Below are 60,948 nucleotides of genomic sequence, written 5' to 3'. Positions count from 1 at the left end.
GTGTGTGTGTGTGAACAAAAGCACAGCCTTTGAATGTGGTTGAATGAGTGAGGGGCGGAAACAAGGGCTGTTTGAACTAGGCGCAGTGCAAACACAGACAGAGCATGAGCCTTTGTGTGGGAGAGAGAGGGGAATGAACACACTAGGAGGAGGTGTTTGTGTGTGAGACTGTGTGTGTGTGTGTTTGTGTCTGTATGTGTATGTGCGTGCATGTGTGTGTGTATTAGTGTGTGTATGAGTGTGTGTGTATGAATGTGTGTGTATGAATGTGTGTGTGTGTGTGAATTACTGTTACTGCAGTCAGGTACAAAGAAGCAACCACACCTTCAGTCAACACACTCTATTCTGCTTTTACAGATAGTAACTTTAAAAGAGTCCATTAAATGCATTTGATGTTCCCGCAAAATCTACAAGATAAAATACTGGCCCATTGAAATTTGTAGCTTTCAGATAATACCCTGATATCGATCAATATTAGCCAAAACAAAGATCCATTGAGAAGGTTTACGAAAACATAATACAACACCGAACAGTGATTTAGACGCAAATGAGCTCGGTCAAAAATAAATTCACTGGATGACTTTGTGTTTTTGCAATAGTATGATAAAGCTCTGAACAGCTTTCATGTTTTAGTTGTCTGTCTTTGTAATGGCATCGATTTGAAAACAAAACTGCAATTATCTAGATGAGCTATTGCTGCTTGACGTCAAGTCTGTTATAACTCCGACACTAAAGATTAAATCATGTCCTACGTTTTAATTAAATATATTTGTCTGTTCCGCAACCCTCTCTGCCATGATGTGGTCTGTAGACATGAAGGGTGCCTCTTTGCCATGATGTGGTCTGTAGACATGAAGGGTGCCTCTTTGCCATGATGTGGTCTGTAGACATGAAGGGTGCCTCTTTGCCATGATGTGGTCTGTAGACATGAAGGGTGCCTCTTTGCCATGATGTGGTCTGTAGACATGAAGGGTGCCTCTTTGCCATGATGTGGTCAGTAGACATGAAGGGTGCCTCTTTGCCATGATCTGGTCTGTAGACATGAAGGGTGCCTCTTTGCCATGATGTGGTCTGTAGACATGAAGGGTGCCTCTTTGCCATGATGTGGTCTGTAGACATGAAGGGTGCCTCTTTGCCATGATGTGGTCTGTAGACATGAAGGGTGCCTCTTTGCCATGATGTGGTCTGTAGACATGAAGGGTGCCTCTTTGCCATGATCTGGTCTGTAGACATGAAGGGTGCCTCTTTGCCATGATGTGGTCTGTAGACATGAAGGGTGCCTCTTTGCCATGATGTGGTCTGTAGACATGAAGGGTGCCTCTTTGCCATGATGTGGTCTGTAGACATGAAGGGTGCCTCTTTGCCATGATGTGGTCTGTAGACATGAAGGGTGCCTCTTTGCCATGATGTGGTCAGTAGACATGAAGGGTGCCTCTTTGCCATGATGTGGTCTGTAGACATGAAGGGTGCCTCTTTGCCATGATGTGGTCTGTAGACATGAAGGGTGCCTCTTTGCCATGATGTGGTCTGTAGACATGAAGGGTGCCTCTTTGCCATTATCTGGTCTGTAGACATGAAGGGTGCCTCTTTGCCATGATCTGGTCTGTAGACATGAAGGGTGCCTCTTTGCCATGATGTGGTCTGTAGACATGAAGGGTGCCTCTTTGCCATGATGTGGTCTGTAGACATGAAGGGTGCCTCTTTGCCATGATCTGGTCTGTAGACATGAAGGGTGCCTCTTTGCCATGATGTGGTCTGTAGACATGAAGGGTGCCTCTTTGCCATGATGTGGTCTGTAGACATGAAGGGTGCCTCTTTGCCATGATCTGGTCTGTAGACATGAAGGGTGCCTCTTTGCCATGATGTGGTCTGTAGACATGAAGGGTGCCTCTTTGCCATGATGTGGTCTGTAGACATGAAGGGTGCCTCTTTGCCATGATGTGGTCTGTAGACATGAAGGGTGCCTCTTTGCCATGATCTGGTCTGTAGACATGAAGGGTGCCTCTTTGCCATGATCTGGTCTGTAGACATGAAGGGTGCCTCTCTTTCAGGCCTCACAGACACAGGAAGCCCGTCTGTCAACTTTTATGGTGAATGTACATTTTCCAGTTCCATTTCAACAACCAGCAGAATAAATGCGGTTCGTGTTTTTTCGGTAAGAGAAATCACATTTTGCTTTGTTATTTTGGAACAATGAATTCACATATGAGTACATTTATCAGATCCCTGCCCCTTGTTTCCTGCTTAGATGACCTGGCTCGGGTCCACAGGCGTATGAAAACCCCATTAACTCAATCTGAACGCAATCGCCTGTCTACCACACATCCCCTAAACACAACACACATGCTTGCGCGCCCACAGCCCTGTCCTCCCCTCCCTCTGACAGGCCTGTCCACAGACGCGGTGTGACGGCCTCTTGTCCATCTGATTCCAATCCAAGCATCCGCATTCAATTTGTTTCTCTCAATAGGCCTACACAGGCCCAAAGAAAGATCATTGAAAAATAATGGTCGGATCTCGGAACGGATTAACGTGGGTACATCGTGTCCGGATGTGGGCGCATGAGGAAGTAGAATGAAGCGGCGAAGAGGGAGAGAGGGAGAGAGATGGAGTTGGGGGCTAGTGTTTCACAATCCATGGGAGGAAGACTTTAGTGGCGTAAAAATGGAAATCCCTCCTTGGAGAGAAGGGTAGGATTCTCCAGAGAGACATGTGGCTGTGCAGGCTGGTGTAGTGGCCGGCTGGTGTGGTGGCTGGTGTGGTGGCTGGTGTGGTGGCTGGTGTGGTGGCTGGTGTGGTGGCTGGTGTGCTGGCCGGCTGGTGTGGTGGCCGGCTTGGTGGCCGGCTGGTGGCCGGTTGGTGGATGGTGTGCTGGCCGGCGTGGTGGCTGGTGTGCTGGCCGGCGTGGTGGCCGGCGTGGTGGCTGGTGTGCTGGCCGGCGTGGTGGCCGGCGTGGTGGCTGGTGTGCTGGCCAGCGTGGTGGCTGGTGTAGTGGCTGGTGTGGTGGCTGGTGTGGTGGCCGGCTGGTGTGGTGGCCGGCTTGGTGTGGTGGCCGGCTTGGTGGCCGGCTGGTGGCCGGTTGGTGGCCGGAGGGCTCCAAGCTGCCTCCTCTTTCCATGTCTGTGAGGTTAAGTCGGTATTTCACCCTGAACAACACCATCAGCTATTTGTGTGTGACATCCTGACACACACACACACACACATTGATCCAGACACATCCAGACAGTAGAGCACATCCCAATCGCAGACATTACGAGGTTGTGTCCTGATTGAAAGTGGAGCCTTCTTTTTCCTCAAAGCCATCAGACCATTCCTGTGATTGAGCACAGAGAAGGAGGGTGTTTTTGGCGCTCTGGCCCACACTGTCAGGTCGGGGTAAATCGATCCTCCTTCCCTGCTCTCTCTCTTGACTCTCAGCCTGATCAGGAAAACACACTTGGCAGGCTGGCCCAAGGCCCAAAGCAGAGAAACCGATCTAAAACAGCAACACTAAAATTAGCGTTTGAAATTTTAACAAGAGGCAAAAAGGTGTTGCCTGACTTTAAGCGTGGTGAACATGTCCGGGCACAGGATCAGGTTACTTGTGTCGACACATCCTACTCTTCACACACTCACACTCACACACGCACAGAAGATATCAGAGGTCATGTGGGGAATGAGTCAGGCCACGCCCTGTGCCTGACCAGCATGACGAAAGGTCAAACTCATTGGTCAGGTTAGGAGGGCCTGTCTGCTGGGGTTCACCCATGACCTTTAGGTGGTGAGAACTTCCCACTGGTTTATGAACACGGAGCAGTCCGAGGGTCAGGTCAACGAGGCCTCTCCTTCCATGTGTCTTTTCCTTTCTCTCTCCCGCTCCGTCTTCACCCCCCCCCCCCCCGTCTGTCAGTCTGTGTACGCTTTCTTTCTCTCTCCTCCCCGGGCTCCCTCTCCTCCTGTCTCCGATCCTCCTCCTCTCTCCCTCTGCGCGGTGATTCATCCCCTCATCCTCCCTTCCAGGGCTCCTCAGAAAGGTCTTCGTCGTAGGCTTTGTCAGGCATCCTTTTCAGGAATACCCTCCCTTTCACGAACGCCACTCTGGGAGCCAAACAAAATCTTCCTTCAGCTAATTGAGGGAAGTGTTAAAATTCAGGGAGCAGGAAGAGTTGATGGAGCAGAGGACCTTTGGGGAGAGTATAATAGTGCGCTCTCCTCCCTGCTGCCTGGCTGGGTCTCGGGGGCCCGGGGTAGATGTGGCCAGGCCCAGACGCCTCTCTCTGGTTTGGCATGTTGAGTTCCTCCATTTCGCTGCACTGCTGCAGACTGTTTCCAGCTGAACAGGCTCCCAGACAAACAGACGAGTGCCTGGTGGGTTTTCTTATTTAGTTGTCGGTCAAGAGTACTTAATAATATTCAAAAAGACAGTGTGACATATCAGCCAACTTCCTGCCAACATTCACATTTGTATTTTTTACAATTTCTTTTCCCTCCCCTTTGAGGACCTCGCGTGTGAAAGGAAACAGATACAATTGGGTAATCTTGAAAGTATTTTCACTGATCGTTTTGGGGCCGTGTTGCTGCTGTGTTCCCTGAAAAGTAACTCATCCAAAAGAATTAGATCCGATGTCTGTCTGGCCAATACATGACTTAGATTTTTTTCTTAGAAGATCATTATTCTAACAATCATAATTTCAACTTTAATGGCATGAATACAAATACAAATCCCCTTTTTTGTCATTGAAATCTTTCATCCTTTTATCTGTCCTCAAACCTTTCATAACCACTGTCATAACAGCCTACACAGAACGTAGCCACGGGTAGGCCCAGGCCTACCCCATGTGTTCTAAGGCCTACCCAAAAACGAAAATATCTCTGAAAAAAGATGCACCGGGTGCACATCGCAAAGTAAAATGAGTACAAAAAAAATGAAAAGATGCCTATCCATATTTTTCTAGGCCTACCCTAAGAGATTATTCTGGCTAAGCCCCTTACACAGAATCATAAGTGTGTGTGTGTGTGTGACATGTCTGCGATGATGGTTGCTGGTGACAAATAGCACTGACGCACAATGTCCTTGGTCTTTGTGGATTCGTCTTCATAAAACATGTTTGTCCTTTGAACATTTTAATTAAACTAAACAGGACCATCCCCGCCCAGCCTCTGCCGAGAGCGACGTTTGAAGACAAACGAGCCCATGTTTTACGGGGACACATCAAATACGTGTCTTTTAATGTCACCCTGGGTCTTTATGTTGACGTTCATTATTTCTGAAATCCATCTGGAATTTTGATGGCCGTGTTTTGAAGGAAAGGCCTGCAGACCACAGAGCAGGGATGTCTTGAAACAAAGGTTGCTGTGGTTTAGTCTGTTCCTTGTGGTCAATAACTACTCTCAGTCACTGCTCAGGGACAGCTCATGTCTGTAATTTTAGTTTATTCTGTAATTATTATACCAGTTTAGACATATTCATGCTTATGGTATTGTGCAAATATGCTATATGACTTAGGTTTATGTTGTTTTAACAAAGTATGTCATACTGACTCGTAAAAACCTTCAAGACTGGCGGTATTTCTTTGTTATGTGTTTCAGATGGGTCTGAGATCCTTGCAGAATTCACTGGACAAGATAGTATTAGCTAAATACATCATAGCAGTGATGATATCAAACATGACTTTAAGTTGGGCTAATTTAAGACAAGTGTGTATGTTATGTCATTTCTGATTGCATGTGAGTACAGTGGCATTGTGTTGAGAATCACCTAATTCTTAACCCTGCTTAACGAAATAATGAATAGCTTCAATGTATTTAACACATTCTAAGAGACACCCTAAAGAGTAAGATTGCGTTAAAGAGACGATCTCGTCTTCCACCACCAGGGGGTGATCCCCGGAGAACACTGAGGAATAAGTCACAAATGAGCATCAGGTGTTTTCTTCAGCTATCATCTTCCTCTCCGGAAAGTTATAAAACAATCACAAACTGAATACTTCAACTTCTAAATTGCCACTCGTCCGTTTATATTTCCACGTTTGGAAAATGTGTTTATGAAATGTGTTGGATGCAACCATAATGCTCAATTTCAAATTAAATAGATTATCTGTATCATGTAATACAATGAACATGTTATGACAAATATGTTGTGACAAAAGCGTTGACTTATTCATCCGTTCGGTAAACCACGACGGATTACTCTCCCACGTCACTTGGAATGACGGGCAGAACCAGAGGGGAGTTTAGAGTGGTGGGCATTGCCCAAAGTTACAACCTCTACTAGCTTATATAAAAGGAAGAGATCAGTTTAGTTCCCTGTAGAATTCTGTGGCTGTACAACAACTGCACGTGTTCAGCGCAGCCTCGAAGCCCATCCCATACCAGGCATATCCATACCGATTGAAAGGGGGAGGCGTGTAAAGCCTTTGTTACCTGTACCCAATTAGAATACCTGCAGCTACATGGAAAGAATTTAAGATGTCGCCAAAGGAGTGGAACTGCAACCGATGTGTCAAGGCTTCTGTACCGACGAAATATCACAAACAAGGAGGCCACTGCACCCGGTATAACTGTACCTGGCGCACGAAAGAACCAGAGAGAAGTCATTATTCGGCTGCACATTTAAAATGAGAACGGCAATAGGAACGTTCTGTTGGAGAACTCATTCACCTTTCGAGTGCGACCCTCGCTCGTGTTGAGGTTTCGAACCCTTTAATGATCGTTTTCGGACAGCATCACCTCGCAGCTCACCTGTGCACGTTCAGTATGGATTTCAGACGGTTTAAGATTACCAAGGAGTTAATAATTGATGTCTTTGAGAACTATATTTATATTTGCATCTGGAAAGGTTGAACTGCCGATGTGAACGCAAGCGTGACCACTTCGTTAGTGCATGGCACGTCCTCATAGCGGTAATGATCATGCACAGACCCCTCCGACGGTGGAGTTTTAACGTGTTCTTGTGTTTTGGCATAATTTACCTGAGGCTTGGGTAAGTTTGAATGTTTCAGTTTATTCGTTCGGTTCTGTTATCTTTTTGTGCCTGGTGTATTAACGGTATGATAATTAGGCCACGTTACATCAACAAATGAGGACAGCATGCCCTATGACCTTACTCGTAACAGCATTGAGGTTATTACAGTGCCTTTATCACGCCAAAAAAAAGAATGAAGAAAATCACGCCATTTTCCCGCATGAGTGCCTCGAACATGCAGTTATACACCTTTGAATTGTATCAGACTGTATCATGCTTTTATTGTCGATGTTTCTGATCACCCGTCCTCCATTCCGGTAAGGTAGTTCTTAAACATAATTCGAGCTTGTCTTCACCAGTCTCCGGCTCAATGCTGCATACCTTCAATAACAGCGCAAGACTGAGTTGTATTTCCACATTCCATTGGCCAGACAAAGTTTAGCCTAGCTGTTTTGCAATAGGCCCTCACCTTGATGCATGAGACTCCAATTCTTCTATCGCGTCTGCCTTCATTATCGTGTTATTACATTTGAACTGTTTTGTATGAATTTCACGTTGATTTGCAGCAGCACATTTTGCTAACTTGCCTTGGTACAAATGTAGGCTACTCGCTTTATTGCAGGCCTTAGGAATTTGAGTTTCAGTGATTAGTGCATGACATTCATCTGTAGGCAGATTATGTCTGCTGATTAAATAATAGAAAAAAGCACTCCATTCTTTATAAATTGCCTAGTATGTCAGAAGCATTAAGATGGAAAAAACATAAACCACTTGATGTATTAGAAAAACAACAGGTGCCATCCCTTCGCGTGCCTCACTGGTGTTGACCCTCGTGCGTCACACATAGCATGCAATTTAACCACGCTCATCCACATCCAGTAGCATTCATGCAGCCTAACATCAGTGTACGGGAAGCATCCATTTAAACTAACCCAATATCTCATATTTCAGTAAGCTTAACGTGTTACCTCTATTGAACGCTTCTTCCCTTGTCGATACTACTCATGATATTACTTTTCATGAGTGGAGTCATTTGTGACGAGGTTTAGGCGATACTTTCACTATCACTATCATAAAAGGGCTATTCCGGATCACTTTTAACAATATAGCCTAATAGTAATATCGTTTACCAGTCTTTTACTCATTAATTTATTCAGATTTTTTTTAACATTATAGCAATATAGAGAGTTGCCACTTCCTATTACGAACGACTGTATTACACATCATAAACTTGAATGATGTGCGGTAAGGATGCTACAATGACCGTTTATTTACGTTTGGCCCGGAATTACTGAATGAAAGCTGTCCAGGGAATGGATCAGTGTCACCCTATTGTCCTGTTGTGGCGCTGAAGTGGGCGTATAGCAGCGTCTCCCTGCCCAATGGTAGCCACGACTCTCATGAGAGTGGAGAAAGGCACTTTTCTGCCATCCAAAATCCCTAAAACCATCATCATTCCGGCTCGGGAACCACACTCTGTAACAGTCTCTACCGCGGAGAGATGACAGAGCCAATCTCAGCGTCCGCAGCACACTCACGGCCCTGGGAGCTAGGAGCTGCATAGGACCGCCACTCAAGCGAGCACCCCGGACTCATCGCACCAGATTGGAGTCCGCTCTTTGATCTTCCGGCAAGGGGAACTAAAACGCGCGACAGGAATTAAGGAGTTTATTCTTTTTTTTCGCACTAAATCCGAAAGCGGCCATTTATTCAATGTCATCATGATCATCTTCTCGTCGCGCAGTGTACTGCTGTCAGTCTACTATCCACAGATCTTCCTCATCCTCACGAGTGGAAGCTACCTGTAAGTTGACCTTAACGACGTCTGTGTGTGCGCCCGTGGCTATGCATCTGAGTTCACGGTGCGCGATAAAACTGTCCTAGGAAGTGAATGGATATTTGGATGGAAATCTCCCTCTTAAAGATGACGGAGCGCAGAAAATGTATCTTTTTAACAGTTAAAGCAGATCCAGAAGCATTTTGTTTCATGAATGTGTATTTAACTATTTGAAAACAACAACTTTTTAGTTATATTATGAAAGAAAAATTTGTTCATGAACTATTATATTTTGAGGCAGTCTTTTGCCGCACCGATTTAAATTATTTGGGTATTAAGTAGACTCCTTCATCAACCGCTGAAAAAGTAGAAAAAAAGGCAAGCTTGCCTCGAGCGGTGAGAAGATCTAACTGGTCCACGTGGGGCCAATCTGATGAGGTGATGATGATGAAACTAGTCGTGTCCTTCGCAGGTGCTAACTTGCAAAATGTGGAGCATGACATTTAGCGATACGTATTTTTGCAACATAGGTTGATTTTTCTGAATTATGAACGTATCCTTCATTATTGTTATGACTGTTGGACAGGATTTCGTTTGGCCACGGAGTGGCAGAGATGTTCAAGACAATTGGGAAGCAGAGGTTATTGCTTCATTATTTTCTGTCGTCGTGCTATTATATAGGCCAAAGACGTTTTTTTTTACATAGCCTACATACATGGTTGTCTGTTAGAAATTGTGAGGGATTACGCATTTTGCATACCAAATACGAAAATACACCGTAGCCCTTCATGCATTTATCATTGAAACACACATTTGTATGAAGTACGTTAAATATAGTTGTAGCCTACTGGTAGCTGATACTAAAGAACCCATTACTCTCGCAGTAGAACATCGGTTTTATTTTAGGCTCTAAAATAATTACTGAAACATACTCCCCTCATCCCCGCTCTGGAGACCCCAAACTTGATGCCGAAATAGATGTGGGTTTGGTCGCAGTTAAAAGTGGGCATGTCTATGTTTAGTATTGGTTTGCAAGTTAGAAACTACATATCATTTGTTTGTTTTTGTAATTTAATCATACTTAAATGTGTTGCATTGGATAAAACTCGAGATTTTATGAGGATGTTTTAGTCTAAATATGGAATATGAAATGTTTAGGAATGCGACAAATCCTACTAATCTCATTTTACTCTCTCATTACACATCTGCAGCAAATGTTTATGCGTGTTAAACTCACAGTGAAATTTGGTGAACTGCATGGGTGGTGAATGATCCGTCCATAAGGGGATTCCGCATAGCACGCTATCACCCCCCCCCCCCCCCCCCCCCCCCTCAAAAAAAAACACCTTCGGCTGCTGTAATCACGTTGGTAAAATCTCCGCAATAATATAGCCTATACACTATCGTGTTTTCCATTCAAACGCAGACAGTTATAATAGGATTTTTAAATTTTATTCAAAGGTCAGCATGTCAACATAAATATGCACCACGTGTAGACAAGGTGTAGATACGCGTAGACGTTTTTCTATATTCTCAACGTTCACTACATAAGTCCACAAGAATTTGTTGCTTTGTGAGAAAAGTATGTGTTGACACGCAATTCCTTGTTAAGTGTAGGCTTTGAGCTTAATGTGCTGTGTCAGATCAGAGAGCTCTACTGTAATGGAGTAGGTGCAGGTTGGTGTGTGTCAGGAAAGCACAGCCAGATAGTCCTCGGGTCAAACTGCTTGTGTCTGGAACAGTGCTAGTCAGCCGGCCAGTAGCAGTAGACTATGCTATTGTGTAGTTACGTTTAGTGCAAAGTGCATATTGTGTAGTTATGTTTCACACTGGACCAATTGTTAACCAAAGTATCAAACAAAAACAAAAATGTGGAAATCATACATTTTGGAAGTTTCAGTTTGTGATAGAAATTAGCTTATTATTGAATAAACATTTGAGCTTCAATTGATTATTTTCTATGAGTTTTGTAGTTAATACTATTCATTAATATAACTTAACAGGAAAATAAAATTGGTGTACCCCTTCAAAAGCCCAGAAAATAGAGAGCTCTCAAGGTTTGTAACTGACAGAGCTGTCCCCGACAGAGCTGTCCCTGACAGGGCTGTCCCCGACAGAGCTGTCCCCGACAGAATTGTCCCCGACAGAGCTGTCCCCGACAGAATTGTCCCCGACAGAGCTGTCCCCGACAGAATTATCCCCGACAGAATTGTCCCCGACAGAGCTGTCCCCGACAGGGCTGTCCCCGACAGAGCTGTCCCCGACAGAGCTGTCCCCGACAGAGCTGTCCCCAACAAAGCTGTCCCCGACAGAGCTGTCCCCGACAGGCAACATGCACACAGAATCATCACTAAGCAAACAAAATCGCATTTGTGCACTTTGATGATGCAGGGATTTAAAGGCTTAGCTGTGGAATGCCTGTTTTGCATTGTCTGATGGTTTCCACCAGCCCATGCCCGACAGTGATTCTGTGATTTAGCAGGTGAAAGTCACAAGGATTAAATACCATCTTTATGACTTCAACTGTTTTGCAAAACACTTAAATATACACAGAAACTACACCAAATCCTTCATTGATATTTACTGACACGTTTGAATTGAGTATATTTCTCCCTATAGGTCTAATGCCCAAGGGAAACTGTTCTCCTTACATCTGCCGATTATAAAGGCAAGCCTTAGACCAGCTCATCAGTTGTGCTGCAGGGCCTGTAGTTATAAAGAGTAGCTAATCTGCTCCAGGAACCACGGTCAAGATGACAGTGATACCAAGAGACTTATATCTGCACACCAAGACTCATCACAACAGTAGTTGGAAGACAGGTCAATACAATCGAGGATCAGGAGGAGCCATTGACATGGGTTATCAATTGGATTGTGAATATTATTGAAAAGAGGAATTGTTGGATGGTTATATATATATCGATCCTTTGTGTTTTGGTTGGGTGTTTTTGGTGTTTTTGCACTCAGGAAGAGAAGTGTTGAGATATTCCTACACCATCTTGTCTATGTTGTGGTAAAACAAACTTTAGGTGTGTAACTTCTAAAACGAGACGTAAGCGGGCCTTTAGACACTCAAACCAAAGTTGCTGTATGGTGTCAGTTGAACATGTGGTTTGACATTCAAAACATTCTTTTTTCAGTCTTTGAGGAGACAGTTAGTCCACAGAAGGAGATTTTTGTCCGTAAGCTATTTTCAATCAACCATCCCATCTTTAGTTCTGTCAGGGACTGTATGGTTTCATTTCATAATGCTTCTTATAAGCAATCTACAAAATGTAGTCATGTCTCTCTCCAGTGTCTGTTTCTTTTTTCCTCTCTTTCTTTCTTTCTTTCTTTCTTTCTTTCTTTCTTTCTTTCTTTCTTTCTTTCTTTCTCCCTCTCCTTTTTTCTCCCTGTCTTTCTCACACACTCTTTCTCTCTTTCTCTTCCTCTCTCATGCTTTCACTCCTTCTCTTTCTCTCACTCACACTCGCTTTCTCTTTCGCTCTCTCTCTCTGTCTCTCTCTCTCACACACTTTCTTTTTCTCTCTTCCTCTCTCTCACTTTGCCCCCCCCCCCCTCATCCCTTTGTTTCTCCCCCAACCCCCTCTGGTTTTTCTCTGACACACAACTTGCCTGCATCAGCCTGCCTTGCTTGTGGTGGATTGCTCGAAGGCCTACATCATACTTCAAAGATGGTATTTGCCTCCACACACTTTTATGGGTTCTTGTCTCTTGACATGTTTGAAACGCATCTGTTGGCTTCAGAAGGCAAAAAACAGAGAGATGGTGAACTGGAAGGGTTCTGTTTAGCTGTCTGCAGGCTGTTCCAGCCCAGCCCTGCGTGGATGGTGATGGGGTCTGTTGAAGGATGATGATCAGATGAGACCCAGCTCTCCCAGGGTGTGGGCGATAGCTGTCTTACAGGGAGGAACAACCGCTACGTAAGACAGCATATAACTCTTTAGTTTCCCACAGCTCAGAGGTCAGGGCTAAGGTGTACAGGTTCAGGTCCTCTACAGGTGAGATCAGAGCCTCTGGTTGAAGTAAAGAAGCTTCACTCAGGATAGATGTTTACAGGCAATTTATTTACACCACTGAGGTGAGATTTAAATGCTGTGTTTAGATTTGAAGGTTTTAATCTCAATTTAGACGCATTGACGTATTTCACATGATCTTATCGAGTCCATGTTTTATTCATGTCTGAAAACAATTTCTCTGGTGTTATCTAACAGTTAAAGGCAGGGTCGGTAATGTTGAGAAGCACTTTTTGTCATGTTTGCTAAAAATGAACTTCACATACTGAGAGCAACCACTACATCTAAAGGTTTGATAGTAGGGATGGGCATTCGATGAAATTGTCTTAATCGATCGTTGGGAGAATTAACGATCGATTTTTGATTAATCATTAACATTTTTATATTAAAATTCCCTATTTATCGGCTATATTAAAATGCAGTGAAAATAGAAAAAACACAGCGTGTTTCCGCATTGAGATCTGTATTACAAGAAGAACAACTATTTCTGTAACTCCTAGAAGCGAAGCCGACAGCTGGAATCCTGTGCTCAAACACAACTGACCCTCGTTTTTTTCCGGCTAATTAACAAAGCTTCATAAAAACCTTCGCCCTCAACAATACTTATGGGGAGCATATCCATCATGATGGACTTGCAGATCCTTTGGGTAGCCTAATTTTCTGTGCTCGTTTTGCATCGCAGCTCCTCCGTGCTAACACCGAGAGCAGGATGCACCGTCACTACGTTCTTCCAGTGGTAGCATTTGAGTCGTGGAGGAGTAATTTTAAGTCAAAATGGTCTCACGCTACACTTCGCCGTGACCTCTTCATGTTTACTTTTGAAATACATGGGAACCCGCCGGTAACTGAGTAGGCCTGTGGCATTTTTTTTTTTTACAAACATTGGCTTCGTTGTTGTATGTCAGCAAATGTTTAATTGCTGCCACATAGCGAAATCCACTGCATTCCTTCAAGACTCACACTACGCAACAGAACACACATTCGTTTTATCGATGAACAAATAATGTCATCGACGAAATTCTTAATGATCGATAATCGATCGTCGATTAATTATGCCCATCCCTATTTGATAGTAAAAAGAAATCAATCCGATATCTGTGGGCGTCGCAGGACTGTAATAATGACCAATCTTTAAGGTCAGACTGGCACTAATGATTGGACGGCATTCGGACTAAATGCAATGATTGGATGGGCTACTTGTCTGTCTACCTATCTCTCGGCAGTAGTCAGGCAGTTTTGGGGAAGTGGCCTTTAAGGGAGGGGGAGGGATATTTCGGGTTGAATCCTTTAAACCAAAATATTGCTAGGTTTGCAAAACATACCTACCCTGCCTTTAATGTACCTACCCTGCCTTTAATGTACCTATCCTGCCTTTAATGTACCTACCCTGCCTTTAATGCAAACCCCCTGCTTGTGTGAGTCAGCCACCAGACCGACGTGACGAGGCCCTGTCAGGACAAACATAAACACAACATCACTTGTTTGGACTTTAATTTGCAGCACAGTGAGATTTTTCTGTATCGTGTCAGATAATCGTTTCAGATGTTCTCATTGATTGACCTCTGATCCATTAAAGAGCAATATCATGTATTTAAATCTAATGTGTGCTAAACAGCAGACACAGACCCTGGACTGCTCTTCAGTGATTGGCTGAGCTTGAACGCTGTCCTGGAGTGTCTAGTGTGTGTGACTTAACATGACGGGAGTTCTAACTGAGTCATCTGTCTGTGTGTGTGTGTGTGTGTGTACGTACCTGCAAACACCTGTGTGTGTATGTGTGTGCATGTGCGTGTGTGCGTGTGTGTCTCTTTCCTCCGCAGGGCCCTGTCCTCAGTGGTTGCGCTGGGTGCCAACATCATCTGCAATAAGATTCCCGGCCTGGCGCCCCGCCAGAGGGCCATCTGTCAGAGCCGGCCGGACGCCATCATCGTGGTGGGCGAGGGCGCACAGCTGGGTATCAATGAGTGCCAGTACCAGTTCCGCTACGGGCGCTGGAACTGCTCCGCCCTGGGGGAGAGGACAGTGTTCGGCCAGGAGCTGCGAGTAGGTCAGTCTGGGTCCTGGCTGGGAGGGGGGGGGGGGGGGGGGGGGGGCAGTTGGTCTCGGTTGGTGGTGAGTTTGGGGTGGGCGAGGGGGAGGGGAGGGAGAGAAGTGGGGGGGGGGTTGCTGTGTAGGGTTCTAGGGGCCCTGTGTGTCTCACCGTTGATGTCACCAGGAAATGCTGACCTAGCGAGAGACAGAACATAGCATGTTACTGGATAGCATGTTACTGGCCGTTTGTGGCTGAGGACAGTGATGGTTCTAGATGATTTCAACTGGAGGGCCAAGCTGGGGCCAGTTTTACTGTTAGAGGGGCCAGTTCCATTAAACATTATTGTTGTCGTACAGTTTTCTTCACTGCATTGCAGGCATTAACTGGTAAAATACCGTACCAAATACCATTATTCCACAATTTATTTAGCCTGGCTTCCAGCCCCACTTAGCCCCGCCCACAACAAAAATTTGGTCGGGAAGTTGGGTCTGGAGGGGCTCGTATTGGGGACAAACTATATAAAACCAGGAACTGGGCGGACCAATGAAATTGCCAGGGCGGGCTTTATACGATGATGGACAGATGATCAACAGTAACGTAATCAACAACGTCACAAAAGAGCGCTTGGGTTGAATTTGTTTTCAACAAACAACATATTAAGTTGCTATGATTGGTTGTAGGTCTATCCATTTGAGCAAAGAGGCATTTGTTTTACGAGTTCGGTTGAAACACGCCCCGTAGTCACAGCCCAACGGAGAGTTATCAGACTCATATTCTGACTAGAATTATGAGTATGACAACGTCAGGCTACAATTTATTAGCATTTCCCTTACATTTTTACTTTTGCATTACTTAATCAATATCAGTCACATCAACTGTATTCTGTGGTTTTTGTGGTTTCTTGCGAAAAGAACATAATCACAAAAATGTATTATGTACTAATTTGATCAGACTCTACATTTATGGGGGTACGCTTATAGCCACAGAGGCCCTGCAGCTACAGAGAGCTGTGTTGTGTCTGTGGTAAGATGAGCAGCTACAGAGAGCTGTGTTGTCTCTGTGTGGTAAGATGAGCAGCTACAGAGAGCTCTGTTGTCTCTCTGTGGTAAGATGAGCAGCTACAGAGAGCTGTGTTGTGTCTGTGGTAAGATGAGCAGCTACAGAGAGCTGTGTTGTCTCTGTGTGGTAAGATGAGCAGCTACAGAGAGCTCTGTTGTCTCTCTGTGGTAAGATGAGCAGCTACAGAGAGCTGTGTTGTGTCTGTGGTAAGATGAGCAGCTACAGAGAGCTGTGTTGTCTCTGTGGTAAGATGAGCAGCTACAGAGAGCTGTGTTGTCTCTGTGTGGTAAGATGAGCAGCTACAGAGAGCTGTGTTGTCTCTGTGGTAAGATGAGCAGCTACAGAGAGCTGTGTTGTCTCTGTGGTAAGATGAGCAGCTACAGAGAGCTGTGTTGTCTCTCTGTGGTAAGATGAGCAGCTACAGAGAGCTGTGTTGTCTCTCTGTGGTAAGATGAGCAGCTACAGAGAGCTGTGTTGTCTCTCTGTGGTAAGATGAGCAGCTACAGAGAACAGCGGCGAGCTCTGAAATATGGCTGCTCTCAAGCCAAACCCACGCTGCACACATCACAGAGTCCAGTCCTAACCACCAACATACAGCCTCTTTCTTTCTCTCCCTCTCCCTCTCCCTCTCTCTCTCTCTCTCTCTCTCTCTCTCTCTCTCTCTCTCTCTCTCTCTCTCTCTCTCTCTCTCTCTCTCTCTCTCTCTCTTGTATTACCATACAGACTGGCACAGGCTTTCCCTCATCCCTTGTCCTTGCTTTGTTTCATTCTCTGTCTGTCTGTCTGTCTGTCTGTCTGTCTCTCTCTCTCTCTCTCTCTCTCTCTCTCTCTCTCTCTCTCTCTCTCTCTCTCTCTCTCTCTCTCTCCATCTCCCTCTCTCTCTCTCTCTCTCTCTCTCTTTCTTAGTACTGTGTGTTTTACTGGTCTAATGCATCTTCATTACGGCTCACACTAGTAGTATTTTCACCCAGTAAAGATTGGGAGTTCTGTCGCTCTATTTGCAGTAAACTTCTGGTTACGATGCCAGGCTTTGCTGCTGGTAGCAAAGTTATGGAAAGGTTACCAGAAACACTGAAGCCTAATGAGGAAAAACTGTGGTTGAAAAATGATGTGACAGATGAGGAGACAACTAATGGTATTATTGCAGAGAACGCTGCAGAACCCAGATAGATGGATGTACATCTGTTGTTAATCTGGCTAAATTGGTTGTGTCCATTGCCTGCTGCTGCATGTTTGTGTGCGTCTCCATACTTGTGTACCAGTGTGTGTGTGTGTGTGTGTGTGTGTGTGTGTGTGTGTGTGTGTGCAAAGAGAGAACTGGACAAGTAGGACAACATTTACTGTGCTTTCTTCATAGATGTACAAAATGTATCTCCTTCGCAAGGGTGTCGTTTTACGGCGACACATTTTACACATTTCCTTTCGTTTAGAAATGCTTTGTTGCCGTTAAAGTGTGGTTTAGGCCCTGTGTTTAATCCAACGGCTCTGTTAACAATCACTGCTCCTCAGGACAGGCTGGTGAGGCTGCAGCCCCTTTAGAAGCATGTCTCTTTGTTGTCAGTGTGGCGCTCTGTGTAATGGATCTGTGCTCATTTTCTCTCAACGTTCAGCTTGTCCTGCTTCTCTCAGACCGGACTCAGAGCCTCGGAGCCCGGTCTGTCTCAGTGTCGGAGAGGGCTCTGCAGACCAGCGCTGTCTGGTTGCTCCGTTTGAAACAGGGGTGCAGGATGGGGTACATTTTTCTAGAGCACATTTTAAAACGACAACCGTTGACCAAAGTGCTAAACAATCAGTAGTAGCAAAATCCATAAAACAACACAATACAGAAGTTTATCAGACAAAACTTTAGCATGAGACAAACAGCAATTTTTGTTGTTGTTGTGGTCAGGGCTTGGCTGAGCATGTCCAGGGTGTGACGGGTAGGTTAGGGTCAGGGAAGCCCCTTGAAGAACACCTGCATCGTCTTAGCTTGTCTTCCATTTCGGAGAATGTGGAGAAGTAGCTCGTTTAGTGGTTTCAGCTGACACCTTCATTTCAAAACTACAGTTCTACAAATGTTGTTGTTCACCTGAGTTTGTACTTGTTTTCCAATGTTAACTTCTTCCCATATTAGCTGAATAACTACGTAGTCATGTTCTGTAACTTCACTGTGTGCGGCGTGTGTTGCAGTCTTGTTCTGAATGGCATATGAAATCATGGAACTACACCCCCTCACAGCAGTGTTCCAATCCCTTTGACCGAATCTGAAAATTCCCACATCATCATAATCAACGGTGGAAGGAAAAACTCTCGATCTGCTCCCATTTACGTTTTTTTAAATTCAAATCCCCAAAAGATGAACACTAAACCTTTCCCCCTCTCAGCGATCCCGTCTCAGTTCTGAATTGGGAAGATCCTGTTTCTGTTTTGAGAGCTAAATATCAGTCAACCACAATCGTACGGCTTTCTCTCTCTCTCTCTCTCTCTCTCTCTCTCTCTCTCTCGACTTGCCTTGGATGCCGTTGGTCTCCTTGGCCCGGCTCCGTGGTATTACAATCGCTTTCCAAGCAAGCACACATTAATAGCTGGGTTATAGAGTCTTACAGAGACCCAGATATCTCCATCCGAGGAAGGATTCTGTTTCAGCAGCGAGACAGTCGTCTGATACGTACACCGAATGTGTATCACGCTGTAAATACATTGTTTTCCAAAAATGCATGTCATCCGCGGCTCAGTAAGGATGGCTGGAAAAAACCCTAGCCCCTTCACATTACAGCCACATCCTTATTCAACAGTCCCTGTGTTCTGTCTGGGGGTTGGTTCCACAGTCCGGGCAGAGGAGAACGAGGTTGAAAACACGGAGAACATTTGGAGGCATTGGAGGCTTGGTTTGTGTTTTTTCCCGGTGCAGGAAGGTTTAGCAATACTCCCCCTCGGTGTTTGTGAGAGTCCCCGGCATGCCGCTGCACCTCCAGTCCATTAAATGTGGTGTGAGTTATCTTCTGCTTACTGATGTGGGTGTTACTGCGCGTCTCACTCACGCTGTAGGGTTTGATAGTACAGTTGTAGTTGAGGCCAATGCAGGAGTCATCGTCAGCGCAAAGTGTCACAGGAATCGGAACTCCCAGGTAAAGGTGTCAGCAGTGTTACTACAGAGCTGAACCTATGGTCGCTTCTCCTATTGGTCAGCGTTTGTCAAACGGCCCACGTTGATGTCAGAAGGGCCTTGTCTGTCGTGACGTCATGGGATGTGTTTGCTGTTGGCCTGTAACTGAGGGCCCTGAACACCTGAACCTTTAACGTCCTCTTCGCAAACAGCCGCCAGCTCACGGCGATAGCTGTAACCGCATGAAAACAGACACCTTTCAACGGCTACTCTCAGCGTCAATACCCCCCCCCCCCTCATCCCATAAACAGGACAGCTCCGGTTACTCTCTGTTTAACTTTCGAGCCAGTTTGTCACCATCGTGATTCATGCTTTTCATCTGAAAGAAGGGTTTTGTTGTGTAGGCGGTGAAATATTGCAAAAGTTCACTCGGCCCCGGCTCACTGCACAGGAATGAAGGCAGCACAGGGCAGGTGAACTGTTCAACACAGCTACGGAGGAATGCTGCTGTGCGTGGATTCTATCATACCACCGCTAAAAGCCTTAGATTAGTGTTCCTGTGAGAGAGGAAAGAATCCACATGTCGGATTCAGTGGCAGACGGTGCAGTTGTTGAGTGTCAGTTCTTCTGTCATGTTAGTTTCACATTAGAAGACCTGTTCTGTCATCTAGGAGACAGAAGGAGGAAGGAAGCTGTTCTCCCCTGACCTACATTAACTTTCTCTCTCTCTTTCTCTCTTTCTCTCTTTCTCTCTTTCTCTCTTTCTCTCTCTCTCTCTCTCTCTCTCTCTCTGTCTCTCTCTCTCTCTCTCTCTCTCTCTCTCTCTCTCTCTCTCTCTCTCTCTCTCTCTCTCTCTCTCTCTCTCTCTCTCTCTCTCTCTCTCTCTCTCTGTCTCTGTCTCTGTCTCTGTCTAGTTTTTCTCCATATCTTTCTCTGTGTCTCTATCTCTGCCTCTTTGCTCCGCTGTCTGCAGTATTGAGTTATGGGCCTGGGGCCTGACTTCATGGGTTTGTGAAGCGGGATGGAGAGAGCACTCTGAGGCTGTGTGACGATGGCAGGGCGTGAGACATGCTGCCGCCCCGGCCGCCTGCTTACCAAGCAGGAGGGGGGGGGCTTTTTAGACCAGGGGAAATAACAGGCCCGAGGTGGAATGTGGGAGCTAGGGGTAAGTAGTGGTGGTGGAGTGGATGGAGGGAGGGAAGGAGGGAGGGAGGGATTAGTTCCCATGTCTATCCCTCCTCCTCCCCTGGGTGCAGAGAAGGATCGTCTCCCAGGCGAAGCGATCACTCCCACACTGGGGAGGGAGGGGGGAGGAGCGGGGGAGGGAGGAGTGGGGGGGGGGGGGGAGGGAGCGGGGGAGTGGGGAGGGAGGAGTGGGGGAGGGAGGAGCGATGAGCCGCTGGCTGGAGTGAAACAAGAGTCTACTTTAGCCAGGATAAAAGATGTGGAAGTCAGCAGGTTCATTGAAAGCCACTTGAGTGGAAGGGGCTCCTGGACAGACCCAGGCTTGATGTGGAGGACGAGCTCTCTCTGGCCGGCAGCCCGCGCAGCCTGATGGGAGGGAAAGGTCACTGTCGACACCAATCCCTCCCCGCAACCGCCGACATCTTCAGGGGGTTTTATCTCTGCCTCAAAAGAGGGCCGAAGTGAGGGAGGCTGAACTCAGGGTGTCAGATCGTCTGAGAACGAGGCGTTGGAACGCAGGCGTCAGGAGTCAGTTGACTTTGGGCCGCGCAGCAGCTGAAACACAGTAGATTCCTTTGAGAAATTCTGCGCACTCTGAAGTACATGTTGAGTATGTTAATATGAACCCGCAGCATAAATTGATCGAATCAGTTATGATTTGGATAGGAATGGCTCCCGGTCCAGAACCACTGTGGTTGAGGTCGTGTTTTTCCTGAAACTGTGGTCAGGTCTGTGTTGTTCATGTACCCAGGAACTGTTATTATACCTGACAACTCCTGGCCTGAACTCTGGCTATCTGCTATCAGTGCCAATCTGCTGAACGGATTTCACTGTAACAATGGATCGAGCTATCCTATTGAAAACTCTTATTGAAAAAAGCTGTAGTAGACGGCATCGCTTTGCAGAAGGAACACAAGATTAGTTTTCACCAGGATCGACCCAAGTTGCCGAAAAGTTTCCCTTGTTATTTTGCCCCAGAAATAAATAATCTGAAACAATGCTGTTGCACGCTCGCCATAGTGCAGCTCTGTGTGTTTGAGTTGGATTGGTTTGCATTGCGTGACGGCTACACGTATCGCACTTTCAGTCTTCTTGTATCAGTAGCTGATTCAGGAAAAGAAAATTCTTGAGGCCAATTATAGATACACTGGTACAGCTCCTTCTTATTCTCAGGATCCGGTGGTGAAACTGAATCCTGAGAGAGGACACATGCAGTATCTCAAATCTGACTTAAATTATGAATTACTGCACTCGCAAAGTGAACCTGGCAAATGTAATGTGGTGTGTTCAAATCGCACTCCTGGAGGTTAGACGTAGGCTTAAATTGTCTGTTTTCCAGTGTTCATCAGTACATTGAAAAGACGAAAAACTAAATTTAGCACAAGAAGTCAGTCAAGTCACCAGGAGGGAGAGCAGAATGTCATCAATCCCCTCGGTAGTTACCCACTCTCAACCAGGTGTCTCTCACCTCACCAATAAGGGTTATCAAAGTCAGAGACGCCATCAGATTCTCGGTGGCGTCATCACGGGTAAATATAGTATCTTCATCGTTATCCTGGCTGGACACAGGATCAGTGTTACAATCTGAGATGGATGTGAAAGTGGTGTTGATGTGACATGGAGCGTCATGTTCAGCCGTCTGGATGGTGCAGACCCTCACATCTGAGCAGCTGGCATCACGGCCATGGGCCTGTGGAAATGATGCGTGCGTCGTGCTATGCTGGAACAGAGCAGAATAAAAGGCCCTCTTTCTGGGCGCCGTCATCGTGTGGGTAGGCCTAATCCCCCCCCTCCTCCCTCGCTCCGCGGCAGGAGGAGAGCCGTGACGTGGTCGCTGTGACGTGGTCGCCGTGATGTCAGCGCGTGGGCTCCGTCCGATGGCGTTATCAGATCAGGGATTCTGCTGCGTGCGCTTGGCTGCACTGGTGTAGGCTGGGCGCTCTGCGAGGCTGAGTAAAGGTCAACTTTCTTGCTGTCTCTCTCTTTCTCCCTTCCCCTTTCTCTCTGTCTCTTCCTCTCGCTTTCTTTCTCTGTTTCTCTCTCTCTCACCATCTCTGTATCTTTATCGCTCTCTCTTTCTCTTTCCAGCACTCTGCTACCTATCTTTTTATCTCTTTCTCTTCTGTGGCATCTACCCCCTTCTCTTTGTCTCATTAAGTCACACTGTTTTCTTTTTTTAACAGTGGCCAAACAGTAGTGACTGTATAGACCCCTCTCTCACAGCCCCCCCCCCCACCACCTACAGACTGTCTGCCAGCCTGCCAGTGTCCCAGCCTGCTCTTTACTCCCTCCCCGAGGGCTCACACACACACATATACACACATAAACACACACACTCACACACACACTCACACACACACATATACACACACCTATACACACACACAAACACACACTTATACACACGTATACACACACACATATACACTCACACACATACACACACACACATTCACAAACATGTACACTCACACACACACACACACAGACGCTCACACACACACACACACACACACACACACACAGACGCTCACACAGACGCTCACACACACACATTCACACACACACACACACACACACACACACACACAGACACTCACACACCCCATGGTTGTTATCAGCAGGATCTGTGTGGCTCTGCGTCCGTCTCAGTGCTCGATGCGGGGGAGCAGGATGTGAGAGGATCAAGCGTAATCTGGGGACGCTCTTTGTCTCACACAATCCCAGCGCGGGCAGCAGCCCTGGACGGTTTCACCAGCCAACAATCACAGTCCACAGCGCTAACAGGCTAACAGGCTAACAGTCCACAGCGCTAACAGGCTAACAGTCCACAGCGCTAACAGGCTAACAGGCTAACAGTCCACAGCGCTAACAGGCTAACAGGCTAACAGTCCACAGCGCTAACAGGCTAACAGGCTGCCGTCTGACTGAGCCCACGAGCTCCAGTGCTGGTTAGGAAGCAGACACATCTGTGATGGGCTTGTCTGTTGTTGTTTTTTTCCGGAAAAATGTATTTGGGGCATTTTCATGCTCTGTTGGGTCGTTAGTTAGACACACCGTTTTGGGGGGGGTCTGTGTTCAAGTCTGTGGATGATGGGGTGTCTAACTGTGTTCAAGTCTGTGGATGATGGGGTGTCTAACTGTGTTCAGTCTGTGGATGATGGGTTGTCTAACTGTGTTCAAGTCTGTGGATGATGGGGTGTCTAACTGTGTTCAAGTCTGTGGATGATGGGTTGTCTAACTGTGTTCAGTCTGTGGATGATGGGTTGTCTAACTGTGTTCAGTCTGTGGATGATGGGTTGTCTAACTGTGTTCAAGTCTGTGGATGATGGGGTGTCTAACTGTGTTCAAGTCTGTGGATGATGGGGTGTCTAACTGTGTTCAGTCTGTGGATGATGGGTTGTCTAACTGTGTTCAGTCTGTGGATGATGGGGTGTCTAACTGTGTTCAAGTCTGCCTTCTGCTGCATGACTTGTAGTCATTTAGCAGACGCTCTTATCCAGAGTGACTTACAGTATGTACAGGGGCCTTCCCCCCGAGGCAAGTAGGGTGGACACAACATAATTTGGCACGGCGGGGAATTGATCTGGCAACCTTCTGATTACTAGCCCGACTCCCTCACCGCTCAGCCATCTGACCCCCACCTCAGGGAGATGCCAGGGGAACAGGCCAGCGCTCAGAGTTTCAGGAAGCTTCTACTGGAACTCAATCTCCCGCACGCAAAACTGGTCAAGTTTAAACATCCTCACAAGCAGTTCATATCTTGAATTCCCTTCAGTAAATCCCTCGCTCTCTCACTATCAGAGTTACACATCATTTTAAGTTGTAGTTGGTTTATCCCGTCTCATCGATCGCAAACGAGCTGAGAGTATAGCCTGGTCTGTGTAGTTCTGGTAAAACAATATTATTTTATTGTACAGGAACATGGCTTCACTAATTCCTCTTGCTGCAAACCTCACGGACCACAACTTTGTCTATAATTTGCCCGGGAGCATATGTTCTTAGCAACGCTACATAAAGTGAAACGGAAAACAGTTGTAGAGAGGGTGGGGGGTGGAGAGAGAGAGAGAGAGAGAGAGAGAGAGAGAGAGAGAGAGAGAGAGAGAGAGAGAGAGAGAGAGAGAGAGAGAGAGAGAGAGAGAGAGAGAGAGAGAGAGAGAGAGGAGAGAGAGGAGAGAGAGAGAGAGAGAGAGAGAGAGAGGGAGGGAGGGAAATGGAGAAAGAATGAGAAGGAGAGAGAAATATAGAGAGGGAGGAAGGAGAGAGAGAAAAAGAAAGAAGGGGAAGACAGGAAGATAGACAAAGAGAAAGAGAAGAGAGAAAAGAAAGGACAGAAAAGTGTAGAAAGAGAAGAAAGAGAGAGACCCATCAGTAATTGATATAGAAAGCAACATGGGGTGTCCTCTCTCACCTCAGCTCTGTCACCCCCAGACCCAGGGTTCAGAGGTCACAGCTAGCCAAACTGTCGGTTGAAGATGTGCAAGCTGCATCAAGGTGGCCTGTCAAGTGATGTTTGTTACAGGTGCCATCTGTCTTTCATGCTATAGTACAACTTCCACCCTCTGACGATGGCTGGTTTGCTCCTGTCAAGGAGCTCTTCCCAGTGGCATCTGTTACGGTCCGTCTGAGACTGAGGTTGGGTTTATGGAGGGTGGACAGCGAGATAAAGAGAGAGAGAGAGGTAGAGATATAGAAATAGAGAGAGAGAGGTAGAGAGATAGAAAGAGAGAGAGAGGAGAGAGGTATAGAGAGAGGGAGACAGAGAGAGAGAGAGAGAGAGAGAGAGAGAGAGAGAGAGAGAGAGAGAGAAAGAAAGAAAGAGAGATAAAGAGAGAGAGAGAGAGAGAGAGAGAGAGAGAGAGAGAGAGAGAGAAGAGAGATAAAGAGAGAGCGAGAAAAGAGAGAGAGGAGAGAGGTAGAGAGAGTGAAAGACAGAGAGGTAGAAAGATAGAGAGAGGTAGAGAAATAGAAAAAGAGAGAGCGAGACAAGAGAGAGAACCCTCCAGAACCCTCCTGTTCCCATAGCGATGTCTTCCACCGCCTATGAGCCGTGTGTCTACCTGGGCTGAGGCTTTGACTTCCTGACAGACTCACTGGGCCCTTGAACCTGCTAGCCAGTCCACAGGCCCACTCTTACATACACAAGGACGGGGCTTCAGTGTGTGTGTGTGTGGGTGAAAAGCCCTTTGGAATGCTCTGATAACCCTAACTCTCCCCAGCTGTGTGTGTGTGTGTGTGTGTGTGTGTGTGTGTTTTGTCCTCCCAGCCTTTCCCGGTGTCCCACCTCAAAGCAGTGATGCAGTCCTTCCTCTGTCTGCCTTGCTGCCCACTGTCCCTGTCACAGGCCCCTCTCTCCATCACGCTTATCTCTCTTCTTCACGCTTATCTCTCTTCTTCACGCTTATCTCTCTTCTTCACTCTTATCTCTTTCCTTCACCATTATCTCTCTCCTTCCTGGTTACACACCAGTGCAAGCAAGGGCCTCTGCTGGTTTTAATTCACATGCGAAAAAAAGTTATTGTCGATCGCATTCTTGCTAGCTAGCTAGCCGATATATTCTTGCAAGCTAGCTTACTAGTCAGTACATTTTTGCGAGCTAGCTAGCCAGCGAGGCCAATAAGGTCACAAAGAAGAGTTGCTACAGTAGGGCAGCTAGCCTACCACTGGCTGTACTCTCTCAGGTTATAAATCTCCTCTGCTGTGTCATGTGAAATTTGTTTAGCGGTGCGCTGGCCTCTCTTTTAAACACAGATTGTCGTAAAAACCGGCTGCCGCCACATCCAGAAATGTTGTTTTGGCCCCTTTTAGGGAGCAGGGGAACATGAGGGATGTCCTTGTGGAGGCTGGATGGTACCGTGGTCAGCTTATGTGAAGGCCGCACTCACTCATCCACACCCGGTACACCTCCAGTCCCACCCAGGCTCCTCCCTCCCTCCCTCTCCCACCTCACTTCCCCTTCCTCTTCTCCTCCATCTTGGACACTGTCACAGACACTTGCCACTAAACTCCATTAGACATCTGGTTTAATACCCCCCCCTCCCCCTTCTCCTCCTATTCTTCTCCTCCGGACCATTCCAAGTTCATTGAGGTTTTTCTGGTTGATCCAATTTTCCGCTGGCAGCACCCAAGGCTCTCCCTGAGTGGTTCCTCTCTCAAGGCCAGTCAGGACTCTGAGACCAGCCTCTTTAGAATTATTTTTTGTGTGTTTTTTCTCGTCAGTATTTCATAAACCACATGCCGGTTCTGCAGCCAGGGCATGAGAGCACATCACACCCATGTCTACCGTCGGTGTACGTTGGACGCGGTTTAACGTTTTTCCAGTTTGGGAATCAACCGTTGTCAGGCGGCTTTTTTTGCCCATGTAGTTTTTCGTGTCTCTGACCCTCTTTTCGAAACAAATCATCCGGCATGAAACTGCCTCTTCTTTAATTACGTTCCTTTGATAAAGTGAAGATCAGAGCATCCCAATGGTTCTGAACGACTCACTTCACTTACTTCGTATCTCAAACACGTGAGGTGGGATCGCTGCTCAATGGAATAGAGGGTCCCAAGTTTCTGGGAGTGGGATTGGCTTCCGTTGTGCGCTTGGCTCAGTGTTGCCGGTGCCAAGCCCAACAGGGGGTGACAACCATCATCATCATCATCGTTTCCCCCATGAGCACCATGGGCTTGGGCCTCCCTGGCCAGGGGAACCTCCCTTCCCCTGGAAACAGCCCTGTCCTGTTTTAGCCATCACAACTGCTGTGTGGACGTGCTTCTGCCAGAGTGTGTGAAGATCTGTGGGCATGTGTGTGTGTGTGTGTGTGTGTGATAGTGTGTGATAGTGTGATGGTTTGATGAAGTGTGTGTGTGTACGTGTGTCACGATGTGTGTGTACGTGTGTGTGTGATGATTGTGGGCTTGTGTGTGTGTGTGCGCGTGTGATCACACGCGTGCTTATGTATGTGTGTGTGTGTGTGTGTGAAAGGGGTGGGGGTGGCTGAACGATACCACAGGCTGGTGAGCCCAGCCTTGTTGGTGAGCAGCAGGAAGAGTGATGGTGAGTCAGGCCTTGCCAGGGCCTTGGCCGCGGCGTTAGCGAACAGCATGCATCAGTCACAGCCAGCCTCGCTCCACCTCCCAGCTACACCACTCTCCACAGGGTCTGGAGTTGGGAGAAAAAAAGGTAAAATAAGCAGTCATTTAACGTTTAGTACATTTCTGAAATGTTAAAATGTTTATGGGGTTGGGCAAGTAACTTATAAGGGTTCACGTGTTTGAGATACGAGGTGGTTTCTCTGCAATTCCACTGAATTGAGTGGAAGAAGCTTAGCATCGACAATCTTTACTATCGATCTGATAACGACATTATGAGTGTTAGGATATGAGTGCTATGCTATTGAATGGTATGTAATAATGATATTCCACATCGTATAGAATTTCATAGAGACTTCTGTGAGACATGACAGAGCTCCGCCCAATCAAGAGGATGACAACAGGAATGGTCACATGATCGGATAACTGCCTGGTTTCCTCTCCTCCATGCAGGCAGACCCAGTGAAGCTAGCGGGTGAGAGCTGTGAAGCTAGCTGGTGCGCTAGCAGTGAAGCTGGCTGGTGTGCTAGCAGTGAAGCTGGCTGGTGTGCTAGCAGTGAAGCTAGTTGGTGAGAGCTGTGAAGCTAGCTGGTGCGCTAGCAGTAAAGCTGGCTGGTGTGCTAGCAGTGAAGCTAGCTGGTGAGAGCTGTGAAGCTAGCTGGTGCGCTAGCAGTGAAGCTAGCTGGTGAGAGCTGTGAAGCTAGCTGGTGCGCTAGCAGTGAAGCTAGCTGGTCAGAGCTGTTAAGCTAGCTGGTGAGCTAGCTGGTGAGAGAGCTTTATGTTCACCCTGTGTCCTCTCAGAGCCCAGCCCGTAGCCCCACTCTCACATTAGGGACGGCCGAGGAGAGACCTGGGTCTCTTCTGCCCCTGGCCCAGCTAGAGAGGAGCCGCTGAAGACAGCTCTGACCAGCACACTACAGGGGCATGTGTTTAGCTGGCTGGCTTTGACCAAACAAATAGTACACAAACGTGAATTGTCGTATCTGGAGATTTTCCATGTTTGACAACATGAGTGATCCAACGTTACTGTCTCTCCTGTCTTGTCCTTTAATCAATAACAAATTCAACATATCTGTCACCGTTACGTATTGGACAATAAGGCTAAACTGTTAACCAGCCCGAGAGCACAACTCCCTGCATATTCCCCTCAGGGTCCTAGTGCCTGCTGCGGACCAGAAGGCAGGCAGACCTGCAGACCACAGTTTCTGTAATGTGGGCAGCAGCACAAGGTGCTCCAGCAGGGAAATTCAGCACTTTGGACAGCACCTGTGTTAGACTAGCTAGCTCCCCCTCTCTGGTACTCTGTAGCGCCTGCACACACACACACAGCTGGTCTGTTGGAGGGTGTGGTCAGCCTGTTGACCCCCTCTCTACAAAGGTAGAGGGGGAGGGAGGGAACCTCCTTCTCTACGAAGATAGAGGGCGAAGGGAGGGGAGGGGAGGGGAGGGGAGGGGAGGGGAGGGGAGGGGAGGGGAGGGGAGGGGAGGGGAGGGGAGGGGAGGGGAGGGGAGGGGAGGGGAGGGGAGGGGAGGGGAGGGGAGGGGAGGGGAGGGGAAGGGAGTGGAGGGGAAGGGAGGGGGGCTGGGCTGGGCTGGTGGCTCTGCTGGTGATTCAGTAAGATTATGGAAGTAATGGATACCACTACCACTCACAGCACTTCCTGACCATGTCAACAACAACTAAACACAACTCCAGTCTGATTTCTGTGCACTGCAGTTCTGTCGACTAATTAACAACCAAGTGACTTCAGAGGATTAACATTCCTCTGTCTCTCCATCCCTCTCTCTCTTTCCCCCCTCCCATTCCCCCTCTCTCTCTCTCCCTCTCCTCTTCCCCCTCTCTTTCCCTCCCCTCTCCCCCTCTCCCTCTCCCTCTCCTCCTCCGCCTCTCTTTCCCTCCCTGCCTCTCTCTCCCTGTCTCCCTCTCCTCCTCCCCCTCTCTCTCTCCCTCTTTCTCCCTGTCTCCCAGGCAGCAGGGAAGCAGCATTCACCTATGCCATCACGGCGGCAGGCGTGGCCCACGCCATCACGGCGGCATGCAGCCAGGGCAACCTAAGCCAGTGTGGCTGTGACCGGGAGAAGCAGGGCTACTACAACCAGGAGGAGGGCTGGAAGTGGGGTGGCTGCTCGGCCGACATCAAATACGGCATCGAGTTCTCCCGACGCTTTGTGGATGCCCGGGAGATCAGGAAGACCCAGCGGCGGCTCATGAACCTGCACAACAACGAAGCGGGGAGGAAGGTAAATGCAGGGGCCGCAACACAAGCAGGGCCGCAACACAAGCAGGGGCGGAACACAAGCAGGGGCGGACGATTTTATCATTTTTTTATAACTGAAGACGCGGCCATTAAATGTAATTTTTGGGGTAAAAAGATGAAGGGAGACATGGGGGGATGGGGGTTGGCAGATTTGCCGGGACACGTTCCACCCATGTGTAATGAAAGCTATGCCCCTGGACAGATCTACAAATACTGCTACGACCACCACTACTGAAAACAAACTTGGTTGTGTGTCTCTATGTGTGTGTTTGTGTTGCGTGATGGAAAACAGTTTTACCAGAAGAGTATTATTCCCTCTCCCACACCCTGGACACAGACCAAGAGTGGAGGCAGTCATGTGGTTGTTTGAGCTTGTTTTCTTCAATACTATTACGACCGGTTCCCTTTCTCAAGCAGACCTTAGGCGCTGTTCTCCAGTGCTGTTTGTTTGTTATCAAGCATCACAGAACAACACAAACCATCTTAACCTACAGTGAATAGCCTCCACTGCTACCTTCAGTCGTTACTGAAGTTCTGTTGACAGACGGATGTGATTGATAACCGGGGAGTTTCACCGTGTGCTTGAGGATGGTGAAGCTATCAGCCGGCAGACCCTCCTAGCATGGAGAGGACAGTCAGGAACAGGATAGTACTGCAGTTCTCTGTGCCGAGCCAGCTTGTAAAGGCAGGACGACCGGATTGTTGTTAATGTTGAAAAGCGTGCCAGGTTCGGATGTTTCGATTCATAGAATTCGATTCACGTACATGGTGGAAACTAGGGAGGAACATTTTTTGATCGGTTATTCAGAACGCACACAATTGGTGTCAAATAATTCTCCACAGAATCAAAGTATGTTTCCCCCAGTTACGTTTTAGAAAGAAATCCAATAATCGGATCTTTTACAAAAAATATCCAGTTGTAAACACCAAAGAGGAAAACTGCTTGTCCCAATTTTGCGGGGGGGGGAGATTTCCAGTGAATCATTGTGTGCTGTAAGCCCGTCATCCCGTGATACCGTGAGGATGACGTGAAGAAACCATCTTTAGAGGCCGTCTGCTCACATGTGACTAATTGTTTGCAGACAAGAGACTTTGACGGACACGCTGTAAGTAAATGTTTCCATCCACTCGTCAGTTCATCAGATAGATTTCTTACCCAGACGTTCGTTGTGGTTTGCGCCATACATTTTTGGAAATCCTTCTTCTGAATCAACATCCGAGACCAGATTTTCAGTGACCCCGGTCTCATATTTTTACGCCTCTCTCCATATTCTTTCAATCAAACGTGCTCAGATTAGACGTTCCCAACCACAGAAGACATAGATGAGACAGAAAGCTCTGATGAACACGTTTGTGTGTTTTGTGTACATTGTGTAAGTCTTCGATAGAAATTATGACCAACGTTGCTGGCAAGGCTCAGTGCCAGGAAAAAGCAACACTGGAAATATGCCCTGCCAAAAAAAGCGTGAATATCTTATACAACAAATACACACATGCTTGGTTCTTACAACAAGGAGTTACAGAGTCATGTTAGGACCACTACAGTTGTGTTCATTTAGCCCATCCAAGCACTGGAACCACTCATTCTTTCTTTCTTTTCTCTTTCTTTCTACTCACGAGCATCAAACACACACACAGAGTAAAGAAAGCTCAGTTTCACGGGAGGCCCACAGCGCTACGATTGACACCGCTCAATATTTCCCAGATGCCCCAGGATTAGGCCTTTAGGAGGCGTGTTCTGAGTGTGCCATGTGTTTGTGATGATGATCTGTCGGAGGATAACACATTTGGAACCCCCCAGCAGAGTCTTCTACATGGTGCCTGTGGGCTGCATGCTGTGCTGACGTCCTGAATGGAGGGCATCCTTGCTGCAGCCAGCGTTTGTTCAGTTAGTTTATCTTCCCGTTTTTAAAGCCTGATGTTAGCGTACACTTTTGTCCAGATGTCATCGGTTAATGGTCACCCATTGGAAACGTTTCGACAATGTATCTGCAGCACATTAAACAGCTGAACGATCCACATTTAACTGCTGTGTGCGATGGTGGACGGTTACTTGAGATTTATATATATATTTTTCTTCTATTGATGTGGTCTGCAGGAAGGTAGGGAGAATTACAGGGTAGAATATTACCAGTAAGTGCATTTTTCCCTTCTTTTTGACATTTAGCTGGCATCGGAGCCCTTCTTAGAATTTCAGATATGCTGTGTACAGTCCACTTCACAGGGTGCTGTCAAGTTCAGCCAGGCCACGATGCTGCTGTTCGACCCTCAGTCTTAAACGTTGTGGCACAACGTACAGAATGAACAAGTCCTCAGTACAAACCCCACTTCTCCAGGAGCCTTAAGTGTGAAGGCACAAGAAGAACCCAGCAGGCCAACGTTCTTTTAACGTCGTATTAAAGGCAGCTTCCTTTGAAATCAAACGTTTTGACGTCCTGTTAGCATCCGTTTCCACTTAATGCTCATTGCTCCAAACAAAGACGGCATTCAGCCTCCGTCTGAGGTCAACCTCTCGGTGATTCTTTAATAAACCCGCTGTTTCATTCGAATAAATAAGTGCTCCTCTCTCCGAAAAGTTTCTGAAACGCTTTCTTTTGAAGGACCAACAAGAACTAAACCCAGGGTTTGTGTCGAGGCAACATGGAGATAATAGTGATCCAACTGTTTGCTCATTTGTAGGCTCAGTTTGCGGGAGTACTCGACAGCATACGGCAGTACTCGACAGCATACGGCAGTACTCGACAGCATACGGCAGTACTCGACAGCATACGGCAGTACTCGACAGCATGCGGCAGTACTCGACAGCATACGGCAGTACTCGACAGCATGCGGCAGTACTCGACAGTATACGGCAGTACTCGACAGCATACGGCAGTACTCGACAGCATACGGCAGTACTCGACAGCATACGGCAGTAGGAGTGGACTCACTACAGTACAGTTTCCCCAACATGGATTTAGCCTAGTCCTAAAGTAAGACAAAAATGTAATGAAGATCTCCATTTTTAGACAAATGGCTAGGCTTAACCCATGTCTGGGTAACTGGGCCTACATGTTTGTTCTAACTGAAGATCAAAACACTGAACGACAAAAATCGTGGCCTCAACAAATATTCTTCTATCCTTTGCATGACTGTGTGGGTGTCAGCCCAGTGGTAGGGCGTTTGACAAAATGTGCAGATCAAGAGAGTCAAGATCAAGGTTCAAATCCCACCTCTGTACATCACTTTGAATAAAAGCATTGAGTAAATAGGACATTTCTTTCTGAAAAGAACTGTTGAATTAACCCAAACTCACTCCCCCTCCCTCCCACCCACCCTCCCCCCCCCCCCCCAGGTTCTAGAGGAGAGGATGAAGCTGGAGTGTAAGTGTCACGGCGTCTCGGGCTCCTGCACCACCAAGACCTGCTGGACGACGCTCCCCAAGTTCCGGGAGATCGGCTACGTGCTGAAGGACAAATACAACGAGGCGGTCCACGTGGAGGTGGTGCGAGCCAGCCGCCTGCGCCAGCCCACGCACCTCAAGGTGAAGAAGACCCAGGGCTACCGCAAGCCCATGGAGACCGACCTCGTCTACATCGAGAGGTCGCCCAACTACTGCGAGGAGGATGCGGCCACGGGCAGCGTGGGGACCCAGGGGCGCCTCTGCAACCGCACGTCGCCGCACACGGACGGCTGCGACCTGATGTGCTGCGGACGGGGCTACAACACACACCAGTACACCAAGGTGTGGCAGTGCAACTGCAAGTTCCAGTGGTGCTGCTTCGTCAAGTGCAACACCTGCAGCGAGAGGACCGAGGTGTTTACCTGCAAATGAGGGGGCGTGGCCCGCAATGACGATGGGGGGCGGGGTTTGGGGACTAGCAGGAAGCGAGAGGGGGGTGGGAGGGGTGGAAACGAAGACGTGTCTTGGAACAATGAGAGATTTTGAACTAAATTGATGGGATTTACGATATCAGCTCTTCATGGCATCGTTTTGCACAGAGGAATCAATGTTTGCTTTTGAGAAAGTAAAAAATATCATTAGGTGACACCCCCCAGATATGGACTGGAGCAGAATCGTGTGTGCTTGTGTACCGATGTGTTCTCTGTGACTGGTGAGTCGGGACCACGGGCCTGTCCTGGACAAGAACTGTGCATTGCACTCTGGGATTTGTAGTCCTTTCTTCCACACGAAAGCAAAGACAGACCGAAATACAGGATTTGGTCCAACAATGACAGTGACTATGAAAGCTGACTAGGAAAGAGTCCTCTTAAGTCCTCTGGTTTTCTTTTATTCCGCGGAGGAGGACAGAGGTGAATATTTGACGCCCTCGGACTCGGGGGTTGTCTTCTGTTTTTGGAGCAAAGTAGGAATGAAGAACGCTGTGTTAGCTAGGTGCCCTGAGAGGCACCAGGAGCTGAGAGGAGAGATGTCGACGTTTGAGGCCTCTGCTGCCAACTGGAATACGGTGGAGTATGTTAGGTTTCCAGTCACACTGGAACTGTCTGTTTGAACACTGAAAATAAATTGTTTATTTATGTTATAGTATCTTAAAACAAAGCACTAACGGGTAGAAATGTCTTTTTTTTTTGTACTAAGTGTAAAAATACTTTTTTGAAACTGACTAAAGATGCGTGTCTTTTAGAAAATTGCCCCCAAGAATTCCCCCCGTTCTAAATGGTATATCGCTACCGGTTTGTCGACTACAAGACAACATGACAAGTGTTTTCACCTTCAGACACATTGGGTCTGTGTTGCTGTAGAATAGTTTTTGTTTGCAGTCGTTGACGCACCAGATAGGGTCTTCAGAACTCTTGCATTTTCAAACATAGATAGTAGCAAAGAACTTTAACCACAAATGATCCTTCCTCAAGTTATTAAACGTAAAACTTATATGTTGCTGGATGTGTTGTTGAGTGCTGCACTGATAATATTTTCTATTCCGACTCCAATGAAATTGAATAAACTCCCATTTGACTGAGTTTTGAAACTGACTGAAATTAAGAATTTAATCCAAATGGTTTAAGACTCTTTCTGGGTTGTTTGACTATTCATCTCCATTAATATTTTGTTAGTGACTTAATTTTGTAATTTCACTCAATATTGCTTCAACTGTTGATAGTTCATTCAAATCATTAAGTTTCTCAGAAATGACTAGAAAACCATGTTGACAATAATATCTTTGCCCAAAGGCTGCATGTTATTTGAAAACAATACTTGGTACAGTATAATTTTGGCACTTTATATCATCTTCTCTTGCTCAAGCTTACATAATTATTCTCTCTGTTGGTACTCTGACGAAAGTATGTACTCAGTGTCATAAGATTTACCACACAGACTCGTTACTCTGTTTTTAGCATATCGGTTTACATGTTGATGAAATCATACTTTTGCTCATTCAAAGGTAACCACTCAACCTAGATAATTATAGGTAGATTTCTCATAACTCGATTATGTGATGTTGCATTCATATCAAACATATCAGTCTCCGTGTCCTTTTAACAATAGATGCTTGGTCACTTGACAGTTTACATTAAATACACCAACAACCTTCGAGAAAACCGGAATAACAATATTTCTACAAACAGGCAAACTGTAAACCTAGATATAAGCTTACAAACATGGCTTTAAAGGCAGTTCTTGACTACTTGGAAATGAAGAGACTGAAAACAAGCTATGTTCTGGCTAAAATTAAACTTAATATAACTGGAAACTAAAAGACATTTTGATGCATTATTTTGAAAGTTTTTTTTTTTTTTTTTCAAAGTCACAACGTAACATTGAATGCAGTAATTGAGGAGATGTGTATCTTTTGAAGCATTTGCCCTCACAAACAACCTCTCCTGCTGAAGATACATTCTGTATTTTATTGCTGATGTTGGTACAAGAATGTTTCTGGATGCATCTCATCCTAGTCGCTTGTGTCAGCTGCTCTCCAAGTAGCCAAAGCCTGTAATGGGCTCTCTTCCTGCAATGGAACAGTCTTTATATGTCTGGCCATTGTATGTGTATCGTTTTTTGAGCCAACATTTATATATATATATATCTATATATGTATATAAAAAATGTCCCTTATTCAGAAGTTCCAACCACCCTTAATATGACTATTGGCAATGCAAAGGAAGCATAAATCGTTAAATATCACAAATAAATAAATCAAACAGCATGCTGACTTTTATGTTATTTTTGCACACAGCACATGTTCATAAAAATCTGTGGTTTTCAGCCTTGATTATGGCATGCGTGGAACAAAAGACAATTATATCTCTGCCAGTGGATCTCATGTCAAGTGATGGGATACCATTTTGCCTGGGCCAGCACAGATCACCAAGGAACAGTTGGTCTGCTTTGGACGGTGGGCCACCATCCATATATGTAGAGGAACCTGGAAGACGTACCCCTTTGTGTACACACACCCATAATACAAATGGTCAATGTCATCCCTAAAATTCACCCCATCTTTTTTTTTGTTTATTCAAATGAACATGTTTACAACTGCGCCTTCCCATCCTTTGTTGTCACATGGTTGTCGATGTAAACGAGGGGTTGGCTTCGGCCTTTCTCAACCCTTCCCTGCATGTTCTCGACGTTTTCCCCTCTTCCAACACACCTGATTCTAATGAAAAGGTCGTCTGCCGGCCATGCAGAAGCCTGGTAACAACCGTTTCATTTGAATCAGGTGTGTTTGGAAGCCTTGAGGAGCCCTGGTACAGGGTAGCTACTGCTCTCTGTGTTGGCTGCGGAGGCCAGAGCCAGTCAGTGGGAATTGGACCTCCATGCAGATGACTGGGTGTGATTTACTGGGAAGTGGACCTCCATGCAGATGACTGGGTGTGAGTTACTGGGAAGGGGACCTCCATGCAGATGACCGGGTGTGAATCGAAAGTTTCCCAGTGTTCCTGTCGTTCTGGACACACAAACAAGAGTGTGTGAGCGTTTTTGAGATGGATGGGAGAAGGAGGTGTATGTGTAGCCGGAAACAGCCAGTATAAAGACAAAGAGAGAGGGGGAGAAGGGGAGAGAGACTGAAGGGGAGAGCGAGAGAGAGGGAGGAGAGAGAGGGAGGAGAGAGATGGAGCAGGGAGAGAGAGACGGAGGAGGGAGAGAGAGAGGGAGCAGGGGAGAAAGAGGAGAGAGAAACTGGGAGAGAGAAAATAGGGAGATTATTAGGGTTATTTGGGAGAGAAACACAGGGAAGGGTGGGCTGATTACTCAAAATACTTTTGGGGACAAGGTTCCGACTCTTGAAATAATCATATTTATAAATCATATTGGGGTATTGATTGTAAAAAAAAAAAAAAAAGGCAATACAAATGAAATTAGATTTTAATGCTGAACACTAAGCAGTATTTGAAAAAAACATATTTGTAAAATGAGAGCTCCTAACCTAAACATATGATATCACCTAGACTAGACACACCTAAGACCAAAGTCACTCAAGTCACACAAATGAATCAAAAGATGCAAAGTTGAAGGTTAGTTGAACAGTTACTGTGAGTTTTAAAACAGACAAACATTTTAAAACTCTTTCCACAGTGGTGCGAACAGTAAAAGAGAACCATGCTACTTTATTCATCTGGTGGGCACCCCCACTAGTCCTCCTGTATTTGAAAAGCATTGCAAGCAGGCAGCAGAGCAGAAGTAAGATGTGTTTTGTTAGTTGTCTAAAACCCTAGAGACCGGAACCACATAAGCTCCCTGTACTATACCCTGGATTGAGAAAAATAAATCCATTTGTTTCTGACAAACATTTTGTCATTAAAAATATGAGATAGAAAAACAGACTTTGCTGTGTGTGTGCCTTGTTCTAAAGCAGCTTTTGTTTCGGTGTCAGAATCATTAGTTCATCGGGGTACGTTCTGCAAAGCTTATGCTTCTGGTCTGATTCACTCTGGGAACCACACGGCTGCATTCTAAATGAGTGACCGGTGGCAAGAGACACTGTTGCAAAGTGCCACAGCTGTTGGACTGAGTGGCGCACTAGCTATGGGCAATCCAGTATCTGTAACCAGTTCACATTGAGGGCCAGGATAAAGAGTTCACCAGACAGAAGGAGGACACAACTACACTTGCTGCATTGACTAAAAGAAGGAAGCTGTTAACTCAAGTCCAAAAGGACGAGAAAGGCCTCACAAACGCTGCCAACTCTCTCTCTCATCCTCTCTCTCCTCTCTCCCTCTCCCTCTCTCTCCCTCTCCCTCTCTCTCTCTCTCTCCCTCTCCCTCTCCCTCTCTCTCTTTTTCTCTCTCTCTCTCCCTCTCTCTCTCTCTCTCTCTCTCTCTCTCTCTCTCTTTCTCTCCCCCTCCCTCTCTCTCTTTCTCTCTCTCTCTCTCTCTCTCTCTCTCTCTCTCTCTCTCTCTCTCCCTCTCTTGAAATCCCGAGCTGAGATAATGAAGGGAAACCGGAAGACCTCGTGAGTTTTCGATCTTAAGTGGTGAGCGTTTTCTTTTCCCGCTTGGAGTCTCCAACAGGCCCCACCCAGTAAAGAGGCCTCCCTCCATGCTCGTATTGACCCAGAAGTGTCAACCTCCTTCAGCTGAAGAATAGCTCATTCATCGTCCCTGTCCAGTCTTAATGAGGGCCAGAGCCACCGGAACCGAACCTTGGTTCCAAAAACTAGACCTTGCTCTGAGAAGAGTTGCTACAAGGTGTCCATGGAAACGAAGCAAGAGTGATGAATGCTGTTCCTTTTCTTTCCCCGTTTCTCTGCAAGCGACAGAAGAACCGTCGATGACCCTCGCTCGACTCCAGGGAACTGACGCCTCCGCCCAATCATTTGCAACTCTGGCAAAAGATTTGACAAGAAATCTTCAGATCAGAGGTTAGCCCCCAGAGACAAGACACAGCTGTGTGTGTGTGAGAGAGAGAGGTAAATTGTGGTGAAAAATAATTGTGCCCCCCTCCCCCCCCAAAAAAAGTAAATTAATTAGAGTCAAGGGTCTTGGGAGCTGACGTTTGACACGATCCAGAGACAGAGGCGAAAGAAAGAGCTGTTGTCCTGTAGACAACCTACATTCAGCCCATTCCTTGCCGACCACGGAAGAGCATGTGCGAAAGATTCCACCCAGGAATGATGTATCGCTCCGGAGCATTCCTTCCTGTCTTGTTTGTTATTCAAGGACATGATCGCCTCACAGGAGGTGATAAGGAACCGCAGGGAGCTACCGCCCAGAGCCCTGCGCCCAGCTCAGTCTAGTACCGCTCTCATGGGAAGCAGGGTGCTGTCCTCACAGAGTCGGATCCTGATGGCATTCAGCGCTCGTAAACGTTCTGACCTCCTCGAGGAACGAAAGATGGGACCCAAGATGCAACGAAGCCCGCTGCTGCAAGTAGTTAAAAACCTCAAGTCTGTCTGTTATTCGAGGCTGCAGGCAGGAATGGTGTTTCTCTGTTTCTCTCCACTATGTTTTGACTGCTCGTCTTAAAGAAAGACCATCATTTGGAGGTTTCGCATCATCTGTTTGATATTAGTGGCGAGGAACACATGGGTCATTCAAAAGCAGAGATGTGAGTGACATCATCCACCAGGGCTGGGGGAAGCATCGGAGCTACCTGCTGCCTGACACCCAGCACAGGCCCTGCACCCCCAGCACACGCCCTGCACCCCCAGCACACGCCCTGCACCCCCAGCACACGCCCTGCACCCCCAGCACACGCCCTGCTCCCCCAGCACAGGCCCTGCACCCCCAGCACACGCCCTGCTCCCCCAGCACACGCCCTGCACCCCCAGCACACGCCCTGCACCCCCAGCACACGCCCTGCTCCCCCAGCACACGCCCTGCACCCCCAGCACAGGCCCTGCACCCCCAGCACACGCCCTGCACCCCCAGCACAGGCCCTGCACCCCCAGCACACGCCCTGCACCCCCAGCACAGGCCCTGCACCCCCAGTACACGCCCTGCACCCCCAGCACACGCCCTGCACCCCCAGCACAGGCCCTGCTCCCCCAGCACACGCCCTGCACCCCCAGCACACGCCCTGCACCCCCAGCACAGGCCCTGCACCCCCAGCACAGGCCCTGCACCCCCAGCACACGCCCTGCACCCCCAGCACAGGCCCTGGACCACCTTGATTGATGTTTTGTCTTTAGGCTGCTGTGGCTAATGTCCAGAACAGTGCTATTATCAGTGAGTGTCACTGTTGGCGCAGCTTTCATGCACACTTTGTCACATGATGGCGAACCAGGAGGTTTCTTCAGCTGCAGAGAGGGTTTGGTTACAGTGTTGAACTGCAGCCCTTGGGTTATGTTCTCATCTACTGATCGATCACACCAAGAAATCAGTGCAGTATTAGAGGACGTTTATACATCCTTACTGTTTCCCTCACTTCTCAACTGAACTTCCAGGGACGATACACAGACAGAGAAATGATTAACACATAGTTTCAAAGGTTGAGTACATTGCAAAATAGATATTTTAAAAACTGGATGCTCAAGAAACTGTAAAAAAACTCAAGATTCCTACCGTAGACACTCAGTGAGAATGACAGTGACGCATACAGAGAGAGAGGACGTTTTCCTGGGGAGTTCTGACGCCTGTTTATGTTGGACTGGGTGGGTTAGCGGTGCTCGTAAAATACCAGTGAGGTTATATACTTATGTGGTGACGCCCTCGGCCCTCACAGTAACAGTAGAAGAGCAGCATCAGCAAGACCAGACGCCAGGCGGGTCAAACATATGTGTGTGTGCGTGCGTGTGTGTGTGTGTGTGTGCGTGCGTGTGTGTGTGCGTGTGTTCGTGTCTGTGCAGTTATATGAATGTGATTGCATCCCATACATGAACGATTCTACACACAAGCCAACGTAGCTAATCAGATCATTTGTACATGCATGTGTGTTTTGCAGTAAGTAGGGCAGAAGTTTAAGAATAAGGTTGTGTGTGTGTGTGTGTGTCGGAGACTTAGCGAGGGGAGTTGTCTTGTGTCAGTTTGATCTCGTATTTTGTGTTTCTCTGTTTCACCTTTACAGATACTGTATGTATTTGTTAGAGAGTGCCTGCTTGCCTATTTATCTGTGTGTGTATGTAATGTGTGTGTGCACGTGAGGATGTGAGTGTGTGCGCAAAAGTGTGTGCATGTCTGTGTGTGTGCGTTTGTGTGTGTGTGTGTGCGTGTGTCACCCAGACAAATCCCCTGGGGAAGTGGGTTTCTCCTGGGAGACGTGGTGGGAGGGTTCGAGGACGGCCCACACGCGCTCCCTGCCCCCGCGGTCGTCCAGCCCACGGCTTCTCCTTGACGATATTTTCTTCTTTGTGTGTTCTAGACGTGAGGTCGGGGTTCTAAAAGCAGACTCCTCCTAGGAAAAACACAAAGACCCTGCGAAACACTTTTCTCAGCACGTCCACTGAAACACCCCCTCCCCACACACACACACACACACACACACACACACACACACACACACACACACACACCTTGTAAACTCCACCCTCCTTCCGAGAAACACAGAGACCGTGACAATTTGACGAAATAGCGAGGGATTGTTTGACAAGCTCGGACATGTTGGAAAGCGATATTTTGACAACATTTTATAACACAAGTGATGCATCATCATAGTAACTGATAAAACTGTAAAGTATGAATATGTTCATGATCAGATGTTGATTTCTCAGGTAATCGTTTCCATTTGTAACATTTTTGGTCTGGTCTTTCCCGTCAAATGATAGAGTCCAGGATTCGAGGGAGAATTCTTTCGTTTTATTGCAGAGTCCAAACCAGAGACACAGAAACAGACAGCAAGGCCCTGCGTCTGAGTGATATGTTCTGAATTGATCAAACTACACCAATGTGCTCTGCAGCTGAAACCACAGAACCTGATATCTCACAGATGAAATCTCTAGACAATGATCAAATATTTGCAATTTCTAAACATTTTGGTTAGCTCGCGAGCAGTCAAGATGTCAACAAGTTATAAGAAATGACTGAACATCAAACATTTACCCCAAGATATTCAATGAGTAAGAGAGAGAAATGGACATCCAACATGACTTGTTGAAGGTGTCTACTGACTAGAGAGTTGGAGCTGATATTTCCAGGAGGGATTCCAACAGACAGCATCGCCCCCCCTGGCTGCTCTGGAGAGACCAGCGGTGCTCTGGAGAGACCAGCGGTGCTCTGGAGAGACCAGCGGGACTCTGGAGAACAGCGGGGCTCTGGAGAGACCAGCGGTGCTCTAGAGAGACCAGCGGTGCTCTGGAGAGACCAGCGGTGCTCTAGAGAGACCAGCGGTGCTCTGGAGAGACCAGCAGTGAAGGTGATGATCCCAGAGGAAGCTTGTCTGGGTCGCTGACCAGGAATGAAACAAACCCAGCTGCCTCTCCACTGAGCTGTAAGACCACAGCAACAACACATACAAAAACAGTAAATGTTCAAATGTAACCAGTCACTCAATAGATAACCATCGTTTTTTTCCTCTTGGATATTTGACCAGCTGGTGGATGCTGCTAATATTGCCCTGCTCACAGTATTGCACAACACAAACACAGCAAGTTGTTTCAACAAATGACATTGCCCTTACGACCAACATGCTTTGAAGCATCTTAATCTTTGACATGATGTTTAGTTTCCCCCTCTCGTGTCAGTTTGAGGTGGTTGGTAGGCAGGCTTGCTTGTCTATCTCCACGTTGGAGACTTGACGGCTAACTCCGTCTGTCGTGCAAGCTCACCACACCTCTGGCAACATCAGGGGTTCAGACTCAAGCAGCGCTTGTGCATTTCAGCGTTCATCTACTCTGTGTCGCAGGGCCAGAAGTGGGCTAGCATACATGTCTTTGAATATGTGCTGTGGTGGCAGCAACATCATGTGGTTTGGAGAAGTTACAGTTTGGTTGGGGGCTCTAATCCCCTCACAACCTCCACACACGCACACCCACACACACACACTCACACACTCACACACACACACACTCACACGCACACACACACACACACACACACGCACACACACACACACACACACACACACACACACACTCACACACTCACACACACACACACGCACACACACACACACCCACACACACACACACCCACACACCCTCCTTTTCCTTTCTTGTCTGTGTCTCTTCTCCTCTTTCGACTCATCATCACCATCAATTTAACCCCTCACCCCCCTACAACCTGCCCCGCCGTCCCACCTTTCATACCAGCGTCTTCCATACCAGCACCCCCTCCCTACCCCCCCTCCCTTCCTGCCCCCCAGTCCGGCTCCCGAACTGTCCCTCCTACCCAGCTGTGATCCAGCCCCCAGGGCCTGATGGATGCTCTGAGGTCGCATGATTATCAACCAGAGCTCCTTTGGTCCATCAGGGAGCCTTTGATCAGTGCAGTTAACCCCCTCGCCCCCCCGCCCCCCCCTCGTCCCCCCGCCCCCCCCTCGTCCCCCCGCCCCCCCCTCGTCCCCCCGCCCCCCCCTCGTCCCCCCGCCCTCCCTCGTCCCCCCGCCCCCCCTCGTCCCCCCGCCCCCCCCCTCCTCCCTGTCTGGATGAGCCCCTGGAGGATAGGGTTACACTGCTCCTGAGAGGCAGGCTGCCTGACATCCCCTTGGCAACACGTGTCTTTGTTTAAGTTGCTCTCTATCTTTTCTCCCTCTCTCTTTCTTTCTCTCCGCTGGCAAGAGACGGCAGACCCGCCATAGCCCAAGTCTCCTCTGGGTCTTGGTTCTGTCAGGAGATTCTGTGGTGTGGAGGAGCACGTTATGGCTGCAGGTGGTCTCTGTTGTCTGGGGGAGGAAACCTGGGTCAGTGTTCTCTACAACGACCTCCACCCAGTTAACAGGATTGTTCAGGTTTTATGGTCAATTCGTTAAAGATGGGAGTGGATTGTTGAATCTGCTTACCAACTAGTGTCTGCATATCACTCATACTCTGTAGCTAAGCCTTGGTATGAAGACGGCTGGTGTTTGTTTAGGCAATTATTATTTGTAGGTAGGGACTGTGACACGTTGTAAACTAAAGAAACAAAATATTTATCATGATGGGGTGTTAACAAAGTCCTTTGATCTTTGAGAAAAACAAAACAGAAAGTTGCATAAATGTTGAAAGTACCTATAGCAACATAAAATCTGAACTTTGAATTCAACATCTGGGCCTTGTTGGTTTGACTGCATAGCTACACAGTTTGTTCATTTCACAATCACCTTACCAGTAGTCGGATATGTTGCATCAATTAGCGGGCTTGAGCTGAAAGCGGTGGAAAATTAATGTGTTTCTAATTTTAATATCTCATGGTTTTCACATGTGTGCATCATCTTTCCAAAGAAAACTTCTGCCCTTACATTTCTCCATTTTATTGAGCCGAATTGCCATAAAATGGAATCCACGAATATATAAACGCATTAGACCTCATTGGGTAGTGCCATTAGGTCTCTCCTGGTGCAGCAGTAAAATCCAATTTTAACTCCCGCCGCTTGACTGGCCTGCGACCCGCAGCTACACCTCTCATCACCCCGACCGTGAAGTCCTCCTCCCCAGGCTGATCCAGCCACGGGCCCAACGCAGAGCTCTGTCCTGTCCCCGACGTCTGCCCGGCCCCCGGAGCACCCCCTCCGTCCCAGCTGTCTGGGTCTGGGAGACAGCTGTCAGACGGCTGGGAGGCAGGGTGTGGTGCCCGTGCGGGTCTGACCCTCTAGCAGAGCCTCCGGGAGCACCGACGTCACCCCCTTGTCCTCTGGGTCTGTCTGCCGGTGACGTGGTGCGGTGGGCAGCGACGTGACGCCGTGGATGGAGGGGCTGGGGTGTGTGGAGGCTGGGTGTGTGGAGGCTGGGTGGGTGGAGGCTGGGTGTGGAGGCTGGGTGGGTGGAGGCTGGGTGTGGAGGCTGGGTGTGTGGAGGCTGGGTGTGTGGAGGCTGGGTGTGTGGAGGCTGGGTGTGGAGGCTGGGTGTGTGGAGGCTGGGTGTGTGTAGGCTGGGTGTGTGGAGGCTGGGTGTGTGGAGGCTGGGTGTGTGGAGGCTGGGTGTGTGGAGGCTGGGTGTGTGTGGGTCTGAACAGTAAAATATATAGTGATTATACTGGAGCCCAGTGTTCTCATATTGTACATTGGATCAAATTGAACATACTCGTACTCTCAGAAAATGCCACAATCACACTGGATGATATCAAAATCAATTTATTAACTAACTCCATGAAAGCACCACCCTAGATTTGCTAGAATAGTTCCTGATTTGGCAACGAAGGGCAACACACAGCTGGATCAGCAGTGGGTTTGAAGAGCATGAGAGGGGTGACTATCACTATGGTAACCTCCTTGTTTTTCAGTTTGAAGCAAACATTCCAGGATCGCAGTTGGTCGCGTAGTAAATGTCAAACATCTATGAGGTGAAGTATTAGGAAGTCTATTAATAACAGGTGGTAACACGAGATGTAAATCTCTACAATTACAGACTAGATGTGGAGGCAAAACAAACCGAGATCCCAGACTCTTCTCATATTCCTCAAACCCTCAAGCCACACGTTAATCAGGCCTGGCAGAGCCAGAGCAGCTTCTGTAACCCTTCTATCCCTGAGCCCCTGGACCACCTAAACACACTTGTCACACAAAATTGTCAATAGTTATTATTGCATTCATTATTATTATTTGTATTATTATTGTTAGTGTTTTCTCTGTCTCCCTCATAGACAGTGAAACATCCATCTGGCACACAACGCTTTGCTAACCTTTGTGGAATTCTGTTCTTCACTTGCATTCATAGGACTGAGGGCAGGAGGGTGGAGGGGGTGGGGGTACCACTGCTAGCCTCCTTCCAAGGACTGGTGTAGGGGGAAGATTGGGATAGGAGGGGTCTATGGGTAGTGGTTGAAGGGTATGCAACCATCACAAAAAGGGTCACAAGTTCACAACAGTGGAGTAACAAAGAGGACAAACACACACGTCCAGCTCAGTGAGGGCTGGGGGCTGGTGGAGATGAATGAGACAGGTCTGGGAGAGAGACAGGTCTGGGAGAGAGACAGGTCTGGGAGAGAGACAGGTCAGAGAGAGACAGGTCAGAGATAGACAGGTCTGGGAGAGAGACTGGTATGGGAGAGAGACAGGTCAGAGAGAGACAGGTCAGTGATAGACATGTCAGAGAGAGACAGCTCTGGGAGAGAGACAGGTCTGGGAGAGAGACAGGTCAGAGAGAGACAGGTCAGAGATAGACAGGTCTGGGAGAGAGACTGGTATGGGAGAGAGACAGGTCAGAGAGAGACAGGTTTGGGAGAGAGAAATGTGTGAGACAGGTCTAAGGATCTGGAGTACTGCGCTACAATGGGCCATGAGAGGCCCCTTCCTATGTCATGGCAGGTCCTTTCAGACGTGGTCGGCGTTGACACGTGACCTCGCGGTGACGTCACTACAATGAAACGTTGGAAAGGGAAACATGCACATTTTGATCAGGAAACATAATCTGTTATCAGTTACCAAGTGAAACCAACATGACATGTTTCTGTGTGCAAAGCATAACTCCACTCTACAATTTTGGGGAAGCAATGAGATGTCCCTGACACTCGATCCCACCAAAACAGTCATGCCATCATCTGCCGCAACGCGGCTGACATTTTGGGGTTTTGGACAAAACAGGTGCGTCGCCACCGCCCTCATGGGAAGAATCCTGCGTCTATAGTTACTCCTCTATCACTCCCTATCCACATGAAGACCTTGTGGATTGTGCAGGAGGGTAGTGGTGAATATATTTTGTATTAAAAAGTGAAACACTGATATAGCATACTGTCAGTCGGCCTGGGCCAAAAATGCAGTGTGGTGCGGAACCCTCAAAATGTTGGCAGCAGGCGTACAGCCGGCAGGCTAGCATCATGACTGCACATGTGCTGTAATCCACCAGATTCTTTTTCCTCTCCATTGATTTCAGTCCATACAAACATCAATCGTGTGTCAGTGTGTTTCAAAAAATAGTCACGGTTCTTTGACATTCTTTGTCCCTCTTTACAACGTCTACATTTCTTTCCCGTTGGGACATTTGCAATAGCTACCAGCGGCCGGGCTAGGTCATTGTGACTAGTTGCTAGCTAATAGCTACAGTCAGTACCAAGCAGTAGGCTAGTGTGTTGGCTACTATTTGAAGCTGCACTCTCATATGTCATTAATTTAAAACCACAGTTTAAAGCTTTTGAAATACCAGATTATATGACAAAGTTCTCCATGTCAAGTTATTCACTTCAACGTTTTTCAGTTCAACAGACTCCTGGACTATGCTGTCTTATCGCACGTTGGTTCAGTGACAATGCCGTGGTCAAGGAAATCAGACACTAAATAAACACTTCTAATTTACCACAATGGCTCAAACTATCAAAGAAGCATACCAAGACGTCATATCTGGTCTAAATTACTTGTTTTGTTGTTGTTTATGTTGTTGCTAGCTCTGCTTCGTGCAGTGCCACAGTGGGTCACTGAGTTACATTCTTGTTTAATGCCGATCAATTGTTTGATCATCTCCGTCAAACTCAGATGTGCTTCGTTGACGCAGGAAATGAGTCGTGGCATTGGGGACGAACAGAATCGGTTGCTGATTGAGACTTGAAAGTGGCGCTTGAGGTCTCACATAACTCACAGTTGCTTAGCAGGGAGTTCACAAATATTTATGTAGATCCAAGTGATAATGCTTTAGCTGTCCGAGTCAAAAGAGGAGAGAAACACTGGTGAGTGTCTGCATTTGAGGAATCCATTCAGCGGCATCCATACCGATAAAGACTTTCGAATTGTTCAGTCCCCTTTCAGAATACTGATCCAAACTCTAGTTCTGCTCTTTGAGTCTCGACTATTTGTACCCCCCCACTCCCAATTGTTGTGGAGAGGTCATTGCTAATGGGACCCACCACAGTTTTAGCTCATCCTGCCTGTTCCCTAAGTGGCCATGCCAGTCATAAGGCCCAGGTCACGGCAGCTATTCTGCTGGCCGGTCACCGTGGTCCAGCAGCTAATCACTGAGTATGTGCCTTGTGCCAACACTAAGTGGTGAGACAGGTCAAACAGGCATGCAGAGGAATTCCACCCTGGGCATTCCAATGGTAATATCCCCCCAGGTTCACCACGGGGAGACTGGAGAGGGGGAGCGACAGTCAAACAATGCGATCCGGAATTTTTTTGGGGAGGGGGAATCCGCCCCGCTCATTCACGGCTCCGTCCACGCGTATATGAGTTAAACATGCGGAAAGTTAGGCTGTCAGTGTGTGGTCATGGTCTCTCTCTCTCTCTTTTTCTTTTTTTTTGTAACCGGTTGTGATTTGAATCGTGAGGCTTGGTGGGACTCCGGCCGTCTCCACCCGTCAGCCGTAATTAGAGGTAACCGCCTCTGACACCCCGACGACTGTGAGGGGGAGCTCTGACTCGCCAACAAAGCCTTATGTCACAGTCGGCCATTTTGTTTTCGCCTGGCGGGCCCTCGCCATTCTAGAGACGTCGGGGATGAGTGGGCTGTTGTTTGTGCTCTCCTTCAGGGGGATGCTAAAGAATCCTTACCCATGAGAGACTGTGTAGAACGAATGCATCTGAGCTATCTCATTATCTTCTCTTGTACGGACTGTCTGTCCTCCTTGACAGAAGGGGCATCTCAGACCACTTCTTAGTAACCCAGTCCTCAAAGACCAGAATTTGTACCCGATTTATGTATGAGCTCTAGCCGACGCATAATAGGTGTTCTTTGTTAGTGGTTTAGATTTAGCTGAACTGCTCAAGAGTTGGAATTAAATATCAGGCCTAAAACCATTGCAACCCTGTTGTTACTTGTTTGAAGGAATTGAAAAATTCATTTTTTATCTCAATAAGCTGGGATAAATCCATACCATGTTGGAAAAACATTTGTACCACAGCCCTGGTTTGTGGCTGGCTATTGTACCCAGACTGGTATTCCACTTATGAAGTGATTCCGTTACAGCTGTCCCCTCAACCCCCCAACACCCACTCCCTTTCAACCACACACACACAAACACACATACACACGTCTAACTTCACATAAAACAACACATACACACAAGTGCTCAAGCAACACAAACCAGCACTCCTAAAAAACAGGTTATTTTAGAAACGACTTGATGCTCCAAGTTGCACATCTGCAGTGAAATCCTGCCAGGCAGCCATTTTGAAACACTATGTAATGCCGGTTTGCTTTGTTTCCAATGAATGACATCCTCACACTCCTCTCTGTTGAATAATACATTTCACTTTAAGCTCTCATACAGCCAGACTCTGCAGGGAGAAACAAATCTTGAAAGTATTATTGTATTGACTCTTTTTGGCCAGGCCCTGGATTGGTTTAGGAGGTAGTTGTGGCTTTTGCGGCCTGGTGTTTATTGTTTATGCTTTGTTTTTATTCCTAATTAATGCCGCGTTGACGATCACTGTCACAGACACCAGTGAACAACAATCGGGTCTCACGCAACCTGCGGCCAGTTTCCCTCCTCGTCTGAAGGCCCCAGGGCCAGGCCCCTGAAGGCCCCAGGGCCAGGCCCCTGAAGGCCCCAGCCAGGCCCCTGAAGGCCCTAGTGCCAGGCCCCTGAAGGCCCCAGCCAGGCCCCTGAAGGCCCCAGGGCCAGGCCCCTGAAGGCCCAAGCCAGGCCCCTGAAGGCCCCAGTGCCAGGCCCCTGAAGGCCCCAGCCAGGCCCCTGAAGGCCCCAGGGCCAGGCCCCTGAAGGCCCCAGGGCCAGGCCCCTGAAGGCTGGCAGTCCAAGACACACACACCAAACCAGACTGTCAATCTGCTCCACCCCCTACTCTTCCTTGTCGTCCTTCTCCTCGCCCTCTCCCCTCCGCCTCCTTCCTCTTCCGTCCTCCTCTTCCGTCCTCCTATTCCGTCTTCCTCCTCCGCCTCCTTCCTCTTCCGTCCTCCTCCTTCCTCTTCCTCCTCCTCCTCCTCCTCCTCTGCCTTCTCAAACGTGCGTTGCCATTTGGAAATGTTCCTTGTTGTTTGCAGCATGCACTCTTGAGCGAGGAAGTTGAAAACATGTTTTTGTGTATTAGCCTGTAATGCTTTCTGCTGGAGACATCCACAGAAGAGGTCAGAGCAAGTTTCTCCGGGCCAAACCAGTCTGTCTCTGTCCAAGCCTTATTGTCTTCCTGTGATGTGTCCACTGATAAATGATGTGTGACCAATTATGTTATAATACAACTTTTGTCTTTTTCCAAGAAGGGAATTCTCAATGTCTATAAGGGTGTACATTATTGATGTTGTTTCACCAACAAAGATATTGAAAGCTCCTTGATAACATTTATTTTTAAAGGAAAATGTTACCATACATTGGGTGTATAGCTTATCAACATCTCTCAGTTCATCAGCACTGTACTTGAAGAATTCTTTCATGTAAAAGTCAAGTTTGGCTGTTGACTCAAAGTAAAGCAGCGATAATTACAGTCGACCGTTCCAGAACGCGATTTCCTCTCTTTGGCTGCTGCTCACAATAAGAAAGTTTAAGACCCTCTCATACCCATGGGGATTCTTCGCTGTTGACCCACTCTAAATACGTTCCACCTATTTCCGTCGAAGGGCTTGCACATGTCGTGACTTGCTAGCTACTAACCATAAAGACAGAAAACCCCAGAGGAAAACTGGGTTCTGGTCTGAGACAGAGGAGGAAGGTTTCTCCGCCTGCGATTCCACTGGACCACCCGCGGCACGTATAATCTGTGATGCACAACTGCCTTTTACAACGTTCCCCCGCTGCACCACCAGGCCCATCCCCGCTGCACCACCAGGCCTATCCCCGCTGCACCACCAGGCCTATCCCCGCTGCACCACCAGGCCTATCCCCGGCTGCACCACCAGGCCTATCCCCGCTGCACCACCAGGCCTATCCCCGCTGCACCACCAGGCCTATCCCCGCTGCACCACCAGGCCTATCCCCGCTGCACCACCAGGCCTATCCCCACTGCACCACCAGGCCTATCCCCACTGCACCACCAGGCCTATCCCCGCTGCACCACCAGGCCTATCCCCGCTGCACCACCAGGCCTATCCCCACTGAGGGCCCTATGTGGGCCGCTTGGCACAGGCCCGGCTGGTTTGTTTTTGTGTCGCGGGCTCCAGAACCCTCTGTCACCACCTGAGGACAGGGGCAGCTCTCTGGGTGATTCATGGCCGCGGTGAGGGAGGAGAGCGAGGATGAGACTAGCGAGGCTGTCGTCCTCTCCCAGGATCAGAGCAACCACGGAGGTTTGGCTGTTGGATTGCACTTTAGAGCAGGTTTGATTTATGCCCTGTCTGTTTCCTGTATGTCTCTCTGTCAGTGACTACTCCCTATCACTGTGGAAGAAAAGGGATTTCCCACGCGCTCATCTTAATCACCATCAGTAGATCAGCTATTACCTTATCACCTGTTCATATATCCTGTCTTATTATTCACATGTCTGTGTTCCTCCTGTAGCCTACTGTGTTCTGATGATGTCACAGTTCTGTGATGTAGGATCCTCCTGCCTCTAATAACAGACACCTGTTGGCTGTTTGTTATCTTTGTTTCTCTCTGTTCACTATAAACACAGTCCTCTGGCCTTCATGCCTCAGAGAGACTTGCCTAGTACCATTGTGTCTGAACTGGTCATTTTTATGTCGAGGTGTTTGTTAAACTCTCTCTCAGCCCCTAGCCCGCACCCTGCTGCCCCCAGCCAGCCCTCTGCTGCCCCCAGCCAGCCCCCTGCTGCCCCCAGCCAGCCCCCTGCTGCCCCCAGCCAGCCCCCTGCTGCCCCCAGCCAGCACCCTACTGCCCCCAGCCAGCCCCCTGCTGCCCCCAGCCAGCCCCCTGCTGCCCCCAGCCAGGCCTCTGCTGCCCCCAGCCAGCCCCCTGCTGCCCCCAGCCAGCCCCCTGCTGCCCCCAGCCAGCCCCCTGCTGCCCCCAGCCAGCCCCCTGCTGCCCCCAGCCAGCGCCCTGCTGCCCCCAGCCAGCCCCCTGCTGCCCCCAGCCAGCCCCCTGCTGCCCCCAGCCAGCGCCCTGCTGCCCCCAGCCAGCCCCCTGCTGCCCCCAGCCAGCCCCCTGCTGCCCCCAGCCCGCGCTCTGCTGCCCCCAGCCAGCCCCCTGCTGCCCCCAGCCAGCCCCCTGCTGCCCCCAGCCAGCCCCCTGCTGCCCCCAGCCAGCCCCCTGCTGCACCCTGGTCCTCCGAGGTGGGGCCAGCACCCGGCAGCCACACAGGAAGTGTCTCCCATGACTCTCCCTCTCCTCTCCCTCTCTCTCTTATGCTCCTTCCTGCAGTGGAAACTATTAACAGGGCAGGATTCCATGGAACAGTGTGCAGAGGTTATCGTTCAGACAGCACTCTCTCTCTCTTGCACTCCCTCCTTTTCTCTCTCCTTCCTTCTCTCTCCCTCTCTCTCCTTCCTTCTCCCTGCCCCTCTCTCTCACTTTCTATTTCTCCCTTCTTCTCCCACTTTCTCACTTTCTATTTCTCCTTCTTCTCTCTCTCTCTCTCTCTCTCTCTCTCTCTCTCTCTCTCTCTCTCTCTCTCTCTCTCTCTCTCTCACCCTGAGGTCAGTACAGTAAACTGTACCACACAGCCCAATATAGAGGGGAGTTTCACATCACGCTGGCCTGCTCACATCACGCTGGCCTGCTCACGTTGCGCTGGCCGAGCCTCTGTTTTTAAGCATCCCTGGCCACAGGGTAACGGTTTTTCCTGATTCGCGTGTGGTGAAGACCACGCGCAGCCTGACCTCTGTCCTGTTCCGTGTCGCAAGCAGGGCGACAAAGGGAACAGGAAAATGTGATGGCCGGTAGACGGCAAAACCGTTTTATAAAGCATCACTTGAGGACAGTGAAGAACCCTCCCTGTGTGAGAGAGTGGGTTTCTGCGCGAGAGGTACATTTACATTTAGTCATTTAGCAGACGCTCTTATCCAGAGCGACTTACAGTACGTACAGGGACATTCTCCCCGAGGCAAGTAGGGTGAAGTGCCTTACCCAAGGAAACAATGTCATTTTTGCATGGTCAGGAATCGAACCGACAACCTTCTGATTAATAGCCTGACACCGTAACTGCTCCATCTGACCCCCTAGGTAGTCTAGCTTGTGTGCGTGGGCTTGCTGCTGTTTGTGCTGCTCTGTCTGGGAAGTGCTGGCCCATTCTGATCTGGGCGGCTTATGTCCTGCCCAGCCAAATCTTCCTCCTCCTCTCTCCCCTTCATCCTCCTCCTCTTCCTCACTTTCTTCCCTTCTCCTTTCTCTCCTTCATCCTCATCCTACCCCTCTTTCCTCCATCCATCTCCTTCCTTCCCTCCCCCTCCTTCCATCCCTCCCCTCCCTCCCTCTCTCCCCTCCCTCCTCATCCCAGGCTGTTGAAAAGCTATCATTGATTGAGTCTCTGAGGGTGGAGGGGGGGGGGGCAGGGTGTATCCATCTATTGGCTCATATGGCAGCCCTTCTGAAAGAGTCCATTTAAAGGCACACCTGTTAACCAACAGTCACAATAGGTTGCACGGCTGCCAGTTCAGCGAGCCTCTCACTCTGACCCCCCATCCCCCCTCCCCCCTTCCTGGCCCTTCTGCTGGATATTAAAGGACCTCTATTTACACACACCAGCGCCAAGCTCACACACACACAGACAGACAGGCTGGCAGACAGACAGACAGGCTGGCAGACAGACTAGCAGGCAGGGCAGGCAGACAGACAGACAGACAGGTTGGCAGACAGGCTGGCAGGCAGACAGACTGGCAGGGTAGGCAGACAGACAGACAGACAGACAGGTAGACAGAGAGACAGAGACAGAGACAGGCAGGCAGACAGGTCAGCAGGTCCCAGTCACCAGGCTTCGGAAACAGCAGGGATGTTCGGTACGACTGCAATATATCAGTTGATCAGCCAGCTCTTCTGTTCCTCACGTGGAAGAGAATCGCGGGGCTCACCTGGACGAAGGCGTGAGGTAGTGTGTGAAGCAGTGTTTACACACACATCTGCTCTATTCAAAACTCCTCAGTCAAGCGTGTTATGATCGGTCAATACGAATTAAACAGACGCCTTTCTCCCTGGAGCCTTCAGTAGGTTGTCAGACAGAAGCATGAAAGTGAAAAGATGGCTTGTTTTGAGATAGACTGTGGAGGTCTGGGCGGGGGGGCGGCTGATGGGGACCATTCTTAAGGTGGGGGGCCACTCTCTCTCCAGCTTGGCCTGGCCACTCCTTTTGTAAGGGCTGAGGGGGGGTAAGAGGGGGGGCTATTCAGGACTATCTGAGGGATAATAGCCCCCCCCCCACCTCCCCCCTCTCCCCTCCTCAGTCTCCCATCCTCCCATCCAAATTCCCCACTTTAATTGCGTTCCCTGGAAGCCAGGCTGGAGAAGAGGGGGAACACAGGGGGAGGAGTGGGGTGGGGGGGGGGGGGGGAGGAGGGGAGGGGGAGAGCGGGAGGGAAGGCGAGACCCTGTAGGGTTTCATTCATGCCTGGCCTACACATTGTTGTGAAACAACAAACTGTGAACCCAGTTTTCCTTCTTGAAAGAGCCACGGCGGTCATAAGCAGTGGAGGACTGCCTCGCTGATTCCCAATTGAGCCTTGGCTGGCTTCTTTAATGACTGATTGGGCTCACAATGAACCCCCCCCCCCCCCCCCCGCGGGTAATAGAAGTCTCCCGGAGGCTCCGTTGCTATTGGCTGGAGACAGGGTGGCTGTTGTGTCCTGGGGATTAAAGCTTGCAGGGGAATCAAAAGCCACTTTACAATACAGTCATCAGCATGTTTTCACTCTGAAAGGCTCACTGCTCCCCTTGTAGAAAACACTGGGCATTACCCCCTTTCTGCTCTCCACAAAACACCACAAAACACCATTCACTCACCTGGTTTGATTATATGGATTAGTCCTGGGTGCTGTCGGGCGCCCCGCAACTCAGAGGGCCGGGGGGGGCGGAGGTGAGGGGGGGCGGAGGTGAGGGGGGCGGAGGTGAGGGGGGGTGGAAGTGAGGGGGGGCGGAGGTGACGAGGGTGGAGGTGAGGGGGGGCGGAGGTGAGGGGGGGTGGAAGTGAGGGGGGGCGGAGGTGAGGGGGGGTGGAAGTGAGGGGGGGCGGAGGTGACGAGGGTGGACGTGAGGGGGGGTGGAGGTGACGGGGTCGGAGGTGAGGGGGGGGCGGAGGTGAGGGGGGGGCGGAGGTGAAGGGGGGCGGAGGTGAGGGGGGGCGGAGGTGACGGGGGCGGAGGTGAGGGGGGGCGGAGGTGAAGGGGGGGCGGAGGTGAGGGGGGGGCGGAGGTGAGGGGGGCGGAGGTGACGGGGGCGGAGGTGAGGGGGGGGCGGAGGTGAGGGGGGGGCGGAGGTGAGGGGGGGCGGAGGTGAGGGGGGGCGGAGGTGACGGGGACGGAGGTGAGGGGGGGGCGGAGGTGAGGGGGGCGGAGGTGACGGGGGCGGAGGTGAGGGGGGGGGCGGAGGTGAGGGGGGGCGGAGGTGAGGGGGGCGGAGGTGACGGGGACGGAGGTGAGGGGGGGCGGAGGTGACGGGGACGGAGGTGAGGGGGGGCGGAGGTGAGGGGGGGCGGAGGTGACGGGGGCGGAGGTGAGGGGGGGCGGAGGTGACGAGGGTGGACGTGAGGGGGGGTGGAGGTGACGGGGTCGGAGGTGAGGGGGGGGCGGAGGTGAGGGGGGGGCGGAGGTGAAGGGGGGCGGAGGTGAGGGGGGCGGAGGTGACGGGGGCGGAGGTGAGGGGGGGCGGAGGTGAAGGGGGGCGGAGGTGAGGGGGGGGCGGAGGTGAGGGGGGCGGAGGTGACGGGGGCGGAGGTGAGGGGGGGGCGGAGGTGAGGGGGGGGCGGAGGTGAGGGGGGGCGGAGGTGAGGGGGGGCGGAGGTGACGGGGACGGAGGTGAGGGGGGGGCGGAGGTGAGGGGGGCGGAGGTGACGGGGGCGGAGGTGAGGGGGGGGCGGAGGTGAGGGGGGGCGGAGGTGAGGGGGGGCGGAGGTGACGGGGACGGAGGTGAGGGGGGGCGGAGGTGACGGGGACGGAGGTGAGGGGGGGCGGAGGTGACGGGGACGGAGGTGAGGGGGGGGGGCGGAGGTGAGGGGGGGGGGGCGGAGGTGAGGAGGTATCCACAGGGAGTGAGGGATGAAATATAGGATGGATGGGGTCACCCACGGTTCCACTTCGCAGGTCTTCATTTTTCTTCCAAGAAGCCATCGCCCTCAGTCCTGAACGAACGTGTTCAGACTAATTGACCCTCCCTCTGAATTAAATAGAAATAAGATTAGAAGTCAGATGCATAAAAAAAAAAATTGTAGACGGAAATCGCTCCAGGTAAGACACTTACGAAAGGCCTGGTCAGAGAACAGGACGTGGTCATAGAACAGGATGTGGTCATAGAACAGGGCGTGGTCAGAGAACAGGGCGTGGTCATAGAGGAGGACATGGTCAGAGGGCAGCACATGGTCAGAGAACAGGGCGTGGTCAGAGGGCAGGACATAGTCAGAGAACAGGGCGTGGTCAGAGGGCAGCACATGGTCAGAGAACAGGGTGTGGTCAGAGAACAGGGTGTGGTCAGAGAACAGGGCGTGGTCAGAGGGCAGCACATGGTCAGAGAACAGGGTGTGGTCAGAGAACAGGGTGTGGTCAGAGAACAGGGCGTGGTCAGAGGGCAGCACATGGTCAGAGAACAGGGCGTGGTCAGAGGGCAGCATATGGTCAGAGAACAGGGTGTGTTTTAATCCGCCGATTTGTCTGGGGTAAGGTGGAGCGAGCGACTTCCTAACCCTGATCTATAAATAGAAGTTTTTTGGGGGGAAACGTGGCCTGGATAAGTCACAGAGGTTTCAAAAGATGGATGGAGGAGAGAAAGAGAGAGTCTGATGGAGAGAGAGAAGGCTGGGTGGCTGGATACGCTGACCGCTGTGAGGACAGTGCGGCCCGGCATTCCCAGACACATACGTCATGCTGGAGTACCTGACCATGATGACTAATGCCCACAGCACCCACACACATGGGTGTGTCCACGCCTGCACACGTAGCAGCAGAAGAAAGGTGGAGGTGGGCCCATTAGCACCGCCCCGCTGTCTCATATCAGCACCATCTGGAATCGTCCAGAAGAAGAGGACAGCGAGCAGGAGAAGCAGGACAGTACAAATCCATCTCTAACTCGGACGGCTCTTTTAGAGAAGCTTGTATCCATTTTGGAGAGCTCCCACGCATTCCAAACCAACCCCCTCATTGGGATCTTCTGCTGGTGTGTTGCAATAACCTCCATCCCTGACCCTTCTGCTTAAATCACGGATGAAAAATGCTGTAAAAGAGAATGGGGGCCTTGTCGGAGTGGCTGTCGGAGTGCCTGGCCCCCCCGAGGGGGGTGGGGGATGATGTAAGATGGTATAAGACGATGTGGAGGGAGGCTGATGGCTGGCACTGTGTGTGGCACCTTGCGTCAGGGCCGATCAGTGTCGCCCACCCTTGGGCCTCCCTCGTACCAGTCCCCACAGTGGGTTGGGTAAGATTTCTAAAGGTAGGGAGAGACTTACCGGGGGAGTCTGATGCTCAGTTAGGCATGAGAGATGGTGACTGGAGAAAGAGAGAGGCAGAGAGAGAGAGAGAGAGAGAGAGAGAGAGAGAGAGAGAGAGAGAGAGAGAGAGAGAGAGAGAGGGGAAGAGTTTGGGTTTGGCAGCTTTCCATAGAAACCATTAAGCATCCAGTATGTTTGCTTACCTCCCTCTTCCTGTTAGCCCCCCAGAAGGGCCCGCTGTTGTAAACACGGGCCACTGTTCCATGCCGGGCAGCGCAGGGCTGAGAACAGCACCTCATCACTGGGTCTTCGTGAACTCAGTGCTGTGAAACAGCAGGATGCAACACTGGAGCGGGTCACATACTGTACAGGCTCCACCGATGACATACAGCAGGGTTGTTCAACCCTGGTCTTCAGGGCCCACTGTCCTGTGTGTTGTAGATGTTCCCCTATTCCAGCACACCTGATTCTACAATCTAATGAATGGTTGTTATCAGGCTGCCACAGAACTTGATAATAATCATTAGAATCAGGTGTGTTTGAAAAGGAAACAGACTCTGTAACCAACACAACTTAATATATAAAAATATGATTACATTTTTATTTTATTTTTAAACCCTCAATGTTGTGTAAATAGCTCATTTTACGTAACGATATGAGCTGGATGAAAAACTGGAAGTTTATTCCTGAACGTACATTCTAAAAACATTGAGCCTGAACATTTAACAACTTCTACAACACCATTTAAATTCATTTTGATTTGGCAAAGACTGGCAAAGACTGTTACCCTTGTCACACAGATGAAATGTTCGCGATCATAAGACGCCTGAGGTCAACTGAAAGTGAGTGTGCTTCCATGTTGAAGCACGTTTAATCACCTCGGAGCACCAGCAGAGCTGTGTCTTGGAACCAAGGAGAATGATGGATATTTCACGAGAGTTGTATTTAGCATGGGTCTACAGCCTTACACAGCTAGTGTCCAACCCCTCTGTCACACACACCGACACACACACACATCCTTTCAGCTTGCTCTTTAAGTGCTACAGGGGCAGAGCCTCTGAGGGCTAACACCCCCATCACGGCGTTGCTCCGGAGGTGAATGAAACACTGGCAGAAGACTCTTATCTCAGAGACACTCAGCACCTCACCCTCCCCTCCCCGCCTCGAATCGCGCGAGCTCCCGCCGTCGCCATGGTAGCAGTCGTCAAGACGCCAAGCGTAGTTTTCGTCCCCGCGGCCGGGCCCAACCGCTGAGAGTCTCGGTGACGGTCGAAGATGGCGGAACAGCGTGTGCGCGCCGCGGCGTTAGAGAGCGTGCGTCCGGGAGAGAACGTGTGGTTCTCCATATCAACGTGTGGCAGCTCAACCTTGGACAAACACACGGAGGGGGGGAGTGGAACCTTTGAGATGTGGTTAGGGTTAGGGTTAGGCTGCCGTGGTACCTGGGCTGCCAACCGCCTGGCCCAGCACCAACACATCCCTGGGCACCTCAAACAGGAGGAAGCCAAGTGCACGTGAATGTGAGTGTTTGTCTACGAGTGTGCGTGTGTGTGCTTTCTTGGCTGTGTGTGTGTGGTGTCGTGCGAGTGTTTGCATGTGTGCGTGCACACGTGTGTGTGTGTGTGTGTGTGTGCTTGATTGCGTGTGTTTGTTCTGTGTGAGTGTGTGTTTACTAGTTCAAAACACAACCCTTCCTTCATCACCCCGACATGTGAGGAGTCACTATAGCTGGTTAAACATTGCCCCGAAGGCACAGCTCGGACAGAGCAGCCAGAGATTCTGAGGGATGGACAATATTTACATGCACCTGACGCAATTCTGCTTTCCCATTTCCCCAACAGCCAGGTCTTTCATTCTGTGCCTGCTGTTGTGTGTGTGTGACAAGTGTTGACCTCGAGTGCTCGAGCACACATCTTCTACCTCCTCCTCCTCCACTTCCTCCTCCTCCTTTCTCTCCGCAACAACGGTAATCCCTCTAAAAGCAAGACTGTTTTCCCAATCAAATGTTGGCCGAAGGTGAAGTCCTCGCTGAACTCCCCGCTCTCCAACCGACGAAACCAAAATAAAACCAGGCGAACCCCAGGCGGCCACAAACCAACCCCCGCCTCCCCCCCCAGACGAAGCCTTCCCTGTCCTGTCAGCACAGCTGGCTTCAGACTCGCCGGACCTGCCATGGGAAGACCAATGAACACGTCACAGCTCGCTGGCGGAGGGATACGCTGGCCGCGCTGCGCCCCGCCGTCCACTAGCCACAGCAAGGGCTGGGCTGGCGGGTCAGGGGTCACGACGGGAGGGGCTGGGGGGTCAGGGGTCACGGCAGGAGGGGCGTCCCTGGCTTTCCGCGGGCGCCAGGGGCGCCGTATAGGGGGAAAAGTTAGGACAATTCCCCCCAAAAATAGAAAAACTCAAATTCATGGGGCCCAAAATTCCTGCCGGGTGCCCTGGTGCGTTTTCAGATGGATCGTGTCAGCTCTTGACAGTTAAGAAGGGGAAACGGAAGAATGTTGCTGTGCGACTCTTGAAACGATCCTTAATATGTTGATCCTGAAACAGACTTGCAGCCCTGGCACAGCGGCCAACCACCAACACGACCTGGGCTTGCCAAGACTTCAGCGTTTGCTTATTTGCTAATTATACACTCCAAACAGAATACAAAGAACATGTTAAGCTCATGGAGCCGACCGCAAGCATGACAAAAACATTAATTTACCAAACATCGTAAAACCGCGCCTCACAAGAAGCCTCAGCGAAGCCAAACACAAATAAAATGTCGTGCGAATCTTTGCTTTCCCCCGCTGAGGGGAGCAAGGCAGAGCGCTCGGAGCATGAACCCGACATGAAAACATCCCGAGAGGCTGCCAGGAGAAACATCACCGCCATCTCCACGCTCTCCTCGCCCTCACGGGTGTCTGGGCTCTGAGCTGCAGTACGGCTCAGCAGAGCGGCTCTGCTCCGGATGGGGAAAACAGGTTGAAACATCAACTGCTGCTGGACCTTCCCTTCCCTGTTTGACTTGGTCTCCGAACCGCACACATGAGCCAGCGCACACACACACACACGCACGCGTGCGCGGACACACCCGTGCAAACACAGGCACCCAGGCATGGACGCACACACACACACACACTCACACTTACTACCAGTGCCCTCCCCACACCATCCCCACGATCAGACAGTGTATCTCATTAACCATACCACTTAGTGTATACTTAACTGTCGAACAGCTTTTAGATCGCTCCATTAATCCCAGTGTGCCAGAGGAGCAGGCTGAGGGCAGGTAGACACAGGAGGGAGACCAGTCGTCTGGTCTCTCCTCAGCTCCCTCCCTCGCTCTCTGATTGGCCGACACCTCAAAGGGACCTGTTGTTCGACACCAGTGACTCCTGGTGCCAACGCACACACACACACACACACTCTTTCCAGCGGTAACAGCTTTACGATCGCTCGTGCACACACACACACACACACACACACACATACACACACAAAAATGCACAGACACACGAAACTCTGAGAACACAGTTTTTATGATCTCTCCCACAGACGTACACACACGCTCTCTCTCTCTTTCGCTCACACACACACACACACACACCTTACCCGTATCCATCTCTGGGCCCCCAGAGCTGTTAAAGCCCTTCCTCTGAGCAGTGAAAACACTCCCCCTTCCCAGCCAGGTCATGCCCCACTGCCAGAGAAGCACAATAGATTACCAGGAAGACGGCAGGAGAACCATCCATCCCTATCGCCCGTACTGTACAAGACATCGACTCCACTGGGGCTGATGAGTGAGAGCCCCCCGCCCCCCCCCAGCCGCCCCGCCCCCCCGCCTCCCAAACCCCTACCTACGCCCCTCCTGTACCTGACTGACCTGGCAGGGGTGCCCGGGAGAAGATGGGGAGGTAGGGTGTGGCTGTGTGGGAGGAAGAGGAGGAGGATGAGGAGGAGGAGGCGTGTGGGGGGTGGCGGGGGTGAGGAGGAGGAGCGGTAGGTGTGGAGTTGCGGGTGACGCCAGGGGGAGGTGATGAGAGAGAGAGCTAGCGAGACTGCAGGTGAGCCTCCCAGCCAGGCATGCTCGGCCGCCACCGTCCCCAAAACAGCTGCGGAGCCCAGCGGAGCCTCCATCACTCACTGTCGTCCTGGTGACAGATGTGGCCCTCGATGAGGGCGCTG

General features: G+C 49.4%; 1 protein-coding gene across 2 annotated transcripts; it reads left to right on the top strand.

Annotated features, from left to right (window-relative positions):
- The first annotated feature begins 6,340 nt into the window (after positions 1-6,340).
- On the top strand, positions 6,341-33,243 carry wnt7bb (wingless-type MMTV integration site family, member 7Bb). 2 transcript variants are annotated; one of them, XM_084671699.1, is made up of 4 exons: positions 6,341-6,533; positions 14,557-14,783; positions 29,141-29,412; positions 32,764-33,243. In XM_084671699.1, exons 1-4 carry the CDS (start codon positions 6,448-6,450, stop codon positions 33,241-33,243), a joined length of 1,065 nt encoding a protein of 354 aa, XP_084527825.1. In that variant the 5' UTR covers positions 6,341-6,447. The 2 variants fall into 2 exon arrangements, with proteins under 2 accessions (XP_084527825.1, XP_084527824.1); XM_084671698.1 differs by lacking the exon at positions 6,341-6,533 and adding an exon at positions 6,603-6,961.
- The last annotated feature ends 27,705 nt before the right edge of the window (positions 33,244-60,948 follow it).

The sequence above is a fragment of the Hypomesus nipponensis genome, chromosome 14, assembly GCF_054491055.1.
Source record: "Hypomesus nipponensis isolate SF chromosome 14, ASM5449105v1, whole genome shotgun sequence".
Classification (NCBI taxonomy): Eukaryota; Metazoa; Chordata; class Actinopteri; order Osmeriformes; family Osmeridae; genus Hypomesus; species Hypomesus nipponensis.
The sequence above is the reverse complement of the archived record's forward strand: the minus strand, read 5'-3'. Positions and strand labels throughout refer to the sequence as shown.

Bases quoted from the DNA above. Each gene is read 5' to 3' on its own strand.
- wnt7bb (XM_084671699.1), top strand. From the start codon at position 6,448: ATGTCGCCAAAGGAGTGGAACTGCAACCGATGTGTCAAGGCTTCTGTA. The intron at 6,534-14,556 runs GTATAACTGTAC...TTTCCTCCGCAG, and splicing joins CAAGGAGGCCACTGCACCCG to GGCCCTGTCCTCAGTGGTTG. The intron at 29,413-32,763 runs GTAAATGCAGGG...CCCCCCCCCCAG, and splicing joins ACAACGAAGCGGGGAGGAAG to GTTCTAGAGGAGAGGATGAA.